This window comes from Schistocerca cancellata, chromosome 1 (genome assembly GCF_023864275.1).
Source record: "Schistocerca cancellata isolate TAMUIC-IGC-003103 chromosome 1, iqSchCanc2.1, whole genome shotgun sequence".
Classification (NCBI taxonomy): Eukaryota; Metazoa; Arthropoda; class Insecta; order Orthoptera; family Acrididae; genus Schistocerca; species Schistocerca cancellata.
In genome coordinates this window covers 845,046,968-845,119,056 of record NC_064626.1, presented here as the reverse complement: position 1 = coordinate 845,119,056, position 72,089 = coordinate 845,046,968, and positions in this window count along the sequence as shown.

The window sequence follows — 72,089 nt, the reverse complement described above, 5'->3', positions numbered from 1 at the left end:
GTAGTGTTGTCCTTCCAACTGAAAGACAGTGCTGACAGGTAATGGGCCACAACAGAGCAAACCCACAGCAGAGTCATTCGACGTTTTGAAGAAGATTGGTAGGTAGGTCATCACAGAGCAGACTCACTGAAGTCCTGGTAGAGAGTATGGTATTGGTGGGCCACCAGAGGTGCAGAACCACTGCAGTCCTTGTAGAAATTGTGGACAGGCCCACTGTAGTCCTGGTAGAGATTGTGGTATTGGTGGGCCACCGGAGGTGCAGACCCACTGTAGTCCTTGTAGAAATAATGGTATTGGTGGGTCATCAGAGATGCAGACCCACTGTAGTCCTTGTAGAGATGGCCAGCAGCCATCTGTTGTGACTGTGCGGGTGCACAATCACCATTGAAGTGTCTTGCAGTTAATATAACAAGTCCATAACCACCACTTGTGCACGCACTAAGTTTTTGGAATTGTCCTTAGAAGTCTTGCAGACAATATAGCAAGTCCATAAACCACCACTCGTCCACTCAAGAAATTTTTTGGAATTGTCCTTAGAACCAGCAATGCTGTTATCCAGTCCCTTGCTGAATTATCAACACACGTGCAAACACTAACAGTCCCAACTTCTCACATATTGTGCAGTACTATGACCAACAGAAATGTGTGCAGTGAAATGAATGCTTACAAGTTACTTAATTTGATGAACTGGTGTCAATTACAATATTATAACATGAGAATACAATTACAAAGGTACAAAATACACCATTATAGGACATAACAATACAGATAACATTTGTAGTACAAGCTTTACAAAAGAATCGAAATAACATATACATCAGTGTTACAGGAATTATAACATAAGTTCATACATAAAAGATCAGAATAACTTTTGAAACATCAACTTTACACATGAGCATTAAAACAAAACAGAATAAATAATGTCTAAGCATATTTACAAGGTAAATAACATATTATTAATGTCAATTATATTTGAGGAGAACAGTATTCCGCATCATAGTGAATGTAGCTTAATATTAGAAGAAAAAATTCTATGAAACTACACAGAGACAGGAAGAAAACAAATACACAAGGGTACACAAACACATAGTGGGATAACACAAAAGGAAAGGACAGGGTTCGTTTTCAGTGTAACATTTGGTACTGCAGTCCAACCCAAAACTTCATTCCATAGATCGTTCGTCTTATTTCAACCTTTGCTTCCACCAAAAAAATCCTATCCAAGCATGCTTTCTGTATTTATATGTTCACATATTTCTTACCTCATTATTTATTTTCCATTATCTTACCTCATCATTTATTTCCAAGAAAATCCTACCTATACCTGCTTTCTGTACTTTTTTCGTATAACTTCTCAATGCATTTCTCCCAATTCATCGCAACTCATTCTCTTATAGTCTACCCCCTCTTAAGCTAACTTAAATCTACTGAGCTCAGATTCTAAACTAAGGGACGAGGCAATGCAGCAGCATAAAACAATTAACACAAACATCAAGGACAAAAATTTTAAATACGCAAAGCAACTGCGGTACTACAACTAATATAAGGCACTGTGCAGCAAACAAGAAAAATAAAACAGTAGTAAAACTAGCTTAGAAGAGTAACACAAAGTCAAATTCAGTAACACTATGCCTGGCAAACAGCAGTAACTTATACCTAAACATGACATAGCTCAAGCAGAAAAAATATTACAGTAAAAACAACAATGCAGAAAAGGGAAATGTCTATTCACATCTTAATGTCTATGTAATTAAAGTGGTGCACCACAAAAACTAATTCTACAAAAAATTACCAAGTACTTTGAAAGAAAATTACATATGCAGTTATTGTTATCAGTCCCTTCTTATTGTTCTTTCCATTCCAAAAGCTCCTTTTTCGAAGAATGTGGATCATAAAATAATTATTTAATAGATCTGTTGACAGAAAGTGTTCACATTAGCAAATGCATCTAAGTTTATTTTATAAAACTAATGCTGCAACACAGCTGAAAACCAGATATTAAACAAAATGAGCAATCTCTCAACTACAAAGACAATAGATGTAAAATGTTTCTAATAATTTCATTAGGCATTTTAGTAAATATCATAAATTACGAGCTCCACAGTATGCTTTCAATAAGGAAATGCCAATAGCCAGGACAATGGCCTCCCCTTTCTTTTTTTCTACCTGTGCTTCTGATGAGGCACTCACTAATGACTTGTTCTCCCGGCGTCTGACACAGCTGGGTGCCCATGACGCATTACGTTCAGGTGGTCACTTAACTTTCTTACGGAAATGTTTATGACAGCAGTTTCCACTATAGTGACAGTCTCATATACAAACTTTCACAGGTCGAGAATTTGCGTTGCAAATGTGTAGAAACAAAATCTTATGAATATAACAGTGTCCAAAAAATTTTTGCCGGCATTGTGATACATTTTCGCATTTACACACATTTCATAACTCTTAAAATACGATTCTTGGTTTCCAACATCCTTTTTCACAAGTCAGAGTCCCTAACCACTACTCCTTATTCCTTACCTTATTACACATAGACATATTCATCGACATTCTTCAATATTTCATCATTATAAATATGTAGCATAATCAAATTCCTCATATAACATCAGCTTATTGATCATAAACATACCTCAACAGCATAATACACATCGTCGTTGTAAAAATAACATCATAACACCTCAGTCAAATCTCAAAAAAGTCGTAGCTTTCTGCAATAATTTGCCAGTTCTGATGCAGTTCAGGTCTGTCGTTACGATAACATCGTCTGTCGTCATGTCGGTAGATTCCATAGTTTCTTTCTTGTCGATCACATGGTGGAGAATTTCTCCCTGAGTCGTAACTGCGTGCTGGACCGTTGCGTCTAAAGTTATTCTGTCTCCCTTGATAATAATTATTTTGGTTCCCATATTGTCTGTTTCTCTGATTGTCTCTGTGATATTCATTACCATGGAGAGGTGATCTTTCCCTGTAATTATTACTACTCTGCCAACGGTTGTCATACGAGTGGTGTCTGTTTTGGTCACGATTTACGTTATAAGAATAGCCTTGTCATGTATTATTTCTGTCATCGCGGAATTGTGACAGATGTGACCTGTAATTGTTGTACTCCTGTTTTCGCGTTCCGCAATTGTCAGTGTCAATTTCCAGTTCTTGTAACAGTCCCTGAAAAGCTTCAATGTCGTCTTTGCAACGTCCTGCTAAAATAATATGTCTCAAATGTTCAGGCAGTTTGATAAGAAAATGCAGATGAGTTCTGAGGGGCTGTATGGGTTTGACAGGTACTGATTCTTGTGCAACATGTCTTCAAAATATTTCACAAAACTGAAAAATTCAGATTGTTCGAAATGTTTCATCATCATTATGCTATGCTTTACTCTGTCTTGTGTAGCTTGAGACCAATATGCTGAGAGGAAGGCATGATAAAATTCTCCTTCACTGTGACAATCGTGAATGACCGATCGCATTCTTACAGCTGGTTCATTCTCCAAGTAGCCACACATAAATTCTAACCTGTGCTCCAATGACCAGTTGGGAGGAAAACAATGAGAAAATTGATGAAGCCATGCTTGTGGATGAATGTCGTTGCCAAAATTCTTAAATGTTTTGAATTTACGTGTAGTAATGAACAGCTTATAGTCGAAATCATCGTGTCGGCGAGTTGCACATCGCTCATTGTTACTTCGTTTCGGCGGTTCCATCTCAAAATCCAATGCGCCTTGCCAATTTCTTTCATAATTTCCGAAGTTTCCTGTGTTATTATTTTGTGTTTGTTCCGTATTTCTATGTCCCTCTTCCCGTACTGGAGCACGAGTGTCCTCTGAAATATGTAATTCTTGTATTACCTGCGTCAACTGATCTTGTACTTCCCGGATTTCTCTTTTGTAGTGTGTATTGATTTGATTTTGATTTTGTTTGAATTTTCTAATTTGTTCATACTCTTCTGTGTCAGTGAAGGCTACGGGTCTTGTGTCATTCAGATCATCATCTACCTTTGTAGATAAGTTAGTGACCTGATTCGAAAGTTCGGCTACTTTCTCCGATAGTGAACACATTTCCTCAGTGTGTTTTTCTGAACCAAGTTTCAGAGTGTCCATTTGTGTTGAAATCGAATCTACTGTGTCCTTTAAGTTTTCCTGAGTTTTTGCAAGTTGCGTAACCGAACCGGTAGATGCAACTGAGTCAATTTTAGCCCACAAGGTCTCATGATTTTCATGAACAATGGTTTGCAGTTCTTTTATGGCTGCTTCGTGATTCTGTAATGCATTTTCATGCCGCGAAAAAATAGGTTGAAAATGCTCACAAATTTGTGTTTTTACGTCATTACAGACTTTTTGACATTTCGATTCAATGTTATGTAACTCAGTAGTTAAATCTTCACGTGTTTGTTCAAGCGTGATGTGAAGATTTTGTTCCATTCCGTCTAACTGTTGCTGTGTTTGTCTCTGGTGTTGTTCCATTGTGTCTAACTGTTGCTGTGTTTGTCTCTGGTGTTGTTCCATTGTGTCTAACTTTTGAAGCCTTTGTCCCATTTGTCTCTGATTTTGTTCCATTTGTTGCATTAATTGCAATAATAATGCATTAGTGTCTGGAATCTGTTTCTCTATGCTTTTTGGCAGTGCATTTTCACCGGCAACATTCACATTTTGACAAGCAGAAAATGTGTCTTGACTCATTTGAGAAAACGGTGAGGACGCAAAACCTGAATCTACAGTATTTGCAAAATTGTGTCCTATCATTTCGGATTCCTGAGGCGAGCTGTTGCCGAGCGATCGATCGATAATGCTTCCCTGTTGACTAATTGTTTCACTGCCTACGCCATTGTTTGCCGCCCGCTCCATTTCCCTATGCACAGTTACCAAATTACTATGTTGAACATTAGTTAATTCATTACATGGTGGCGCTAACACACTACTTTCGTCTTCACTGTCATTTCTCAGTTTACTTTGGAGCCTAGTATTACGTTTTTCACACGCCATTATTGTCACAATATTTCACACAACAACACAGAAAAACACAATTCTAAGAGCAAAAATAGGGGAATACATTAACATAGCACTGAAAATAATATCTAGTTAATTGCAAGCGCAGCTGCGAAATACTTGGTGCAAATCTACATGCATGCCACAACTGTTTTACTGTACAACGATGAAAGACTGCAACTACAAAGGAGATTCTCAGTACAATTACGCACTAGCAATAAACAAAATCTACACTAATTGCACAAACTACAAGAAAAAATCAGAAGATTCCAGTGAGGTATCCTGGGCTAAGGGTCGACATATGCAACGTCCCCTTAGAAGAACTGTATACGAGACTGTGCTTAAACTGACACACAATAATTTTAGCGCAACGCAATCTGACTATCAAAAATCCCTACAAAAGAATGGCCCTGACTAACATTAACCTATACGTTTCACAAATCACTTACCTCATCAAAAATCTTCGTTACTCGAACTACTGCAATACAGTGAGCGCCACTACTGCCAGCTAAATAACAGATTCAAACTACGGAAGGCACTAACTACTGATAGGAATAGTTAGCAAATGAAAGATTTTAATAGAGAACAAACAATGTATTTACCTTAACAGTTATAATGTATACAGCAGTTCATGCACAAATTTCAAATCTCCGCTATTTCTCTCCCCACATCCACCACTGCTGGCGGCTCACCTCCAACTGCGCAACGCTACACGCTGTTCACATCCAGCTGCCGCTGCCCAACACTACAATGGCAGACAACAATGCAAACTAGACACAGACTGCACACAGCACAGCCAGTGATTTTCATATAGAGCGCTACGTAACGTTGCCAATAAGAAAACATAAACAGCCTACTTACAGATATATTAGCTAGAATGCCTCATGCAATGTTAGATGTACATCAAATTACACTGAGGTGTAAAAAATGATGGGGTATCTCCTAATATCGTGTCGGACCACCTATATCTCGTCATAATGCACCAGCTCGACGTGGCATGGACTCAAAAAGTTGTTGGAAATCCCCTGCAGAAATATTGAGTCATGCTGCCTCTATATGCGTTCGTAATTGCGGAAGTGTATGTCCCATAAATGTTCGATGGGATCCATGGCGGGTGCTCTGGGTAGCCGAAACATCCGCTCGGATTGTCCAGAATATTCTTCAAACCAATCACGAACAGTTACGACCCGGTGACATTGTCATCCATAAAAATTCCATCGTTATTTGGAAACATGAAGTCCATGAACCGCTGCAAATAATCTCAGTTGGTTCAGCTGGGTCAGAGGTCCCCGTCCATTCTACGCAAACACAGCCCACACCATTATGAAGCCGTCACCAGCTTGTACAGTGCCTTCTTGATAACTTGGGTCCCACGGCTTCGTGACGTCTGCGCCACTCACGAACCGTACCATCAGTTCCTATCGCCTGAAAATGGAACTCATGTGACAAGGCCACAGTTTTCAAATCGTCTAGGATCCAACCAATACAGCACCGAACTCTATGACCGGAAGCACCAACCCCAGACAAAAAGCATGATAACCAATGTCTCGCGATCGTAAATCGTGTTTATAATGTTACTGCAGTGCACCAACATTAATCTCTGGTCACTTAGCGTCGTCAGCCAACCGTGCATTTAACCGCGCTAAACTCTGTACATTGCAATGGAACGTGCCCTGGTGCCGCAAAGATGTTAGTAAACATGAAATTGTACAGGTAATCGCTGCTGACTTACTTTTTTGTCACATTCTCTCTTTGCTGTTTTCCGTCGACAATAAGAAGTGTGCATACGTACTTCGGTACCCATTACTAATCTGTTCGTTTTTTTTTTTTTTTAGGATAATGGAGAATAAAAGAACACCGAATTTCTCGAAGTACGAGATAGATGTACTTCTTGAACCGATAGGTACAAATGCATCCGTTCTTGAAAATAAGAAAACTTACGGCTGCAGGGCCTGCAGCTTAAAAGAAAAACAGGCAATGTGGTCCCATGTGCAGGCGCAATTTAATTCTACCCCTGGTAAGTTTACTCATAAATTAGTAACTTTTCTGCGTTCATCGTAAGAATAGGATACGGCACACTCTGGTTTCTTGTTTGAAATATGAAAGTGTTATTGGCGTACCACTGAAATACGTGATAGGGCTATGTAAATTTACGGCTGGACTTGTTTTGTTTGTTTTAAATCTAAAACCAAATGCCGTGCTACTGTTAAGTAAATATTATGTGACTAACGGAAGCTTTCTTGTTGAAAATCGTGGACATACGTTTTTCAGTTAGCCCTGTGCCGTATTCTTCATATGTTCTTATACCACTTTCTTTTTAATGAACTGGTATGTAAACAAAGCCATATACAGATCTTAGACTTTTATTGCAGTTATAAGTTAAGAGCCTCAGAATGCAAAATGGACTTATGAATGAAAATAATATAAGAATTAATTTATGGTACTACAAACTACAACATTTATGTAATTTCGGGTGTGACAAAAAGATTCTGTGACGACAGGCTGAAACCCTGTTATGAAAAAGATCTTGCAGAAGAAAAGCTGGAAGTGTATAAAACAGGTGGGGGGGGGGGGGGGGGGGGGGGAAGCCAACCCAAAAAAATAACATCCATGATCGGGCAAAACTGTTAGAAATTGTTGGTTCCTCAACGAAACCGTTAACAAATGCACACGATTCGGATACACAGTTTAGTACGATTGTGGATGTTGTTAACATGGAGCGCAGCGCAGTGAGAACACGCCACCTACTTCAGTTGTCGTGTTAGCAGAGTGCACACAACCTAGCACTTCCCGCACACCTTACGTAATGCACAGTAAAGAGGCATCAAAGAATGTTCTGGTAGATGTCAGTCAGCTGCAGTCTGTTTCGCAATCACCTGATCCACCCAAAGAAAACATTTGCACACCGAAAAATACCTGGCATCGTCCCAGGATGCCTGAAAAACCAAAGCCATCAGGTTCGGGACCAGTAATCGAAAATGTGTACAAGAAGAGAGTGGAAGTACTGGAGGTCCAATTACACATGATGACGGCGGAACATAAGAAGGAGCTCAGGATTAAAATTTTGGAGATTCTGGCCCTAATAGCAAACTAAAATACTGGAAGAAAAAAATTCAAGTAACGTGTTTTTTTCTTGAGACAGTGAATTTGTGTATATATATATATATATATATATATATATATATATATATATATATATATATATATATATATTGCTGTGTTGTATCATAATGTATTAAAGTTGTATCACAGTTCAAACTGTTTCTCTGTGTTTGTCCCGTTAGTGATGACTGCTATTATTCTAATTGTTGTCTGTCTAATATCTGCTTACAGCTTATTTGGTCTGAACTAAGTTTCATCCAATCACTTAAAATTAGAATTACTTCATAAATAACAACAGGTTAACAACACTACGGTTCACATAAGTAAGCTACATATCAGTTGCAGGCTTGTAGCCATAATGTCAGGACTGACTTAACAATGAGGCAGACTGTTAATGAAACAAAATAATAGTAATAAAGGATCCTTGTTACTCTAACTTCGGACTGAACATATGTGCTGAACAGTTATATACATGAGGCCCAATGTAATCATGTTTTGCATTATTTATACCAGAAATATCCTAACATATTAAATTATGAGAGAAAGTGCTCCAAACCATAACTTTGCGTATGCCATTTTCCTAGCAATACTCTGCACCTGGTTGTATTCACAATGGAAACCTATAACTTTTATGACAATACAATTTGTAGTGAGACATTTTGAGAAATACATTACTGTGATGGGCACTTTTTTCTACAAAAGTAAGCATAGTATATGTGGCTTTCCTAGCAATACTCTGCACCTGGTAATGTGTATGGTGGAAACCCATAACGTGTATCACAACAGTATATGTAGAAAGGCATTATTGAGTAATACATTGCTAATATGGGCTACCTTTCCTGCAGTAGTGAGATAAACATTGTGTGGTTTATCTAGCACCTGTTAATGTTTATACTGGCAACCCATAACTTCTGCCACAACTGTATTTGTAGTGAGGCATTTTTCAGTGCCACTATGCTATGACAAGGAATTCCCTTCTGCAAAAGGTGGGCATTAAATACGTGAAAAAACTGCATCAGTATCAGTGACAGAGCCAGAGGGCTTTTTCCTCAGTAATAACTTGAAGTATGACACTTCTTACAAACGACCCACAGCATTAGGGTTCCATTTTCGTATCTTCCGAAGTAGCACACTCCTTAACTAATTATTGCTCTTGCACTGATCCACAAAGTATTAGATACTGCTGACAAAATTCCATTGCCTTTTGTACCAATGTGAACTTGTTTTCAGTGACAATTTCTAAACACGAATTAGTCTTCAATTTCATCTATTATTTTGATACCATACAGTTGCCCATAATATTGTGTAGAGTGCTGCTACAGGCTTGACTGGATACAGTTAAAAATGTAATTCGATTCTTTGCACAGTTTGTCATTACATCAACATTTTTCTAGAAATCTACAACCCCAGATCACATAAGTGGTCTGGGCTACAACCTTATAGCTGCACACACTTATCTTGAAGCAAATCATATTGTAAACAAAGAGTAGTGATTAATATGGAAACAATTTAACAAATAAACTATCCCAAACTGACATTTCATGGTATTACGCAAATGATTATTTCTTTTTTGCCTATGTGTTTACTGCATATTCACAAGTTTAAGCTAATCTATGTGATAAGACCGCTTTAATAGTGAGGAAAACTGCAGTAAAATTATCTCAAATGTGAAAGGTTCTCATAATAAACAATGTGCTTTTTTAATATTGCAAAACTATTGGATATTCACATATTTGTTGTTACAGTAGAAAATTTAAGAGATGTTTAGGATGTACTCATCATCTATCTCATTATATTATCTATCTCATTATATTTTTAACACTCTCTTTTACTCTCACACTCTCTAAATGTAATTGAGTCATTAGTTCTCAAATTTAAGTACATACACAGAAACTGAACACGTATATAAACAACAGAGTACTGCATTGCTTTCACAACCAGTGTGATACGAGAAATATATCTTTAATAATGAATTATCAACAGTTCTACACTAAAAAAAATCTCTCAGGAAAGCAGCAGCTGGTTAATTGTCTGTAGGCAGCACATCTTGTCCTTGGCACGCCACAACCTCAATTTTCTCATCACACACCCAGATCAGTGGGTAATTTTATGTTCCCTAGATAACAGAAAAAATAGAGTACATGCTGAAATAAACGGAAAAATTAAAAATACGCGAAATCCCGTAACTATAATCGTAATTTTTCATTCTGAACAATTTCTGAATTAATGTTACCTTATCGGAAATGTTCATTAATTATAGGACGGCGAACTGCTCTTCCTGGTAATGAGTCGTCACGATACATCTGCTGTCCAGGTAGCACAGGTTCGTTATCTTCAGTATTGGGGCCTCTCTCATCACGTAACTGATTTAAAAGTCGAGAAATTTCTGGATCTTCTAGTGGTTCTTCACTGCTTGTACTCCTCGCAATATTATACAAGACAGCCGTACCCACAATTATTGACATTGCTTTCTGTGGATTACATCTTATTCCTACAGATAATATGGGAAATCTTCTCTTCCACAAGCCATATTTTCTCTCAACAGTGTTTCTAGTTTTAATATGAGACTTGTTAAATCGATGCTCTACTTCATTTTGCTGATTTAAAAATGGAATTAACAAGTACGATCTACATGCGTAACCACTATCTCCCAATAAGTGACTTTGTGGTATATCTCCGTTTTCAAATTGAGCTCTGCGATCGCAACTGAGAAATATGGTACTGTCGTGCACAGAGCCCGGCCATCGAGCGACAATATCTCTTATTAACAAACTGTTATCACTAATGGTTTGACAGTTAAAGGAAAAATGTGGTTTCCTGTTGAGGAAAAGTTCCGTATTATGCCCTCCAGGAGACTGAATTCTTATATGGGTACAATACAAGGTACCAAGAACATCAGGAAATTGGTCCAATTGACTAAAACCATACATTGAAACGTCCCCTTAGAATAATTTCTGAATTACTGTGCTGATAAACCTCTTACATTATTTGCTTTTCAAACAGCTGAGCAAAACTGAACGTACTCAAACATTCACTAAAGTGACACACAATATTTTTAGCGCAACGCAATCTGACTTTCAAAAATACCTACAAAAGAATGGCCCTGACTAACATTAACCTATACGTTTCACAAATCACTTACCTCACAAAAATCTTGGTTACTCGAACTACTGCAATACAGCGAGCGCCACTACTGCCAGCTAAATAAAAGATTCAGACTACTGAAGGCACTAACTACTAATAGGAATAGTTAGCAAATGAAAGATTTTGATAGAGAACAAACAATGTATTTACCTCAATAGTGTTCAAAAGTCATAATGTATATAGCAGTTCCTGATATCCAGTATTACAAATTTCAAAACTCCACCATCTCTCTCCTCACATCCACCACTGCTGGCGGTCACCTCCAACTGCGCAACGCTACGCGCTGTTCACATTCAGCTGCCCAACACTACAATGGCAGACAACAATGCAAACTAGCCACAGACTGCACACAGCACAGCCAGTAATTTTCATACAGAGCGCTACGTGGCCTGTTTGAAAAGCAAATAATGTAAGAGGTTTATCAGCACAGTAATTCTAAAATTGTTCTAAGGGGACGTTTCAAGTTTTGGTATTATTTTTAGTTCTTTTGGGAGAGCACTGTAGAGGATTTTGGGTTGGTATAATACACTTTTGTGATACATAGCTGTTTTATGAATTTCTCTGTGGAAATCATTCCTATTCCTCGTTTCGTAGTTGTGAAATTCTCTGTTTAATGTAGAAAATTGCTAAGGGACCAAACTGCTGAGGTCATCGGTCCCTAGTCTTACACACTACTTAAACTAATTTATGCTAAGAACAGCCCACACACTCATGCCCGAGGGAGGACTCGAACCTCCGGCGGGAGGGGCCGCACAGTCCGTGACATGGCGCCTCAAAACGCACGACCACTCCGCGCGACCCGGTTTCCCCTGTCCACAATCATTCCAACACGGCTCCGGCCACGATTTAAATGGGCAAGGTATAACAATTCTTCGTCAGTGCCATCCATAACATCAAAACGCACCGCCATCTTCATAGCGTATGCTTACAAAACCGCGGTTATCTCGAGAAAACCGGGGAAGAGCCCCGGTTAAATATAATCATGATTCCCTCGTTTAACTTAGATCGATGTTGGTGCACCAGAACTTTGCATTGAACAGGATTACATATCGACTTAAGCGCGGTTAACTGTTAATCGAGATTGGTGCACTCGGCCACTAGAGCGGCACGGCAGGCGATGTAGTGCTGTTAGCAAAGGCACTAGCGTCGGTCGTCTGCTGTCATACCCCATTTCGCCATACTGTCCTAACGCATGCGTTAGTCGTACGTCTCACTTTTTGCGCTGTTATTTCAGGCAGTGTTGCTTGTCTGTTTATGGAAACGCCGTTGCTCTCGGTCGTTAAGTGAATGCCAACGGCCACTGCGTTGCCTCTGGTGAGATGTATTGCCTGAAATTTGGTTCTCTCGGCACATTTTTGACACTGTGGATCCGGACTATTGATATCCTAACGTTTTACGAAGCGGAATTTCCCATTCATCTTGCTCCAAGTATCATTCCGCTGTCAAAGTCGGTTAATTATCGTCGTCCAGCCACAATCAGGTCGGAAGAGTTTTCACGCGAATCACCAGAGCACAAATGACAGCTCAGCCAAAGCTCTGAACCCTTTTATGCCTTGCGTTCACGATACTGCCATACATCTGTATTTGTGCATATCGCTATCTCGTGACTTTCGTCACCTCAGTGTACTTCTTCCTGGTAGCGTTCTCTCATAAATTCTGCTATAGTGTGAAAACAGCGGGTTTATCAGTACGTGGATTTCAGAAGGGGCTGGAGAGGGTGCGCACTGGACGAGACTGCAGCGCTCGGCTGACGCTGGCTGGCCCTGCCGGTGCCGTAGCGCAGCGCGGCGAGGTTAGGCGAAGCGCGGCCTTCGCGGCCGCTCACGATAAATATTTAAATTCCGCGTTCACGGATGGCCTTCGCGAGGCTGCGAGGCGCCGTGAACCCGCGCCCTCGCTCCTTCGGCTCTGCCTCCGGCGCCTCAGCACTCGCTACTGTGAAAGGTGCTTCTGGCTATATCAAACGTTCCGCGTGTATAACCACATGCTCGTACGCTTACTCTGTTGTGAGAGTGTTCTACGAAGTTGCTCAGGATGTCCAATCGGCTGTTTTTTTCTTAAGCGCCACGTCCGCTGAGACGCGAAGTTGTAGAACTGAAAACCACTGTGTAAGTTTCATTCTAGTACACTGGCGGGAAAAAAACCGCAGCACTAACGAATGGAAAAAAAATGGAAATGAGCGTTTGGCGACATTGGCCGAGAGGCCCCTTGCGGGGCAGGTCCGGCCGCCTTGGTGCAGATCTTATTACATTCGAGGCCACATTGGGCGACCAGCGCGCCGGATGGGGATGAAATGATGATGAAGACAGCAGAACATCCAGTCCCTGAGCGGAGAAAATCCCTGAACCACCCGGGAATCGAACCCGGGCCCGTAGGACGGCAATCCGTCACGCTGACCATTCAGCTACGTTTTTTTTTTTTTTCTCCTCCGTTGTGTTTGGTCTTTGCGGACGTCACATGACATCCGTTTAAATTCGTTGTTAATCCTTTCACTCAGTTTTTTGTTACAGAGGCCAACTAGTTCTCTGACCCAACACGCTGAACTACCGTGCCGTGCCGGCTTCTATCGAGGCGGACAGCACTAACGAGTAATTAATGTAGAGTAATGAAATTTAGAGAATACTTTTTCTGAGTAACGTATTTAAGTGATTAACAATGCAAGATCACAGGCTGATGTAAGCATGAGATAAGCCTTGACAAACGTGAAATGCTGGTAAATTAATCACCGATGTAACCACCAGAAAGTTGAATGCAAGCATGCAAACATGCATGCATTGTGTTGTACAGGTGCCCGATGTTATTTTGTGGGATGGAGTTCCATGCCTGTTGCACTTGGTTGATGGATGCAGCTGCCATCCGATGATGTCCCATATGTGCTCAACTGGAGACACATCTGGTGATCGAGCAGACCAAGGCAACACTCTGTAGAGCACGCTGGGTAACAACAGCGGTATATGGGCGAACGTTATCCTCTTGGAAAAGACCCCCTGAAATGTTGCTCATGAATGGCAGCAAGACAGGGTGAATCACCAGACTGACGTACAGATTTGCAGTCAAGATGCATGGGATGACCGGCAGAGTGCTCCTTCTGTCGCACGAAATCGCACCCCAGACCATAATTGCAGGTGCAACATACGGCCGTCACTGGACCGAGCAGAACCAGCTTTCATCAGAAAATACAACAGGCCTCCACCCTGTCCTCCAATGAGCTCTCGCATGCCACCACAGAAAGTCTCAAATGGTGGTGTCTGGCATCAGGAATGCACGCTACAGGGCGTCTGGATCGTAGCTGCCCTTGAAGAACTTGATTTGTAACAGTACGTTGCGTCACTGCGGCGCTAACTGCTGCTCACGTTGCTGCTGCAGATGCAGTACTTTGTGTCAGAGGTAATGGTCGGCCCTTTCGATAGTGCCACGTGGCTGTCGTGAACCCGTTCTTCATTGGCTACGTTCCTGCCACGTCTTTCTGCAATAGAGCAAAATAAACATCCAGTTTATCGTTCAAACTCGGCGAGGTGTTGATTATGACGTCCACGTCGTCTTAGAGGCATTCTTGACTAACATCAGCTCAGCACGTCCCATCTCAAAGGTAACTTAACGCTCACGACCATTAATCGCAACGTACTGTTACAAATCAGTTACTTCAAGGGCAGCTCCGATTAGTGTGTATTTAAACCACACCCAATTTGCATCCTCATAATAGCGCTACTAGCGACCCTCTTGTGCGACAGGCGCGAAATTTGAATAGATGTCTTTCAGATGCAGAAACACGCCTACCAATTGTCGTGTATGTCACACAACTCATTCAGTGTATATGTGTATCTGGAGGAATCAGTAAGATCTTGTAGACATAGAGAAACTGGCAGACAGAAGGTTTCCAAGAGATACAGTAGTGGTGTGAGAAGTGCATGGCTAGGAATCAAGTAATGTCTTTCAGTTAACGGTTTCAGTGATTAGCCTTTTTATTAGCTACATAAAGATGTGGGGAGCTCTAAAATTGTACAGGAGACGTTTCATTGTATAACCAAAATTTTACCTGCAAAAAAAAAAAATGGTTCAAATGTCTCTGAGCACTATGGGACTTAACATCTTAGGTCATCAGTCCCCTAGAACTTAGAACTACTTAAACCTAACTAACCTAAGCACATCACACACATCCATGCCCGAGGCAGGATTCGAACCTGCGACCGTAGCAGTCACGCGGTTCCGGACTGAAGCGCCTAGAACCGCACGGCCACCGCGGCCGGTACCTGCCAAAAATTACTGCTTGAAGACATTCTACTACAGATTAAAGGATGTAGTAGATCGGGCTCGAACCCGATGCCTTCTCGTCCTCGTACTGAGCTATCAAGGCACAATATTTCTTCTATTTTTCCAACTCCTCGGCTCTGCTGCATCTTCTTCTTTTTTTCTTTTCCCAGCGTTATTGCCATCCAGTATAGAGTCCACTTTATCATAATTTAGAAAATTTTATTGTGTTGTTCAGCTTTGTTTCAGTATGCTTTCCTGACGCCACAGTCGCCAAGGTAATGTAAGTCATGTACGTCACATAACGTCCGTGAATCTTGTAAACTTTTTGTGTGTTATCGTCTTTAATCTGCGCGGTGTGCTTTCTAAGGCGAAAGCAGGGGCCCAATCCAGCATCGGCCGAAATGAGCGTGGCTAACCGCCTAAAAACAAGTCACACTGGCCGCTGTACGATCTCACGGTCGTTAACCACCCGCGCGGTTTCTACCCGAGTTCCCACTCACCTCTATGTCCAACAAGTTAGCAGGTCCCAGTTCAGGTGCATGCTTTGCGCTCATAATGTTCTCTCTCTCTCTCTCTCTCTCTCTCTCTCTCTCTCTCTCTCTCTCTTTTTCTACGAAAGGCGAGTAAGGTAGCCCGGATATTTGGATGAAGAAACTAAAATACGGTTTGGGTAATTCTTAAGATAAGTTATTATCACATTGAAATAGTAGAACAGCTTCGCTTCCAATATTTCGAACAAGAAGAATTGGATTCAGACACTGGCCCACACACACCGTCTCAATTATTTGGTTTCTCCTGGACTGTGTGAAAGGACAGGCTTGTTGAAAAGTTGTTAATGCTTTCGTGGCCACTTGTTGACAAACTGCCTGTTGGTCTCTGTCTCCGTTTCTTCGGCCGACGTTTGTTTGGTAATTTTCCTGACGCTTCGCCAGCACGAATGTTTAGCATTGTCAAAGCTTCATCCTCCATTGCCAGCGACGGCCTGGAGTCGAGCTCGCGGTCGCAAATTGTACGTATCTGGCGACCCAACGACCGAGAGCTTTTCCGTAGTCAATACCACTGCGGTCTTCTCTTGCTACCTGCAACAGTCGTCGTCTGCAACACGGGAATCTAGTATCCGATCATCTTGAGGCTTTCTTCTTTCTTGTTAAAGCTGTTGTCACGTTCGTGTACTTCAATTCCTTCCCTGATCTAGCGGCTGACACGGAAGTGATTGCTGTAGAGAAGAGCTATTATGCCCGCTTGTTGAGGGATGCTATAGAAATACACAAACATGGCAACAGCTTTATCAAGAAAGAAGAAAGCCTCAAGGTGAACGAATCCTGGCCTCCTGTACTGCAGAGGACAACCGTTGCAGGTAGAAAGAGAAGGACCGCTGAGATAATGACCGCGGAAAAGCCCTTGGACGCTGGCGTGGCAGGTTCATATACTACTCGGCCGCGAGCTCGACTCCTGACCACCAATGGTGGTAGAAGCTTTGACAAAGCCAGCCACTCGAGCTGGTGAAACGTCACAAAAATTACCGAACGTCGGCCGAAGAACCCGAGGCAGAAGCCAACAGGCAGTTTGTCAACACACTAGTTTGTTCACTGTCGCTACACCCAAATTGTTTTCAAACTTTCAGAAATAAGTAGATTGAAAAATGCATACTAGATGAGCGTTGGTTTTATGTAGACTACCCACTATTTGAATCTCGAAAATCTGACTGGTCTCATATTAAATGCTGAGCTTTTTTTGTAATGCGACAAACGTCCACTGGTTTCTGTAGTGTAACGACGCAAGTCTTGTATAAATGATTTTCTTTTGACATATGACCATGTGCAGACTTCGTCACCTACGTCAGTTACAACACACTTAAAAATTATTTAAATTCTTTTTAAATTGTCTCTGAATGGTTCTTGAACGAAGCTGTAAAACATCATCATTTGAGTCGTATGCGCAGAATTACGTCACTCAGTCCAATTTGTTTGTGCAAACCTTTTTTCAATTTAGATGTCATTTTGTTCCTTCTCAGAAATTATATTAATGCAAGTTATCTGATTTAACAAATATTAGAACCACATTGAATAAACTTTCCAGATTCAAACTCGCGATGAACGTTGTCAAAATTAGTAATCAATTCATTCACATAATTCTTCATAAATAAATTCTTGGAACACGTATTTGAACTTTAGCAGTATCCACTAGTTTATTATCTTCTTACATATAGACGTGAACCTGAGCCTTGACAAGATAGGACTGACCATTTACAACATGTTTAACTTTCTATGACGTCATTGTTGTACAAAATTACAAAATCTTATTTTTTCAGTTTTTTAGAACCACGACGCAACAACTCGGTTTCAGGATCTTCTGGTGCTCTCTGGCTGTCGACCCGCGACGTATAGTGGCCAGCAATTTTCTCTCTGGCCCCGGCAGTGAAGATGCTGTCTCCGTTCGTTGCGCCGCCCTCTCCGTACAGGAAACATAAAAATTTAAATACAAAACTTTAGACAATTCACAACAATTACAAAGATTACAAAAATACATAAACAAAACACTAAATTAAATTTATATTCACCTGCAAACTGGGCTGACACTGGTGGATGCGTGACGCTTCAATTTCGCGTCCCACTACATTTCTTGGCGAGGTTGTAGTTTTTTTGTATATACATGTGGATCTTGTAGAAGGTCATGATGAACGCTTGTGTTATGCAGAAATATATTTGGGGTGCTATGGTTATGTACGAAATGAAAGGAAGGAAGAGGGTGAAATCTGGTCCTGGCATAAAGCCTCTTGAATGCCAAAGAGGGTATTATCGAACCCAACATCAGCATCCATGGTACGGATTACCATGAAGAATGTCATATGCGCTCCCTTCTACACTCCGCATATAAGACTGGGATTTAACACAGGATTCCGAGGCACAATGTGTACATCACCAGTTCTCTGTCACTCGACGGCCTAATTTTGAGGAGGAAAACTGTTCCGCGACAAGGATTTGGACCAGCTCCTTATTGGTCAAGTATCAATGCTACGAAGTCAGTGGAATCAGTCATTCCAGATAAAGGTATTTGGCAACAGTAATCAATTAGCTTTACAATCAATCTACATTATCATGTCAAACTGTACTATCAAATTATTCAGTAATGACATTTGACACGGGAGAGATTGCGACAGGAGGATGGGACTCTTCAACAGTGACAATCCCTGAAGCGCTCAGGTACAAAAATATTCATAAATTTGAAATTGTACGTTCCTTATCATACACTGAGTATACGAATGCTATACTATCCGCTCATAAACTCGAAAGTCGACGGATACAATTTAAAAAGATAACTTTCCATACAAATAGAATATCTACGAAAAATTTGGAATTTTCCAGTGACTTCCTTTACAGAGATTTGATCAAAATAAATTTTATGCTCTTTACTGTACAGGCAAATACAGTTCTTACTAACAGAAGACAAAATTACAAGTCTCCCGAGATAAGAAAAGAAGTCATAATATCCGTTTATCTGCTCATACCCCACAAGCGAATAATCTGCATCATTCAGGCCGTATTCTCTAAGCATCGTTTAAATAGAATCTTGTAACTTTATGGATCCCTTCCACAAAATGACAAATGTTTCTCTCCCTGAGCGGTTCACAAAATCAGAAGGAATACTTTATCATCAAAATTCTCAACTCACCCGGATGTGACGAAGAAGGACGTTCTACAGACTGCGATACTGCGCCACCTACCGAAAAACAAGGACTGCCCATCAGACATTTATTTTCGCGCTTCGCGTTGTTATTGTCCTGAGTGAAGACAATAAGCATACGGGTAGTTCCGTATTAGTATATCAGGAGAATGGCAGGATTTGGAAGGAAACGTTAGTCTGTGACATGAGTAATCTTTGAGTGCGTCTGTCAGGCGTGCGCGGATGGCGTAATTTGTCAGGTATTACACGCTGCGAAAGGCAGAGAGCTCGGCTCGAATTACGTTCCGGTGCATAGTTTAAACTAGCAACATACAATAAACACATCTGATTTGCTGTTAACCTTTTTTTGAATTAAGGCGTGACACAAAAACAAACACCAAAAACCGCTACGCAAATAGTCACGGTTTTGTTACAACTCACAATACAGGCGTAGTAAATAAGATAAATGATGACGGTAGCTTCCACGGACTATTCACCGATAACACAGTTGTATACGAAGAGATTACCCAGAATCACGTGGAGATAGGAGCGGGAAAGGGGCGGTGGCAACTCAAATTAGTTGAGCGTAAGAAGGAGGGGCGGAGGGAACGAAGCATAATTTCTTACAAAAACAAATTCAGAACTACTATTTCAAAATAAAAATTCAGAACTACTATTTCATAACAAGCACCTAACACTTAAAGTTGCACAGAACGGCAAGACAATTTTGACATTTCACGCCAAATTGCTCAGGTAACAGTGGCTAGTAGTAAATACTCATTACATCTTCTAGCTTTCTTCAAAGCAAAGCGATGTGCGCGCCTGTGTGTGGAGGGTTCATGATGTGAATTCTTACGAAATGCTGAAACACAGTGCTGCGTGTGAAGACTATCCAACGACCTCGGCGTAATTAATCGCAACTAAATGTAATCACTAATCAGTAACTGATATACCTCACGATTGTCAAATACCGTGGGGTAAATATTCGAAACAATTTATGGTGATATTGCCACATTAGTCTAGTTTTCCTCAAAAAGACAGATAGCAGACTAAGAATCACTCGAAGTAAAAAGGAGGAAAGGAGCCAATAATTTAACACCCTGTCGATGACCAGGTCATTAGCGATAAAGCAGAAGCTGAGGGCAGGGTGGGCAAGGAAATAGATCATGCACCTTTCAAAGAAACCATCCTAGTATATTCCTTATCGATTAAGGGAAAGCACGAAACACTTAAATCTGGACGGCCGGAGCGCGATTCAGATTGCTAGCGTCGTAAGTATACATCCAGTGTCTTAAAAATAAACGATCTCGACGGGTTATCATCGGAAAAATCCTGATGGGCATGTAATTCACCCATAAAAAACATCGTTAACAAAATCATCTTTCGACTGATTATTGAACATTCTTCGTCAGTCTCCGGTAAAACGGAAATAGCAAAAGTGCCAGAAATCATTTAAAGGCAAGCTACACAATCCATGACTTTTTTCAGGTCAGAGTAAAAGTTTTATATGTAACGCTCAACAGTCGTGTGAGATGCTGCAACGAAGATGATGCGTATCACGTCAAAACTTGATCTTAAAATTGCGCCTGCGTGTGCTGCAAGACGAGTTAAGATATTTGTTTCTTACTACCATATACGTCAGATGTAGTGACAGGGACGGAAAGATCTGAGATATCAAGATTGCATGAAGTAAATAATTATTCTTGATAGGTTTCGCAGTAATTAGAATTCTGTGAAAGAATAAAGCTTATCTACACTTATGCTGTTTGCTCTTGAAATTACCGCTGTATTTACTCTTGTCTCGACAGAAAATGGACCGTTTTCGGTACACAGATGGCGTGCTCTCTGTTTTACACTTGTGAATACAAGGGCGTTCAAAAAGTAATGCAACACATCTTTTTCTCTCGCCAATTTAGGTTAAAAAATTTGTTGTGGGATGTCGTGGAATACTTCCGCTTCAGCCCTTATAGTTTCGTGAAGTCCCGATAGCTGGTTGCTCTGTACGTCGCCTTCAAAACAGCACCTGTAACGAAGTTGGGTTTCAAGCAGAGAGCTGCCATCAAGTTGCTTTTGTCGAAAAACCAGATCATCGCAGATATTTGCAGGCGCTTACAGAATGTCTGCGGAGACCTGGCAGTGAAAAAAAGCACAGTGATTCGTAGCCGAGGCGTCATCACAACAAAATCGCGAAAACCTGTGCGATCTACCGCATGGCTCCTGCAAAGTTGGAACGTGCGGACATTCTCATTCGAGGTGGTCGATGGATCACAAATAAACAACTCGCTGCTCAGCGGGACGTTTCTGCTGGTAATGCTGATACACTCATCCACCAGTTGGGGTACTCAATGGTGTATTGTATGCCCGTTGGGTTTCGCGCCTCCTAATAAAGACCATAAGGAGCAACACAGAACAACGACGGACCGTCTGTGCTGAACTGCTTGCGCGTTACGAAGGCGCTAATTGTGATATTTTTTTGTCGAACATTGTGACAGGTGATGAAACATGGGTTCATCACTTCGGAACGGAAACAAAACGGCGGCCCATGGGGTGGAGTAACACAGCTTCTCAAAAGCCACGCCAGAAAAGTCATGGCGATGGTGTTCTGAAACTCTAAAGGGACTATTCTGTTTAATGCCCTCCCTCATTGTGCAACGATCAACTTTGAAGTGTATTGTGATACTCTCAGGAAAATGAATAAACAACTTCAGCGTGTTCGGCGCCAAAAGAATGCAAACGAACTTCTCCTTCTCTAAGACAACACAAGGCGTCACACAAGTCTGCGGACTCAAGAGCAGCTCACAGAACTTCACTGGACTGTTCTTCCTCATCCATCCTACAGCTCGGATCTCGCACCTTCCAAGTTCCATCTGTGTGGCCCAATGGAGGATGCATTCCGCGGGAAACAGCACTTGGATGATGGGGAGGTTATTGATGAAGCAAGACGTTGGCGCCGACGTTGACCAGTAGAGTGCTACCAAGCAACCATACATGTCTTCCCAGTAAGGTCGTCACTTTGAACGAAGATCACAATGAAAACTAGGGTTTTGTCGCTAAAGGAGTGGGGAATAATATAGTGTATCGGAATCCTGAATAAAACCAACCTGCTTTCAGAAAAAAATATGTTGTATTATTTATTGATAGCCCCTCGTATGTCATATACCTGAAAGTTGAGTGGTGCTGGCGAAATAAAAGAATAATTTGTTTCAAGAGTAAACAGCTGAAGTGAAAATTTGGCTTTATCGTATTGCAAAATTACATGGAAGAACCAGCATCAGTGTATTTTCATATGCCATCCATGAACGGAATAAATGAGGTGAGAAGAATGATGCAAGAAAACATTCAACTGCATAGATCCCATAAAATATTTTAATTACTTTTGAATACATCGTCGGAGGAAACAGTGATCAAAGTTATTACTAATGGTTAATATTAAAATCAGTCTTGATCACAAATTTATTTATTCTGGTAATCGGTTTCGACCACGCCTGTGGTCATCTTCAGAACTGCAAGTCAAATACAAATAAGTATATAAGTAAGAAGTGTACTGCTCTATCAAGCAGTGATTTACCACCAGAAGGAGGCTCCTGCTCATACAGCATTTTGGTAATTCATCGTTTTATAACTTTTTAGTTTTATATAATTTTCTTTAATGCATGTAGCCCTCTGATTAGACTTTGTAATTGACTTATAAGTCTGAAACGACCACAGGCGTGGCCGAAACCGGTTACCAGAATAAATAAATTTGTGATCAAGACTGATTTTAATAGTAAAAAAATGTTCAAATGTGTGTGAAATCCCATGGGACTTCACTGCTAAGGTCATCACTCCCTAAGCTTACAAACTGCTTAACCTAAATTATCCTAAGGACAAACACACACCCATGCCCGAGGAAGGCCTCGAACCTCCGCCGGGACCAGCCGCACAGTTCATGACTGCAGCGCCTGAGACCGCTCGGCTAATCCCGCGCGGCTTTTAATAGTAACCATTACCATAAAATATTTCTTTATTTAGGACAACCGGTTTCTACAGACTTTGCTATCTCCTTCATGTGTTAAAAATCTTTTTGCTGTGAAACGTTTTCATTTTACGTTGAATCCCACGCCAAGTTTCAAATGGATAAAAATCAGCATATTATAAAAGATCTGTCATAACTAAAATATTTACAAACATAAAGCAACTTGCTTATTAATACCCTCCGGTACTCACTCTATAATGACTTTCGAAGTGTATAGGTAGATGTATAAGTAAAGATGAACTCTTCTGCCCCAATCACTTCCACGCAATCAAGTGGAACATGAAGGCTCCACTGCACCGGCGGAAATATGGAGAACACTTGAACGTCATGACGCCTCACGTTTGAGTTGACTGCTTTTGCTTCACGACTACTTTTCCAAGGTTGTGCTTATGAGTAACACTTGGTGCCGCATGGATGCGTAGCACGAGGATATCCACTTGGGAGTTACATTTCCCCTACGAACAAAAGTCACCCTTCTTATGTTCCCGCAGATGGATAGAACGTTGCGTAAATTTTTCGCAGAATATGGCACTTTTTACGGGAAGGTAATATCGGCAGTGCGACAGCATGCACTTGCTAATATGTTCCGAAACGCCGCGCATGCAAACGGGTTTCTCCCGGGGCCAATACCTCAGGATTCTGTTGTTGATAGAAAGGTAAGGTCAAATGTTTTCGATAGTCCTTGGGCTAGGGACAATTTGTATGTCCAACAGAAGGATTATCTTAGTATCACTTTCCTACAGCACAATCAGTGTATGAATATTACACACTTCGTCCTGATTAGGCAAATGAACCTGAAGAGGCTTATGGAGGCACCATTAGTTCATGGACGGCTCCTTAGAGGACCCCCCCCCCCCGAAAAGTGTCTTTTTACCATTTTTTCGTACCAAAACCGATCACCGGATTCCAAGATGGCTATACGCAGTAAATGGATGACTTGTTTGCGACGTATTCCTATGATTCCGAACAGCCTTGAAAATTTCCGAGACAGAGAGGTGCAAAGTTACCGCACACATAAAATGCGCACTTGAAATCGGGCGTGAGTCGAAATCGTAGTTAATAAATTGACGTGTCACAGATAAATGTGCTGTAAAGTGTCTCCGTTATCATAACGAGGGTTCTGAGGATTCCACGTTGTAGTAATGAAGCACATGCAAAATATTTGTGTACGTAAACCATTAGGTGTAAAATTAGTTTTGCGATATTTGGTTGGTTGGTTGTTTTGGGGAAGGAGACCAGACAGCAAGGTCATCGGCCTCATCGGATTAGGGAAGGACGGGGAAGGAAGCCGGCCGTGCCCTTTGAAAGGAACCATCCCGGCATTTGCCTGGAGCGATTTAGGGATGGCCGGACGCGGGATTGAACCATCGTCCTCCCAAATGCGAGACCAGTGTCGTTATTTCTGGTTCGCATAACTAAAGTATCAAAATTTTACTGACCCATACAGTTCTTTTCATATGAGTGAGATACCACGCTGTGGTAGAGAAAAGAAGGAAACAACAGATAAAGGTGAATATGCTCCTGTTTAAGAGACTGAGTGGCGTACTAACTGTCTCATTCTACCTTCCTCAGTACCTTTAAAAAATTTCCCACAAATTTTGGCATTCGAACGTACTCGCGCTTTGTTATTCTGAGACAGAAGTAGATAGTGGCAGTGGGAAAGAGATGAAAAAGTAATAAATACTGAAAGGAAGTAGACTGTGGTTGTGATGTAGAAAGAGCGAAAGAGATAATGGCAGTGTGCAGCGTGAGAGAAAGAGAGCGACACAGTAGCAGTAGAACATGTTTGACAGTGGCAAGCGCTAGGGAAAGAGTGATGGGAACAGTGCCAGTGGGAAAGGAATAAAGACTAGGAGAAAGTGAAAGTGGGTGACAGTCAGTGATAATGATAGACAGAGACTATAACAGTGACAAAGAGGAAGAGACCAATTGCTACAGTGATTAGAGACAGCAGCAGTGGGAAGGAATGAATGAGACAGCAGCAGCAAGAGAGAGCAAGAGGGAGAGTAGAAGTGAGAGAAGACAGTAACAGTAGGACAGTGACAGTGGACGGGGATAGTGCGAGGAGACAGAAGTAGTAAGACAGAAGACTGGCTGTGAAGCATGAAACAGTGATAGATCGAGAGCACAAAGAGATAATGAAATATAGTTGGGCTGAATGAGTGAGTAATAGTGGTTAATGGGAGTGGGTGGGTATGAGTGATCTTTGAGCGACGGGCTAGTGGGAGTCAGGGGAGTTTGTGGATTTGAGGGGTGAGTTGCACGTTAAAAAGAGCGCGAGTATGTTCACATGTAAATATTTTTGGGAAAATTTTGTACGGTAATGAGGACGGTAGAATGAGGCAGTTGGTACCAAACGTTTCAATCAGAGTCTTTCAAGCAGGAGTGCATTCGCTCTTTTGTGCTCAGATAGGAGCATCTTTCCACTGATTGATAATACTTGGAACAGTTAATGATAACTGAAAACAAAAACAAGAACAGAAAACTACGTCAATTTTACAGTTATGCCTGGACCGGTACATCTTTACGGAAGCGAAAAATTGCTAGTGGCCAAAGCGGACGAAAACTGTATGGAAGTCACCGTTAACGAAATTTCTTAGATCAAATGATAGACATAATTGAACAAGACAAGAAACGTCCATATTTAGATCGAACCATAGACATCAGTAACCGTATTCATACTTTCAAGATTTACAGGAAACCTACCACCACAGATATGGGAATACCGGCCAGTTCGAACGGCCAGTGAGCTTTTCATTCAATGATACACCGCCTAATATCCATCCTCATGATTGAAGACAATCAGACAAATAGCATCAAACAATGGCTATCGTCCTGCCTTAGTGGATTCCATAATGCACAAAAAGCAGAAACAATGGATGCACTGTCTTCTTCACCCTATTCTTGGCCCACCGCCTCAAGAACACAATAAATGGTTCATGATTCCATACTTGGACGAAACCACACTGGATATAGCCAGAAAGCTTAAATCCAGGAACTTAAAAATATCATTTTATGTGCCCAACAGTGTTGGACACTTTTTGCGCAATGGTAAAGACAGCACTCCAGCTTTGGAAAAGAGTGGAACACATAAAATTACTTGTAATTGTACTAATTCTTCATAGGTCAGCCTCGCAGGGCAATATGTACACGCAAGAAGCAACACCGCAAAAGCTGGAAACGTAGTGAAGGAGACTACTTTTGCTCACCATCTGCTTAATGAAGGCCATAGTAACATGAAGTATTACATCGCATCGATAAAGGAAGTTAGACGAAACATCTCGAAATAACGTAAATTAACAGACACATTCCCATCAACACAAGCTTAGTACTGAATGACCAGACACATTTCCCTTACACGTCACTTCTAACTGCAGATACTGCTCATAATCCCATCCACGCCATGTTGTAAACTACCCTTCTTACTCACATATCCATTTTCCTTTATTTCAGCTACTATAATTTCTTTTGTTGTGTTAAAAGTATTACTTTGTACGATCACAGCTGCTTCACTCACCTGCTTAATATCACTATTATATCCTATCTGTTTGTAATTTAGGACTTATTAAAGTTCTCTGCCTCGTGATGGCTGGGTGTTGTGTGCTGTCCTTAGGTTAGTTAGGTTTAAGTAGTTCTAAGTTCTAGGGGACTTATGACCACAGCAGTTGAGTCCCATAGTGCTCAGAGCCATTTGAACCATTTTTGAACTTATTAAAGAACAGATTACTTCGTTCAGACACATCTTTGGAATATATCACCAAAGTTCATTGTTCAATTATTTTCCTCTACGTATAACTGTTCACTTTGTCTATAGTTAATTGGTTAATGTCTCACATGTTTCATGTTAGTTAAATAATCTTACATCATATTTACACTGCAATAACCCCTATTGCTTTACTCCTAATTCTAACATTAACATTTCTCATCTGTGGAAACGGAAACACTCTGTAGATGCACTAGTTTAAAATCCTTAATCGAACAAAATGTAACTGCGTCGCATGCTTTTCTCAGTACCTGATGACGGCGTAATAGCAGAAGACCGGGTTGTGGAACAAATAATAAATATCGCAGAATATTACACCAGTGCTGCGTGTATTTTCATTCATAAGAAAAAATGAAATTGGAAATGACGTGAAATCTTTTGTTACGAATGATAAACTGAAAGATTCCAGACACAAATACAAAGAGCATTTGAGATGAATCGTAAATAGCAGAATATCAAAAATATTTGACAACTACAAGCTAGTGGGTCGAAAGAGTATTGAAAGATTCAGAACTGGATGGTAATAATGATAGCTACGAAGACTCATATGGCTTAAAATTCCTTGAAGGAGATGGTGGAGAAGAAACTAACATCAGTCTGCTATCCATGTAAACTCACTACAGTAACCTACTTTATACATTACCATACTAGCGGCTTGTCCCGCCTTTACACAGGTAGCACTAAGTGTCTACGTCCGAACGATTTTTCTTGCGTAGGAGTAACAGCAAGAAAACGAGAAAATGTGGTTCCAGCCAGTGGTCAAGGAGCCGGTTGTAATGACAATGTCAGTGATTCCGTTGCGTCATACTCTGTGGTTTCTCAGATAAGATGTATCCAGTATCAACAGCATGAATATAACTTATGTACCATCTAAAGCTAAAACATTTTTTCATAGCCTCTAGTATTGTTTCATTTTACAAATACTGTTACTTCCAAGAAATTTATATGTGCCGTGCATTCGATGGCATTTAAGGAGTCAGTCACATCCAGGATTAAGAGACCCTCCCTTACATATAACTATTTACGCATTGTAATTTTTGTTTCATATGCGTAAAGAAAAATGCAGTCGATTCATTTCTAAAAACAGGGTTTGATAAGAACTACTTTAATAATCGTTTTAACACACGCCAGGTTACGCCATGGGATCCTCTGCATCTGCATCTACTCCTTCGCAAGTCACCTAATGGTATGTGATGGAGGGTACTTGGTGTTCCACTGTCACTTCCACCCATAGCGAACAGTCCGCAGAATGAACGATTTTTGGTAAGCCTTTGGAGCGAGTACCAATCTCTCTAAATTTAGCTTCATGATCTTTTCGCAAGATATACATAACAGGAAACAATTTATTGGGTAACTCTTCTAGGAACATATGCTTTTGGAATTTTAACAGTAAACAACACTCTGATGGAGAACTACTTTACTGAAGCGTCTGCCATTGGGGTTGGAAAACCATCCCCGTGTCGATTTCGCGCTCACTAAATTACCCTGTAACGAAAAGTACTGTTCCTTTTTGCTTGTTCTCTATATCCTCTATGGTGTGATCAGATTTTCAATATCTTTATTAAAGAGTAGTATCTGACTAAATTATGCAAGTAACACCCAGCAACGAATGATACCTTAAAAAACTTGTATATTACCATTATTTGCACGACGATTCTGATGGTGTGATCAGATTTTCAATATCTTTATTAGTTTGAAATTTAGTATCTCCCTAAATTATACAAGTAACACCCAGCAACGAATTTCCAAAAACTAAACGTTTCATTCGATTTTGTACATCGACATGTCTTTAGACAGCTATTAGTGTAAACCGAAATTGGTACGTATTACAGGCACGTAATTTGAATAGTGCGTGAGTTATTGGAGGTCCAATTGGCCAATTACTACTGATCACATCAGGTCAAAAGTACTCCACAGTTACATGAAAAAACGGCAGCAGAATGCTTATAAATATATTTATTCGTCTGTGTCTTTATTTATATCCGATATATACTATTCATGAAGAAATTTGTCAAATATTTACTGTGTTTTAGAAAGCACAGAGACATTAGACTACTGATTTACTTTTGTTTCTGTTCCTTTGATATACGTTTATTTGATTCGTTTATGTATTTAATAATGTGTATTAGAGCTTGTTTATGGTCCAGTCGTAGGAATATTTACTTAATTTCAAGTTATTTAAATGTAAATCCAGTATTTCGTATGTGTTTCAATATGTTCGTGAGTGTGCATTGGCTTGGAGACATGGCGGGAGCGCTCTAGCCAATCACAGCGCTCATTACTATGGTAGGCGACTACCAAAGTCAATAGAGAGAGTGGATGGAAGTGGGGGAGGAGCATCGGGTCCCACGAGACAGCAGGTGCTGGACTGGAAGGCGCAACGGACGTTCGCGGGAGATAGTGTTGAGTTTGTGCATGGTCGAGGGAGATAGAAATAGTTCATAGTGCTGACTGGTGCACTTGTGAGATTTCCGTGGCTTCCGCAGTGAAGGCGTAATATGCATTTAGAAGTGAATATCTCACGAGCTATGTTGTTGCTCCTAACTAATTACGTGAAATAGGAATCTATTGTTTCCCTGTTTCTCAACTTTCATTTTATTTAATTGCTGGACCATCGACACCAGTAAGTGTTTTACAGTAATAAATGGCATTCTTAAAGGTACTTACTCATCATTTAAAGTCATTAAAATAGTACTTGCAGATTTTATTTAATTGCAATCTTTCATTTATAAATTTCTATGTTACATTCAAAATTCGCAATTGTTGAGTGATAGGAACCTTCAACCATTCGCTTCATGTGTATATTCACATTGTATACCGTAGACTCAGCAGTATTTGTCTTGCAATGCAGCAACTAAGTATCCCAGCCCCTAGACAACGAAACCAGCCAAAACTTTTAATATTTCAACTCTGAGTCTGAGGGTACGTAGCTAAGGGCCACATTTTTTTATTCGAAAGCCCGCACTACTTTGCCTAAAAGGGGTAATGATAGAAGCTATTAGGCGGGCATGCCAAGGCCTTGCCGCAGTGCTAAAACCGGCTCCCATCAGATCACCAAAACTAAGAGCTGTCGGGCTGGGCTAGCACTTGAGTGGGTGACCATCTGGTCTGCCGAGTGCTGTTGGCAAGCAGGGTGCACTCAGCCCTTGTGAGTCAAACTGAGGAGCTACTTGATTGAGAAGTAGCGGCTCCGGTCTCGGAAACTGACATACGGCAGAGAGAATGGTGAGCTGATCACATGCCCCTCCATATCCGCATCCAGTGACGCATATGAGCTGAGGATGACATGGCGGCCAGGCAGTACCGTTGGGCCTTCATGGCCTGTTCGGGAGGAGTTTTATTAGGCGGGCATAAGATCTGGTGACTCTCCCATGACGGCAGATGTTTTCCAGCAACTCTTGAAAGTAAACTTGTGGAAAGTCCTGTAGGATGCACCGCTTTCTAGAGGACTACTAATAGTGGGATAGGGGAAAAACCACTTCTGACTCATGCATTCTGCCCGTGAGACTGATTCGCTGAAACGCCAGAATATTTTACATTTTCAGATGTTTTAATTGCTTATAAAATCGAAAAGTCGAGTGGCAGCCCGCCCAGGAGTACGAGTTACGCTGAGTTTTCTCTGGGGCGTAGACAGCGTTTAAAAGTGGTCTAAAGTTATTTTGGGAATACCAAAATTCTAAAAGAATCGGGAAATGCGCAGCCACGTAATTCTGATTATTCACTTGCCAGATTTCTCGGCGAGTGCAAAAGTTATGTTGAGTAATTCATCAATGTTAGACGGAGGAAAAAATTTAGTGACTAAGGATCACAAATGGAGTCCAATAGGGTTCAATTTTGGGTCCACTTCTATTCCTGACACATGTAAATGACCCTCCACTTAATATTTATCAAGCACAAATGATACTTCCTGCAGACAATACTAATGTTACAATAAACCCCATAAGAGAAAAAACGGTGCGTAAATCGTTAGTGATGTCTTTCAAACCGTTACTACGAGCCTATTTGAAAATGGACTCTCTCTTTGAATTTTGAAAATAAACATTATATTCTGTTCCGAGCAACTAATAGAGGTATACAAACAACTGACGTAGTACGTGTGAGTAAATAGGGTAGAATATTCCATATTGTTGGGGTACATATTGATGCAAAAGTTGAACTGAAAGAAACCTAATCTTGATCTACTCAAACAACTCAGCTATTTTGCTCTTCCTATAATTGCTGCTCTTGGAAACAATCGAATCAACCTCCTAATATAGTTGAAAAGTATCAGGAAGCAGAGCAATCAGTCCGGAGATCGTTTCGAACACCACAGTGCTTTAATACGCATGATCCTCGTGGAGGGGTGTGCCGTTGCCTTCCGTTGACCTGAATTACGCGGTCTGTTATAGTAGGACTTACAGCGTCACGCGAATTCCGAACCACGATGAAACTAGGCATTTTTCACATCAATAGACACTGCCAGAGGGGAAATAAGTGGTACGTGACAAATGATACGTTCCATCTTGATGTGCCGCCTGTTAGTACACGTCCAGTTCACGTGCTTGTGGTGGTAATTGAGAGAAGGGTAGGCCTACCGCTTAATTTTATCCCACCAATGACCATACACTATCCACTTTTTTTTGGACCACTTTTTCAGTATTAGCTCACCAGATCATGGGAGCGTATTCAAGGAGCGTTCTGTGTTGTTTTATGCTGTTTTACAATTGGCGTCCGCTACTTAATAAAAAATTGCTATCAACGCTGGATCACCCCATTCACTTTTCTGATGATTTTATAGCCCCAGATGATGCACCTAAAATACAGCGAAATCGGTCGTGCTTATAAATAAATTTCAAATATTTAAATGTGTGTGAATTCCTAAGGTACCGAACTGATGAGGTCATCGTTCCCTAGACTTACACACTACTTAAACTAACTCATGCTAAGAAGAACACACACACACATTCCCGAGGGAGGACTCGAACCTCCGGTTGGAGGGGCCGCGCAGTCCGTGACGTGGTGCCTCGAACCGCGCGGCCACTCCGCGCGGCTCTAAGTAAAGTACTTACAGTTGAGAGGTTTTGCCTTCCCAGGATTGAGTCGGGATCGAACCCGAGACTATGAAATGTGTAGACCGGCAGTTTACCACTGAGTCACCCAGCCACAAGGGTTAAGAGGTGTACCAAAATATTTCAGTACAAAAATACTGTGGCTAAAATTCTATGGGCAAATTAAAAGACTGGAAGCAAGCAGACTAACTGGACAAGTTTTGGAATTCTGCAGAAGTGCCAGCAAAGCTAGTATCTAGAAATAAAATGGTATGGTGGACCCTAAGGACGCAGAAATGACATGACACATTATAGTTTTAATAGAAAGAAAACAAAATTTGATAGAAAATTCATGACCACTCAGCTGGTCAAACAGCAAAGTCCAAGAAGTCTGGCAGGACTGTCTGATCTTACTCTCAAAATTCAGGCAGCCAGGTGGAAAAAGTTCATGCACCGCGTCAGCAAAATATTCCTGAATTTGTTTGCGGTGTAAAATTTTACTTACTACAGCGGCGATGTAGTGTGTTCATGTTGGCAACGACTGGCCGTGAAGTAAATAATTAATACTGTTCCTGCTCTGTGGTTGACAGGTTCATGTATGTATGTATGCTCAGTAAATTATCCTCGTAAAGCAAAACCTATGCGTTAATAGGTCATCTATAACCTAACAATACAGCGATCGAGTGTAGGTCCCTCAAGTGTCTGAAAGAATTTTGCCTGAAGGATGGTACTGATAGAATATACTCAGGGACAACTCTCTTGATGAAAGACCAGACTAGGCCTGGAGAGTGCGCAAGGCGTATCACAATAGGGAGCGCGTGAGAAGCAGCCGAAAACGCGATTGCAGAACAGATTAGGTTGCCTCAGCACCAGGCACCAGGTGTGGGCGTAGGGCGCACGTGGCGCCCACGTGGACGATGCGCCTGCGGCGGCCTTGGCTACCCGCGTGCACGACGTCGCGAAATTCCAGCGCTCTGTCCGTGACGAGCAGCCATCTATCAGCCGCACTGAATCACGCCTCTGCAAGCGGGCGTCTGACGTCAGCGCCAGGCGCCGCTCTGCACGCACTGCACTCGGCTTCCGATTCCTTGACTGCTCCGCAATCGTCGTCGGCACCACGGTTTGTTTGCTGTCGGGCAAGCGAGGAATTTCTTTCAAAGTCTATTTGACATTCGTCCATACTTCTCCAGTTGAGCCAGAGCTCTTCTCCAACACTCTCGCAGTCGACAGCACGTAAAATGGAACCTTCCTTACTTTCTTTAATTCCGATTGTTGACTTTAGGTGCATTAAGGATAGATTTGTAACTATTACGTCCCTATTCACTAGTAGATGGTCAGTTATTGGTCTATTGACCTTCGACATCTTAGATCTTGGATTCTAGCCAGCTAACATACCAGATAAGTGCCTAGTATTGCCGGCCGGTGTGGCCGTGCGGTTCTAGGCGCTTCAGTCTGGAACCGCGTGACCGCTACGGTCGCAGGTTCGACTCCTGCCTCGGGCATGGATGTGTGTGATGTCCTTAGGTTAGTTAGGTTTAACTAGTTCTAAGTTCTACGGGACTGATGACCACGGATATTAAGTCCCATAGTGCTCAGAGCCATTTGAATATTTTTTATTATTATTATTATTTTTTTTTTTTTGCCTAGTATTCCAGAACATTTACTCCTCTTGTATTGAACTGCAAGATTCAAGGATACTCCTTAATTTCGGGTCACTTCCAAATGAACTGACCTGACGATCTTATGAAAACTTGAAGTGACAAAGCTGTTTTCAATGTTCTCTAAGGAATCCATTTCCTTTGTGGACGACAACAAGCGAAAGATTCGCATTATCGCAGGTTTGAGCAGAATAAGCAAACTGGAAAACATTTTATCGAAACTGGTTTTTTATATCGTCCTCTGAGAGCCCCCCCCCCCCCCCCCCCCCAAGAACCATGGACGTTGCCATTGTTGGAGTGTCTTGCGGGTCTCGCCGACACAGATAGCCGCACCGTAGGTGCAACCACGACGGATGGGCATCTGTCGACAAGTCAAACAAACGTGAGGTTCCTGAAAGGGGGCGGCAGCTTTCCAATAGTAGCAGGGTAACAGTACGGATGACTGACAAGTGTGGCTTAGTAACATCAACCACACGGGTTTTGCTGGTACTGCGAACGGCTGAAAGCAAGTGTAAACTACACCTGTAATTTTTCCCGAGACATGCTGCTCTACTGTATGGACGAACGATGATGGCATCCTATTGGGTAAAATATTCGGTAAGTAAAAGAGGCACCATTCGGCACTCCGGGCGGGCTCAGGAGGACGTCATCAGGAGAAACAAAACTGGCGTTAGGAATCGGAAATAGATTACAAAATTTAAAAACGGAAGTCGATAGTATGTAATTTGGTGTTGGATGCGAGAGAAATTAAAGGAAAGGAACTGATGATATCAGCTGCAAAGCAACTTTGTACAGAATCGGCGGCGACGAGTGAAAATGTGTATTTGATCGGGTCTCGAACCCAGGATCTACTGCTTAGTAGGCAGTTGCGTTAACCACTCCACCAACTGGACACAGTGTTTATCACTAATGCACTGACTATCTCGGCACACTTCCGGCTCATCCCATACGAAGCGTCACCCATCCCAGTCCCCGTCCCTGTCCTCCATACTCACTAATTTTAAATTCCCGCTTGGAGGTCGAATGATACTGTGCATCCGCACTGACCGTTGTGTAGTCACCGCCCATCTACATGAAACAATTATATGAACGCGTAGTGTCCTTTCGGACAAGGTTGTAAATACAAAATCAAACAGCAGTAATGCAGTAGTACGTTTAATAATGAGTAAGACAACAGGAAAGCGTGTAAGCTATTATGAACAACCTAGTGAATGCATTATCGTAGCCAAGATGGACACGAAGCCAACATCTCTCAAAATAGTACATGATGAAGAGACTGAACAAATGTATGATGAGATAAAAGAAATTATTCAGACAGTTAAGAGAGATGAAAATTCAGTTGTCATGGGGAACTGGAATTAGATAGCAGGCAAAGGAACAGAAGGAAAAACAGTAGGTAAATATGGACTGGGGGAAAGGAAAGAAAGAGGGAACTGCCCAGCAGAATTTGGCACAGGAAATAATTTAATCATCGCTAGCACTTGGCTTAAGAGTCAAGAAAGAAGGTTGTATACTTGGAAGAGACCTGGATACACCAGAATAAAAAATGGTTCAAATGGCTCTGGGCACTATGGGACTTAACTTCTGAGGTCATCAGTCCCCTAGAACTTAGAACTACTTAAACTTAACTAACATAAGGACAGTACACACATCCATGCCCGAGGCAGGATTCGAACCTGAGACCGTAGTGGTCGCTCGGTTCCAGACTGTAGCGCCTAGAACCGCTCGGTCACTCCGGCCAGTGCACCAGAATAATCCAGATAGATTATATAATTGTAAAAGAGATTTCGGGACCAGATTTTAAACTGTAAGGCATTCCCTGGAGCAGATGAGGACTATGACCACAATTTATTGGTTATGAACTGTAGATTAAAACTGAAAAAACTGCAAAAAGGTACGAAATTAAGGAGATGGGACCTGGTTAAGTTGAAAGAATCAGAGGTTGCTGAGAGCTTCAGAGGGAACATTAGGCAATGATTGTCTACAACAGGGGAAAGGAATGCAGTTGAAGACGAATGGATAGCTTTGAGAGATGAAAGAGTGATGGCAGCAGAGGGTTCATCATCATCATCATTTAAGACTGATTATGCCTTTCAGCGTTCAGTCTGGAGCATAACCCCCCTTATACAGTTCCTCCATGATCCCCTATTCAGTGCTAACATTGATGCCTCTTCTGATGTTAAACCTATTACTTCAAAATCATTCTTAACCGAATCCAGGTACCTTCTCCTCGGTCTGCCCCGACTCCTCCTACCCTCTACTGCTGAATCCATGAGTCTCTTGGGTAACCTTGCTTCTTCCATGCGTGTAACATGACCCCACCATCTAAGCCTGTTCGCCCTGACTGCTACATCTATAGAGTTCATTCCCAGTTTTTCTTCGACTTCCTCATTGTGGACACCCTCCTGCCATTGTTCCCATTTACTAGTACCTGCAATCATCCTAGCTACTTTCATATCCGTAACCTCAACCTTGTTGATAAGGTAACCTGAATCCACCCAGCTTTCGCTCCCATACAACAAAGTTGGTCGAAGGATTGAACGGTGCACAGACAACTTAGTCTTGGTACTGACTTCCTTCTTGCAGAAGAGAGTAGATCGTAGCTGAGCGCTCACTACATTAGCTTTGCTACACCTCGCTTCCAGTTCTTTCACTATGTTGCCATCCTGTGAGAATATGCATCCTAAGTACTTGAAACCGTCCACCTGTTCTAACTTTGTTCCTCCTATTTGGCACTCAATCCGTTTATATTTCTTTCCCACTGACATTACTTTCGTTTTGGAGATGCTAATCTTCATACCAAGTCCTTACATTTCTGATCTAGCTCTGAAATATTACTTTGCAAACTTTCAACCGAATCTGCCATCACAACTAAGTCATCCGTATATGCAAGACTGCTTATTTTGTGTTCACATATCTTAATCTCACCCAGCCAGTCTATTGTTTTCAACATATGATCCATGAATAATATGAACAACAGTGGAGACAGGTTGCAGCCTTGTCTTACCCCTGAAACTACTCTGAACCATGAACTCAATTTACCGTCAACTCTAACTGCTGCCTGACTATCCATGTAAAGACATTTAATGGCTTGTAAAAGTTTGCCCCGTATTCCATAATCTTGTAGAACAGACAATAACTTCCTCCTAGGAACCCGGTCATATGCCCTCTAGCAGAGGGTTAAACAGGTAAAATACGAGGCCTATTAGAAATCCTTGGATAACAGAGGAGATACTGAATTCAGTTGAGAAAAGGTCAAAATATAAAAATGTATCCAATGAAGCATGCGAAAGGCAGTACAAACACCTAAAAAATGAGACTGACAGGAAGTGCAAAATGGATAAGCAAGAGTGGTTAGAGGACAAATATAAGGATTTAGAAGCTTATTTCACTAGGCGAAAGATTGATATCGTATACAAGAAAAATTAAAGAGGCCTTTGGAGTAAAGGGAAGTAACCGTATGAATATCGAGAGCTCAGATGGAAAACCAGTACTAACCAGAGAAGGGAAACTGAAAGGTGGAATCCGTATATAGAAGGTCTGTACAAGGGAGATGACGGCTATATTATAAAACGTAGATGTAAATGAGATGGGAAATATGACGCTACGAGAGGAATTTGACAGATCACTAAAAGACCTAGGTCGAAACGAAGTCACACGAATAGACGACAAACAAAACTATTCGGCACGGTGTGCAAGATGCATGAGGCAGGAGAAATACCCTCAGACTTTAAGAAGAATGCAATAATTCCAATTCCAAAGAAAGTAGGTGCTGAGGTGTGAACAATACCGAACTGTTAGTTTAATAAGTCATGGTTGCAAAATACTAACAAGGATACGTTACAGAAGCGTGGAAAAACTGGTAAAAGCCGACCTCGGCGAGGATCTGTTTGGATTTCGGAGAAACACAGGAACACGCGAGGCAACAGCTACTCCATGACTTCTCTTAGAAGACGAGTTAAGGGTATACAAACCTATGTTTCTAGCATTTGTAGATTTAGAGATGTCTGCAACACTCTCTTTGAAATTCTGGAGGTAGCAGGGATAAAACACAGGGAAAAGCTACATACAACTTACACAAAAACCAGACGGCAGTTATAAGAGTTGAGGGGTATGAAAGGAAAGCAGAGACCGAGCAGGGTATGACACAGGGCTGTAGCCTACACCCAATATTATTCAATCTGTACAATGAGCAAGCAACAAAGAAAAATTTTAAGTGGGAATTAAAGTTCAGGCAGAAGAAATGAAAACTGGGAGGTTTGCCAATGGCACTGTAATTATGTCAGAGACAGCAAAGGACTTGAAAGAGCAGATGAATGGTATGGACATCGTCCTGAAAGCATAATATAAGATGACCATCAAACGCAAAACAACGATAATGGAGTGTAGTTGATTTAAATCAGGTGATGTTGAAGGAATTAGGTTAGTAAACGAGACACACGATGTAGTAGATGGGTTTTGATATTGGGCAGCAAAATAACTGATGATGGCCAACGTAGAGAGAATGAAAAATGTAAACTGACAATGGCAAGAAAAGCGTTTCTAAAGAAGAGAAATTTGTTAAGATCGAGTATAGACTTAAGTGTCAGGAAGTCTTTACTGACGGTATTTGTCTGGAGTGTAGCCATGTACGAAAGTGAAACATGGACGATAGACAATTTAACCAAGAACAGAATAAACGCTTTTGAACTGTGGTGCTACTGAAGAATGCTGAAAATTAGATGGGTAAGTCACTTAACTAATGGGGAGGTGCTGAATACAATAAGAGGGATAAGATATTTGTGGCACATCCTGACCAAAAGAAGGGTCAGGACACATTCTGTGACCTCAAGGGATCACCAGTCTAGTAATGGAGGGAAATGTGATCTTAGATGGAGACCAAGGGATCAATATACTAAGCAGATTCAGAAGGATGTAGGTTGGAGTAGTTATTCTAATATTGAGAGACTTGTACAAGATAGAGTGACATGGAGAGCTGCATTAAACTACTCTTTGTACTGAATACCACAAGAACAACAACGATAAAAACTTCTGAGAGGAATGACAAGAAAACAAATGGTTCAAATGGCTTTGAGCACTATGGGCTTAACATCTATGGTCATCAGTCCCCTAGAACTTACAACTACTTAAACCTAACTAACCTAAGGACATCACACGACATCCAGTCATCACGAGGCAGAGAAAGACAAGAAAACGCTCGACACACTGTTTCCTATCTTAGTAGGATCCAAACGCGGTAGAACCCGTAGTTTCGGCTACTTTTCATTTTGAGAATACAGTTCTGTACATAACAATGGACGATCAATAAATTGAATTTAATTAGATGAAAAGCTGAACAGCTGACTGCGTCCCAACTGGTGCAGAATTTCCGAGAAGGATTGAAGTGCATTTTGAATTGGTACGAACACCAAGATTCATAGAAGAGATAACTCTTCTGGTCAGAAATAATGAAGATTAAGAAGACTTGCTGAACAGGATGGACATAATTCTTAGCAGAGTATATGGCTTAATTTGTACAATACACTGCTTAATGTTGTTAGTGAGAAAGGCTCAATGAAAGAAAAAGTGAAACAATTTTATCTAAGCTGCAAGATGACGCACGGTGACAAAAATAAAGATACGTAAAAGACTTTTGTCTGTGATGCAAGATGACATACTGTCACAAAAGTAAGAAAAATATGAGGAACCGATTGCCACAAGCGAAGTGTCGCGAATAGTAGAAGATAGAATTAAAATCATGTAGGCTGTAGGCTGGAAAATTATTGCTACAGATCAAGCGAGGCGGACGTTACCAGACTATCTCATGTGTAATGTGTAATGTGTACTCGACTAACAAGAGCGGAGTATGCAGTATCACGAGGCTCAAGCACAGTTAGTGGCAACCCTTGGACACAGCAAACAGTGGAGAATGGCTAGTTCATCACGTAGGCATCACATGCTGCCGCGTGACTAGCCTACTCAGGGCTCAAAGTTCAAGGGTGCTAGAACCTTCTAAAACAAGTGGTGCAGGGTGCACTAACCCCTGTAAAAGCGGATAGCCGCTAGATCGAAGGACAGTGATGGAGTGAGGTACTTAGGACGCCGGTCCACGTTAGTCTGCGTCGGGATGCTGCAAGAGTTGCAGGAGAGTATTGAGCACAGCAACAAGTAGGGACTTAGGCTGAATCGACACAGCTGACACTTAGTCTGGTGCGCTCGCCTCTGCTGTATTAAGACTTAGGTTTGGGAAGTTAGGAATGGCAACTGCATAGCCAGATAGACAATCATTGGAGACTGTATATAGAATCTTATTTAAATCACAAGTGCCAGGGGTACTTCCAGTATAATCGTTCTATACATCGAGTGTTCATACATGAAAGCTTCCCTAAGATCCTATCCGAGTTCCGTACTCTAGCTCACCTTGCAGCCTTCTCTACAACGGAGCAGTGAGGAGTTGGCGGCCCACACCACCGAGACCTCATGCCAAGTGACGCACACCAACGCAGTCCTTCCACTCCCTCTCAGGACACGTCAGTGGGACTCGACAGAAGAAACTTTTATACGACAAAAGAGCGGTATGAGTACATATTACTTATGTTCAGTTACAAGAGAACTCCATGGTAAGCTACTACTGGATTACGGCATTATGACACTATAGAAAGATGTTAAAACTAGGTGTACAGACAAATTATGAAATCCAGCTTTCTAAAAACTCGATGAACTAAGCAAAATATTAAAAACTTAACATTAAAACACACAGATTAGCGAATCGTTCATGAATAGTTAGCTGGCGATAGAATCAGCAATACAGCAGAAAAATTGTGGTGATAGAAACGATTAGAACACTCAAAACAGGTTATCAAAAATATTGGAAGTACAGGTGTATGTCGTTGTCGTTCTTCTTCTTTCATTTCTACTCTTCAGTCTAAATACTGGTTTTAAGCAGCTCTCCATGCTATAGAACAGAGCTGCATGCCCTCGTGAGAAATAACGAAAGCCGTTTCCCATTAGTTTCAGCCATTCGCAGTACCAACACAGCTAGACCCTGATGACTAAATGTTGCCGGCTGGGGTGGCAGAGCGGTTCTAGGCGCTACAGTCTGGAACCGCGGGACCGCTACGGTCGCAGGTTCGAATCCTGCCTCGGGCATAGATGTGTGTGATGTCCTCAGGTTAGTTAGGTTTAAGTAGTTCTAAGTTCTAGGGGACTGATGACCTCAGAAGCTAAGTCCCGTAGTGCTCAGAGCCATTTGAACCATTTTTGACTAAATGTTACAAGGCCAAATCTGTCAATCATACCCACTGTTGCCACTGCAAATACTGAAATGGCTGCTGCCCCTTTACAGCAATAACAGGTTTGTTTCCGTTGTGGTTGCACCTACAGTGCGGCTATCTGCATCGTTGAGGCATGTAAACCATCCCACCTCGGCAAGATCCGTGGTTCGTCGTTAATGGTTTGTGTAGACATATATTGAAGAAAACATGAGAGCAGAGTAGAAAGAGAATGACCAGCCAAAACACTGAAAGTAAACGCAGCCGCAGAATATTCTCGAAAAAAAGACATTAGAATGGTAAATTGTTGTAGTAAGTTACCAATTTCGTAGTATATTAAAAAATGTGAGCGATTTCACATTACTTCAGTGATAAGTGCTTTATAACTACAATAATAATAATAATAAATTAATAACAGCATGTATTGTTCGCCATCGATACTGGAATTAGTACCATGTACGACTTCGCCAACATTGTCCCAGAGCGAACTAGAAAAAATTCCTAAGCCTTTGAATGGAAGCAAATGAGATCGTTTTCCTCAATTGTGTTCAGGTTCTTGATTATGGGATAAACAATAAGTCTGAAATCGACCTTGACACGCAACTGGTGCTGACTTTCGCTTCTTTCATTCTACTGAAGGACTGCTCACGACATCGAGATCAATAAATTTATGAATAAAATTTTCTGATAGCATAGTAGGTGTCTCTTTGCTTTCCTTTTAGGGTTCCATAGCTCAATCGGTAAAAACAGTACCCTTCTAAGACCACTTTGCTGTACGTCTGTCCGTTCGTCCGTCTTTCTGTCGAGAATTCGGGGTGTAAAAAATTTAAGCTTCTAAGTCATGCACGGCCATTTATGTCAAACTTTTTGATACTCGCAAACTCACTAAGTGGTATGTCTTGTCGACCTAGAGTCATGAAATTTGACAACCCCCGCAAGGTTTCACAATACACGCAAGGAAAAAAATCCGAAAATTGTGGATTTGTATTTACATCAAAAAAATATTTTTGTGTCATTTGTTACCCGCCTGTCTATTTACGTCGGTTAAGTGCCCTTTCTCTCAGGAATTACAATCGCGAAGGTAAACTTACACAAAAATTTAAACTTATAACTTAAAATTGAAACATTCACGAATGTCTTGGAATTCCCAGTATCGATATCTTGCCAGTATAGATCTACATCTACATCTACATTTATACTCCGCAAGCCACCAACAGTGTGTGGCGGAGGGCACTTTACGTACCACTGTCATTACCTCCATTTCCTGTTCCAGTCGCGTATGGTTCACGGGACGAACGACTGCCGGGAAGCCTCCGTGCGCGCTTGAATCTCTCTAATTTTACATTCGTGATCTCCTCGGGAGGTATAAGTAGGGGGAAGCAATATATTCGATACCTGGACAGCAAGCTACACCGAGATGCAGAGCGCCTCTCTTGCAGAGTCTGCCACTTGAGTTTGCTAAACATCTCCGTAACGCTATCACGCTTACTAAATAACCCTGTGACGAAACGCGCCACTCTTCTTTGGATCTTCTCTACCTCCTCTGTCAACCCGACCTGGTACGGATCCCACACTGATGAGCAATACTCAAGTATAGGTCGAACGAGTGTTTTGTAAGCCACCTCCTTTGTTGATGGACTACATTTTCTAAGCACTCTCCCAACGAATCTGTATCCGGCACCCGCCTTACCAACAATTAATACGAGTAATGACGGGTAATAGGTAAATATTGTCGAGATACTCGATTACCGCAATGGATTAACTATCTATATAAATAATTATGTTGATACGGAACCCTCAGAACGCGAGTCCTGCCCGTACTTGACTAATTTGTTTGCAGTAACGTATACCAGATGTAATTCAATCTGTGCATTGAACAGGCAGCAAAGGAAACCAAGGAAAAATTTGGAGTGGAATTTAAAGGCTCAAAGAGACGAAATAAAACTTTGAGATTTGCCGATGACATTGTAATTCCGTAAGAGACAGCAAAGTACTTGGAAGAGCAGTTGAACGGGGTGGATAACATCTTGCAAACATTTTATAAGATGAACTCAACAAAAAGTAAAACGAAAGTAATGAGATGCAGTTGAATTACATCAACGATGCTAAGGGAATTAGGTTAGGAAATGACTCGTTAAGAGCAGCAGATGCGTATTTCTATTCGTGGAGCAAAATAAATGATGATGGCTGAAGTAGAGAGGATTTATTTCTGAGAAAGTGAAATGTGTAACATCTAACATAAATTAAAGTGTCACAAAGTCTTTTCAGGACGCATCAGTCTGGAGTGTAGTTTCGTACGAAAATGAAACATGAACGATAAACGGTTCAAATAAGAATAAATCAGACGCTTTAGAAATGTGGTAGTAAAAAAGAATGTTGAGGATTAAATGGGTAGATCGAGTAACTAACGAGGAGGTGTTGAAACGAATTGGAGGTAACAGGAATTTATGGCACATCTCGATTAAAAGAAGGTATCAGTTGGTAGTACACATCCTGAGGAATCAGGGAATAGTCAATTTGGTAATGGAAATAAGTGTGGAGGTAAAAACTGTAGACGCAGTACAAGACTTGAATTCAGCAAACAGCGTAAAATGCATGTATTTTACAGAAATAGTCATGCAGAGATGAAGAGACTTGCACAGAGTAGACTAGTGAGGAGAGGTGAAAAAAATTGTAGGAAGGTCGATCGAGCCTACAGCAACAAACACCATCAAGGGGGACTCACATGCCAAGTGCTGGGCTGGCGACGCCTTCTAATCTGAAGGCTGATGTTGACATGAAAGCCGAGAAAGTACTACTCAGATCCCTGAAGCGATAGAGAAATCGCTGTCATTAAGAGAGGTGGCCGTCAGAATGGAAAAACACCCAGTGTCAATGTCTCGCCTAGTTAAGAATGTGTTTACGGCATGTTGAGAGGGTCTGTGAAAGTGATGCTACGCCAATGGCGACCGAAACCACCTCACAGCAGAGAGAAAAGTAATCGAAAATCAGTGAAAAAACGATAAACTCTAAATTCGCAGATAAAATCTCGTATGAGTCTTGCAGTGAACAAGAAAATAATTTGCTCAGAATTTCTTATTGAAGTAATGTGAACCTTTACCCAGAGTGTAACCTTAGGATCATAAAATATTTTAAGTGTTTAGGAACACAATGTTTTACTGTGAGTTCAGCGCATGTTTATTAATTTTGTGATATGGCTATAGTGCAGTCAACAGACCTAATTTGCTTTTATGAAATCATTTATGACCACACCAGAACAAGAGTGAGATTAGACCTTTCCTGTTTCAGCTTCAGACTCTTACGTAGGTAGGATCAATACATAGAAAAAAATCTAGAGGGATTGGTTAGGCTCGCCGGTTCAGAGACCTTACCTGCATCCAATCGAACATCTCTGGGATGAACTGAAGTGTCAGTTACACGCCATTCTGCGAAATTGGCAGCTCTAGGTCCTCACTCTTCGTTGAAATGAAGACAACTTCCGTCTTCAGTTTACTAGGACTTACCGGAAAGTCGTTCCAAAATATTACAGGTGATGACTGCAGAAAAAGGGAGGTCCTACGTGCTATGAGTTATGTTTAATATTTCTACCTTCCTTTGAACTAACGCGCTTTTTTGGTCCGTAGAAGTAGAACTCGCTGCGTCACAATTATCACTGTTTTGTTTTGTTTCGAAACAGCTCGAATGAGCAACAAAGCACAAACAGAACTCTTCCACACTGTAGCAGGAATGAAGATAAGTGTTTCACATTCCGTCGATGATGAGATCATTACAGGCCGGAGTATATGGATTAAATAAGGATTGCGAAAGAAGTTGGCCATATGCTTTTCCGTTCTGTAGGCACATGGCACGTGAATTAGCGTAACGTTAAGTCTCTGTAGCTGAGCGATCAGCGCGGCTGACTGCATTGCGGAGGACCCGCGTTCAATTCCCGGCGTTGCCAGACTTTTTTTCCTCCGTGTAAGGACTGGAACGGAATGCAGTCAGCGTTGCGATGCCAACTGAAGAGCTGCTTGACCGAGGAGTAGTAGCAGCTCCAGGTCAGGAAAACCGACAACGGCCGGGACAGCGGTGTGCTGAACCCATGCCCCTCCACAACGCATCCAGTGACGCCATTGGCGGAGGATGATACGGCGGTCGGTCGGAACCGATGTGCCCGCCAGGTCCCGTGGACGGACTTTTAAGTCTTTAAGTTAGTTCACCACACATTTCTCGAATAAGAAAGAGGTTTTAGTGAGCGTAACACACAAACGAGAGGGCGGTGGAAGTGCGCATATAAATCTACCGTTCCAAATCACCAACATTATGTGTTGTAAAACTCTAAGCGCATTGTGAGTTCGAATATTGCTGTCTTAAAATGAAAAAAACTGCCTGTTTAAAATTTTTATTGGTGTGCTTTTTTAAACATGTCACTCATTTACCTACGCATTTTAAGGATAGTTAGGACGGTTAAAACTAAAGAATTCCATTATTTTATTCCTGTATAGATTTGGAAGCATCAATATTTGATGCGTCAGTGATCTAAGTCCGCTTCTTCCAAGTGATGTTAATTTCGATATTGTTCTGCTTCAGGGTTTGTCGACAGGGGAATATCCAATTTCGCAAGGTTTCTCCACAGTTTATTTTGGTGTGGAGAATATATAGTAGATCCCAATATGACGTGGCTCGTATCTCAATCGCCGGTGACTGGTTGTGGGAGGGTCTATAATAATATAGCGATGTGCAACGAAACGCTAGTTTGCTTCAACCTTATTCAGGTAATTGATTTAACCTAACGCCTAGGACGACACTTGTGACTATACGCTATTTCACCAGTATACTGCGCTGGACTGGAGAGTAACCGTTTTTCCTGCTGCGGTGTTTGTCAATGGTATTTCTGTTCCTGAAATGCCTTCTTTCTTGAAAAGTGGAGAAAATCAGAATACGAAAGCTGTTTAAGTATCGGCTTCCAATATTTGATGCAGCCTTTTTCTGAATACCTAAGTATCCCTTTAACCACTTTACATTAATAGTTTTACTTTATTTGTTGGCCTACTACGTTAATTCCACCACGTCGTAAATATAACTATTAATATGAGATATCGTCTGTTGATGTTCTAACTGCGGGAAGCATCTCTAGAGTTGGTAACAATTAATTTTTTGTCCAATCCTTAGCATCAAAGTGTCCCCTTGGCTTTAATGCTTGATTTCACCGCCTGTTTTTTTTAGGCCCATTTCACCGAAGGTAACGGTGATATGTGACTCACGTCTCTGTTTTTGTTGACATGCGAATCACATTATTGCCTTACCTACACAGAGCATCAGCTATTTTGGGAGTACAAAACTGTGAACTGGTGTTAATTGAAGATTTCGTTTCTTGTGCAGTGCAGAGGAACTGCCTAAAACTGCGGAACTGGCACGTTCCCTTTAGATGTAGGAATTAGTACACGGTAAAGCCCCCTAAATGCCCCCACAAGAGGTAGTTCAAAGCGCTCGTTTTACGAACGGTGTGCTTCTTGCAACTGGGAGAGGCCTTGAGAGATGAGGATGACACTGTTGCAGGACAGAGTTCTTCATGCAGTTGACGACGACCCTAGTTTAATCGTAAAGAGAAGTGAATCTGACCAGATGGACGTCTGACGAGTTTTGCGTTACAATCTACAACATCTATACCATCTACAGTATGCGCAGGCACTCTCATGTCTCATATCTCATTTTCTAACACGGATGGGATTGCGTGTGAATAGTTCATTCAGCAGTACGTTCACTAATACAGGGCTATTCGAAAAGAAAGAACAGATTTCCATTTTTTATTTCAGAAAAAAACATGAAAGAAACACTTCCAGCATCTCACTGGATAGAGGAAGGTTCAAAGTTTTATGTTTGCACACACCCTCACACACACACACAATACCATAAATACACTCAACGTGAGCAACATTTGTTGCTCGAGAAGTGCTGAAACGTAGTCTGTCTTGTAGACTTCCGAGGGCTCCCAGTCAACCCATCTTGGATACACTCCATATTTTCATCAAACGTCTGTGCCGGCCAGTGCTCTTCCCTCTGCATAGGCAACCAGCATCCAAGAATTTTGTGTGGCAGTCATAAAACTGCTTATGCAGAGGCGGCATCTTGCTAAACTCGACGGTGATATACATGTTGCACTTGATCAGTGGACTGACTTCGCGTAAATTACAGCCCACAAAATGAATTTCTCTTGTGGTGTAGCAACAAATAACAGCACAGCTATGTCAAAACTTTGAATCTTCCTCTATCCAGTGACGTGCGCTATGCGTTTCTGTCTTTTATCGTTTGTATGTGATAAGCAATTGAAATTCTTATTGAATCACATGATATTTCTGTAGAAACATGCCGTTCACGGAAGATATTTGATCAGATTATAAATTCACTTATCAGCATACAGATATTGTGCATCGAAAACCAGTACGAGACAGAAGACCCTTCCTAGATACATTGCGGAAGGTTGCGAAAACCATGCGCAATACTCCAGGAATACATTGTGTATCCGGGATTCAATGCAATGGCGAGGCGATGCATATAACACTCCAAACTGGGAGGACGGATCTTGAAGCACGTCATTTACAAAGATTTGGTGTCGATATTTCTGCTAGCACTGCTGGTGATTCTTTGTTCTCATCAGGCTCGACAGATTTGCTTACAATGCCTTCTATGAGAATATTCCATATAAACAGCAAGGAAATGTGTGCTTTTATCAGTGAGACGAAACATGGTGTACTTAATGCACGGCGGACCTTCTCCACCCTCCCCCTCAGTTCATTGTTAATTCCCATCGGGTTCTAAGTACAGGGTGTTTCAAAAATGACCGGTATATTTGAAACGGTGATAAAAACTAAACGAGCAGCGATAGAAATACACCGTTTGTTGCAATATGCTTGGGACAACAGTACATTTTCAGGCAGACAAACTTTCGAAATTACAGTAGTTACAATTTTCAACAACAGATGGCGCTGCGGTCTGGGAAACTCTATAGTACGATATTTTCCACATATCCACACATATCCACCATGCGTAGCAATAATATGGCGTAGTCTCTGAATGAAATTACCCGAAACCTTTGACAACGTGTCTGGCGGAATGGCTTCACATGCAGATGCGATGTACTGCTTCAGCTGTTCAATTGTTTCTGGATTCTGGCGGTACACCTGGTCTTTCAAGTGTCCCCACAGAAAGAAGTCACAGGGGTTCATGTCTGGCGAATAGGGAGGCCAATCCACGCCGCCTCCTGTATGTTTCGGATAGCCCAAAGCAATCACACGATCATCGAAATATTCATTCAGGAAATTAAAGACGTCGGCCGTGCGATGTGGCCGGGCACCTTCTTGCATAAACCACGAGGTGTTCGCAATGTCGTCTAAGGCAGTTTGTACCGCCACAAATTCACGAAGAATGTCCAGATAGCGTGATGCAGTAATCGTTTCGGATATGAAAAATGGGCCAATGATTCCTTTGGAAGAAATGGCGGCCCAGACCAGAACTTTTTTAGGATGCGGGGACGATGGGACTGCAACATGGGGCTTTTCGGTTCCCCATATGCGCCAATTCTGTTTATTGACGAAGCCGTCCAGGTAAAAATAAGCTTCGTCAGTAAACCAAATGCTGCCCACATGCATATCGCCGTCATCAATCCTGTGCACTATATCGTTAGCGAATGTCTCTCGTGCAGCAATGGTAGCGGCGCTGAGGGGTTGCCGCGTTTGAATTTTGTATGGATAGAGGTGTAAACTCTGGCGCATGAGACGATACGTGGACGTTGGCGTCATTTGGACCGCAGCTGCAACACGGCGAACGGAAATCCGAGGCCGCTGTTGGATCACCTGCTGCACTAGCTGCGCGTTGCCCTCTATGGTTGCCGTACGCGGTCGCCCTACCTTTCCAGCACGTTCATCCGTCATGTTCCCAGTCCGTTGAAATTTTTCAAACAGATCCTTTATTTTATCGCTTTTCGGTCCTTTGGTTACATTAAACCTCCGTTGAAAACTTCGTCTTGTTGCAACAACACTGTGTTCTAGGCGGTGGAATTCCAACACCAGAAAAATCCTCTGTTCTAAGGAATAAACCATGTTGTCCACAGCACACTTGCACGTTGTGAACAGCACACGCTTACAGCAGAAAGACGACGTACAGAATGGCGCACCCACAGACTGCGTTGTCTTATATATCTTTCACATCACTTGCAGCGCCATCTGTTGTTGAAAATTGTAACTACTGTCATTTCGAAAGTTTGTCCGCCTGAAAATGTACTGTTGTCCCAAGCATATTTCAACAAACGGTGTATTTCTATCGCTGCTCGTTTAGTTTTTATTGCCGTTTCGAATATACCGGTCATTTTTGAAACACCCTGTAAGTTTCCATGAAAGATTGGACAGGAAGGCCAGGATCAATTGCCTGTCCTCTTCTTTCTCCATATAAAACCACTAAACTTTTATTTGTCGGACCATTTGAAATCTCTTGTACATGGAATCCCGGAACGAGATGTAGAGAAACTTACCACACATTGCGGAATGTTGTGAACGCCATATACGGTACTTCAGGATTCCATCAGTCCAGAATTCAGTGCGATGGCGGTGTGATGCATCTAACATTGTTAACAGGGTGAGAGACTTTCAATATTTCACGTAAAAAAATCTTTTATATGGTATGCTGGCACATTCTGTTCCCGCATTTCTTATTATTATTACGATATTGTAGAAAACGTCTTGTAACATGGAAGGGAAACGTTTCCGGTCCCGTGTAATTATAATATGCTTTCTTCTTCTATGTGTAAACAATGCGTCCTGGCCCTTGTGTCAGTTAAAATTAGCAGACTGTTTATTTTTAATGCTACCACGCAAAGATACAGAAATATTGGTGGTGTCTGCACATTTAGAATTTTGTATATTTGAACCTTTGAAAGATCTAAAGTTATTACTAAAGCATTATATATCAGGATGTGCATTTATTAAATAACCGTTTCCTGTATATCTTAGTTCTCTTTCCATTTCATGAGGTCCATAGGGAGATGAAAGACAGTTCATTAGACAATTTTAGTATGGCCTCATGTAATGTAGTAAATTATAAATGTACGTATTCTTCTTCGTCAACCATAATTCGCTTCCAAACCGAACCACGAAATTAAATATTGCCTAGCAAAAGTCTGCTCATAAATTTGCGAGAAATGTATGCGTGCTTGGAAGTTCTGTGGGGACAATGAAATCTTCATCTCACTCTACTGAGGAGAGTTCAAAGGCTATGGCTACAACAAATTAGTGGTCTGCACAGACGATACCCGAAATACTGGATCCATTTATTTCATTTCTACTGAAAAATACATAAAATAATATACGCTTGAAAATTAACATTCAAGAACTCATAAATTCGGACATCATTAGCTTCGTACCGAATGAGCTGCGTGTAACGGAAGTAGCTACTGTGCCCAGAAATGATAAAGGACGGCTCCACTCATATAGCTGGCAATAAAACAGTCGTTAGGACTATGGGAAACCATTAGGTTACCAGGTCAGCGCAGGCGCTCCGAATCACGCACAACAGACGTTACTTTTTAGGTTTCCTAATATTAATGCACTAATAGACGTTAGCTGTGGAATTGACACAAGTTAGATTCTTCCTTGATGCTTCTGCTTTTAAAATCCTTAGGCACATGGCATATTTGTTCATCAGCTTCACCGTAAATGACTCTTGCACGTAATTCAGAGTATATTGTTCCATCGCCAGTATGTACTGTGTATCTTGTTTCTAACTAAATCCATGCAGGCCGTAACGTAGGTGTGAATCTGTTTGTAATTAAGACTGTGAACGTGAAATTCTCAAGAATCTGTGGGCTACATAAAGCAATAGTTCGTGTTTCGTCATAGCGCCTAATGATATTTTGAAGCGTTCCTACTGGTGTTGTTTAACCTCGACTGCCCAGAGTAAATTAATTTTATTGGTTATTGATACTTATTCAGATTTGCTGTGTTCCTTTTCAGTAGCTAGGTCTGGCTCATGTGCGTGATCTTCACTACTTTTGTGTGCCAAGCGACGGAATTTAAGCACTGCAAATGGCACAAATGGCACAAATGAATAAATAAATAACATGGATTTAACTCTGTAGCGCAACGGATAACATTACTGTTGTTCGTCGTTGTCTTCAGTCCGAAGACTGGTTTGACGCAACCAACCATATTATTCTATCCTGTGCAAGCCTCATCATCTCCGAATAACTGCTGCAATCTAGAACCTTCTAAATCTGCTTACTGTCGTCTCTTGGTCTGCCTCTACGATTTTTACTCCCCACATTCCCCTTCAGTACTAAATTGGTGATCGCTTGATGTCTCAGAACTTATCCTATCAACCAATCCCTTCTTCTAGTCAGGTCGTGCGACAAATATCTTTTCCCACCAATTTTCTTCAGTATCTCCTAATTAGTTACACTATCTACCCATTTAATCTTCATTCTTATGCAGCAACACAGTTCAAAAGCTTCTATTCTCTTCTTATCGCCGGCCGCTGTGGCGAGCGGTTCTAGGCGCTTCAGCCTGGAACCGCGCGAACGCTACGGTAGCAGGTTCGAATCCTGCCTCGGGAATGGATGTGTGTGATGTCCTTAGGTTACTTAGGTTTAAGTAGTTCTAAGTTCTAGGAGACTGATGACCGCAGACGTTAAGTCCGATAGTGCTCAGAGCCATTTATCTAAACTGCTTATCGTCCATCTTTCACTTCCGTACATGGTTACACTCCAGTCAAATACTTTCAGAAAAGACTTTTTGACACTTAAATCTCTATTTGATGTTTACAAAATTCTCTTCTTCAGAAACGCTTTTCTATACTTACGTCTTCTAAGAATTTGAGCTCCAACTGTGCATAATAGCGTTCTCGAGTAGGATATCGGGGATACGTTAAGGACACGCAAGGCGTCGAAGTAGCATCAAATAGAATGACTTGCACCAGGCCTTTTTTTAATTGTACGTACACCATCGTCTTATCACTAATTTTTTGTTCCCGTACTCAAGAGTATTCCCAACTGACAGTCATCAGATCCATTAATGTCTAATAGCAGAGGGAGGGTTGACGACGACCATATTCGCAATTGAGGGCCTGCAAGGAAGAGAGACACCACTTTTCTGCGTCGACGACGAAATAAGTAGACTAAGCATAATCTGGGATCTACCAGGGTAGAACAGGTAATCGGTTGCGACCTCTTCAAAGCAACGACCCGGCATCGACCTGAAGTGATATGAATAAAATTGTTCAAATGGCTCTGAGCACTATGGGACTTAACTTCTGAGATCACCAGTCCCCTAGAACTTACAACTACTTAAACATAACCTAAAAACATCACACACATTCATGCCCGAAGCAGGATTCGAAGCTGCGAAATAGCGGTCACGCGGTTCCAGACTGTAGTGCCTGGAACTGTTCGGCCACTCCGGCCGGCTGATATGAACAATATGACACCGACGCTCGCTCAGTTGCTGCCGTTTATGAATCTGATTCAAATTCACAAAATGTCAGAATAGTGCCTTTATGAACTGATGATACTCGAAATCATATGAAGCAAGGCTTGATACGGTCCTCTGCAACTGTGGTGGGTGTACCGTTAATCATTATGCGGAAAGTATTGGTATCCCTACTGACTACCCGATATGGTCCGTCATACGGTGGCTGCAGTGGTTTACACACAGTATCATTGCGTAAGAATACATGCGTGCACTTGTCTAGCTCCGCAAAAAAGAACGACTGTCTTCCAAGCTGGTTTCTAAGCATTGTTGGTCTCAATTGGCGTATATGCTCTCTTAATCTTGTGGCGAATTCTGAGGCTGTGATTGTATCATCTGCCATGCTGTGCAGAAATTCTCTAGGTAGGCGTAACGTTTGTCCATACACCAGTTCTGATACTGTAGCTTTCAGATCACCTTTGAATGACGTTCGTAGACCCAAAAGTACGATAGGTAGTGTCTCTGTCCATTACACTGTTGCGTGACATCTCAGTGCTACCTTTAACTGTCGATGAAGACGCTCAACCATGCCATTTGATGCCGGGTGGTATGCCTTGGTGCGTATGCGTTTCTCACCTAATAACGTAGCCAATGCTTTGAAAACGTAGGCTTCAAATTTTCGTCCTTTATCAGTTGTAATTCTCAGTGGAACTCCAAACCGGGCAAGAAACACTGCCAAGAAAAAAATGGAAATTTGTGGTAAGTTCCTATGGGACCAAACTGCTAAGGTCATCGGTCCCTAGGCCTACACACTACTTAATCTAACTTAAAATAACTTACGCTAACGACAACACACACACACACACACATGCTGCCAAGATTCAAATGGTTCTGAGCACTATGGGACATAACATCTGCAATCATCAGTCCCCTAGACTTAGTACTACTTAAACCTAACTAACCTAAAGACATCACACACATCCATGCCCGAGGCTGGATTCGAACCTGCGACCATAGCAGCAGCGCGGTTTCGGACTGAAGCGCCTAGAACCGCTCGGTCACAACGGCCGGTTGCTGCCAAGAAACCATCGCTAAAAACTGTAGAATTGATTTTAAAAGTAGAATTTAAAAATATTCAGAAAGTTACTTTATACTCCTCGTATTAGAGTACTGTGAATCATAGTATGTCGTTTACAGTGCATGAAGGTCTATGGAAATTGTCATGCTTGGGCCGGGTCTGCAACAACGTACGACAGATAAAAACCGTATGAAGAATCGGGAATCGAATTCGGTTGCTCCAGTTACCGTGGAGTATGGTCGACTAATATTGCCAACAGAGTACGCCTCTGTTTCCGTCTACCAGTAAGTAGGAGGTTTGGTAGAACGTCACTCAAATGCAAATATTCACGTTAGAATGTCGGTGTGTCACGCGGTTCTGATATCTCGGAAAGTTTATCTGAAGGGGTAAAATTTGATTCTGGTCTAGTGCCACACTCACCATTGACTGGGGAGGTACGAAGCTAACTTTGGACCTATGAACTGATCGCGCTGCTCCCAGCTGTTAAGTACGACGGTCCAACACGTAGTGAGGCGGCGCCGTGGCTGACTGCCAACCTCTCCCGGGCGTTCGCACCTCGGGTTTTCCCCTGTCGGCTGCGTAAGAAACACGTATTACCAAGCACAGGGTACCTCCATAGAAGAACGCCTTAGTCATGCACAGAGTAAGTCAATGGTTATGATCAGTATCAATGTGCCACAGAGGGAAAATCGAACATGCCTTTTTAGAAGTCGAAACGTGCCAAGTTTGGATACTCCATACACCACCAGATTTTATTAAAGACGCTGATCACGAAAATAGCACAATATGATGTTAGGCAGTGACTCGGTCTATCTTTTCATGGCTGCCTTCTGTAGAAACGGGAGACCGACGTTTCCGGTTCTCTCCGCAACGTTCACGAAAATACACGCAAGAGGAAATTCATCTAAGCCTGTGCTAGTTGTGTGGATATAGTCTACATATGAATTTTCTTATCTAGCTTCCACTGTTCGTTGAGGAGTCTTTATTTCTTTCCCACATTCGCTTATTTTCATATTCATATCACCATTCGAAGAAAAAGTTTTTTTTTTTCCTCACATACTGTGACGTATAGAGTCATTGTCAGGCCTGGTAATCTGTTGTAAAGGAAGTACACAGAAACCGTAAGTTCGCGAGATAGAGTTCCAAGCGGAAGACCCAAAGTTTTAGTCTTTCATCTAGCCTACACATCTCAATTATTTACCAGGTACCACGGGTGGTTCCCATTCCACAGTTCGCGTTCTCGAGTAGGATTCGGGCATACGTTAAGGACACGCAAGACGTCGAAGAAGCGTTAAATAGGAAGACTTGCACCAGGCTGTTTTTTTTTTAATTGCATGAACACCACCGTCTATCACTATTTTATTGTTATTTTTTTTTTCGTTTTCGTTCTCAGTAGTATCCCAATTTGACAGTCATGACATCCATTATTGTCTAACAGCAGAGGGAAGGTTGACGACGACTGTATTCGCAATTGAGGGTCTGGAAGGAAATGAGACGCTACTTTTTTGCGTCGAAGACGAAATAAACAGACTGAGCACAATCTGGGATTTCGCCAGGCTAGAACAGGTAATCGGTTGCGATCTCTTCAAAGGAACAACCGGGCATTGGCCTGAAGTGATTTTAGGAACACACGGCAAACCTAAATCTGAACTGTTGAATAACAATAACGGGTCCTGTCCCTGAACCAGTGCGATACCTTGCTCGGTTCGGGAAATTCGATACATTGTTGGAACAATACAATATTAGAAAAAAATAGAGTTATTCAAAAGTAGGAGCAGATATGAAAAATTCATTTCTCACATACTACATGGCAGACGCAGAACACCACACTCATAGACAGGAAAGACCTGAAAGTTTTGAATACTCCAAGCAGAAGTTCAACTCAAACCCGCAGTGAACTGTTGCTTGTCTGTTGGAAAATAGCGACACCATAGGGGCGATCGTTTTGTGTACTGCAGTCAGCAATATTACAGCCCATTGTTAATGTACAATGTACATTTCACCGACAATTCCACAAAGAGCCGCCCCATCATAAGCAAAATTTATGAGTGACGTCGAAAATTCTTAGAACATGATTGCATCTGCGTTCACATTCATCGGATGAAACCGGCGAGTGCATTCATGCATTTCACGAAAGGAGCCCTAGGAGATGTATAGCACGGGCTAGCAATGAGTTTACAGTCCTTAAACCAACAATACGGGGAGTTCTGAAATACCTGTATCAGAAGCCTTACAAATTGCCGACGACTAGCCAAAAATACACGAATTTTGCACAGCAATTCTAGACGACATTGAAGAGGATATATCTCTGAACAATTAATTTTTCTCTGATGAACGCACCTCCGATATCTCGGGGACAGTTAATCGCCGTAATGTTAGATTTTGTGCTAGTGAAAATCTTACGGTAGTTCTTGAACTCGAAAGAAACTAGCTATAGGATAACGCCTTTCTATGTCATTTCTGTAAACAAAGTTTATGTACCATTCTTTTTTGTTAGGACACTGTTACAGGTAGCTTATCTTAGACATTGCTAGAAAACTGAAAGTAATTCAAGTAACGCAGCTTTCAGTAAAATGGTGCTCTACCTCACTTCTCCAATCACGCATGACTTTCCCTGGATATATAGCTCTTACCTTGTAAGGTGGCTATAATTTCGCCCCTTACAAGTACTCATCTACATACTTTGCAGTGATTTACAACCGGAATTAGGTATCATTTGATAGGTTGTACATCGTATATATAAGATTTAAAGAAGACTGATATTGTCACGTACACCTTGTAAATAATTGTTAGCGTTTATTGCATGAAAGGTGACGGAGAGTCTTTTTGTGAAAACGGCGGGAGCCGGAAGGATAACCGGATAATACTTCGGAAACTCTGAAAATCTTGGACGCAGCAGAGAGGAACGAGGAAGCGTTACCTCGGAAATCGCAGGCTGGGTTATTTCCGAGGATTTTTACTCTGATAAGTGTACAGTTGTATGAGATTAGGTATTTCCTCGCAAACTTTCCGCGCTGGACGACAAAAGACTAAAATATGGTTGGGCGGCGTTCGGAAGAATCTCTAGAGAGGGAGAATATTCCGTGGTTTGGGGAATATGATCCGTTTTCGGAATTACGATGGTTATGAGCCAAGCCTTGCTGGCAAGCCAGCGCTGGAGAGACGAGGTCTTTCCGTTGTGAGCGCCCGTGCATGACGGTCGCTCGATATCAGCTTTGTTGATACAGACGGACTTGCTGTCTTTGCTCTCAGGAGATTTTATAGTTAAAACGGTTAGGCACTGTACTGTTGCGAACTTATACAATTCTGGACTTCGCCTCCAGGTAGGGAGTCATCAAAAATGGTTCAAATGGCTCTGAGCACTATGGGACTTAACATCTATGGTCATCAGTCCCCTAGAACTTAGAACTACTTAAACCTAACTAACCTAAGGACAGCACACAACACCCAGCCATCACGAGGCAGAGAAAATCCCTGACCCCGCCGGGAATCGAACCCGGGAACCCGGGCGTGGGAAGCGAGAACGCTACCGCACGACCACGAGATGCGGGCTGGGAGTCATTGTGGAACACACAGCATTCAGTGATTGAGAGCACTTCTTCTGTCTATACTCACGTTGAGACGTTACCTGAACTCCGTCCTTGTTGCTGGAGTTCGCGTTTCTCGTCTGTAGAACACAGAGAGGAGAAGACAGTATTAGCTTATACTAGTCAGCGGACCGTCCTATGCCGTCCAAGTGTTTGAATGAGGCTTTCTTATAATTAGTGGCTAGAGTTCTTCCGCCGTCGCAGACGTGTACGAGAACCATCACTCCGACGCACCGGACGCAGTAAATATGGTGATATTGCTAATTGCTTCGGTTTATTGGGGCTATGAAGCTAAACAGCTGTAATCACTTAAATTTTATTTCCACTGGGATTGCACACCACTGTAGATCATCTTTGAAAGTAAAGGGTGTTTATAAATGAATATCGGGGTTTTAACACTTTATACAGATAAGGTACAGCAGAGGGCCTACAACGCTACCTTCGGGGAACGCCAGAAATCACTTCTGTTTTACTCGATGACAATCCGTCAATTACTACTAACTGTGACCTCTTTCACAGGAAATCACTAATCCGGTAAGCACGCAATTTCAATACAAGCCACTTGTATGATAGTCTCGAAAGCCTTCTGGAAATCTAGAAGTACAGAATCAATTTGAATCCCTGTTTCCCTTTCTCTGTTCAGGAACGTTGGAAGTGTTCCAGGAGCGGTCAATAAGTAGTTCAACTGTTTTTTTTTCTCTGTCACTTTCGGTTGAAAAAAATGCGAAATGTGTTGTGAGATAGTGTGGAATATCCGCGCTTTAGCTTCTATAGCTTCATGATATTCTGACAGGCAGCGGCGATAAACGTAGCCTAGAAAATGGTGTCTGTAACGAAGTGCGATCCAAGTAGAGAGCTGTTATTGACCTTTCTTTGGCGAAAACCGAGAGCATGACAGATATTCACAGGCGCTTCCAGTAGGTCTACGGAGATCCGACAGCAAACAAAAGCACGGTGGGTCATAGGGCGAAGCGTCTGTTATCTCAACAAGGTCGCGCAACCCTGTTCGATCTACACTCTCATTCGAAGTGATCGATGCATCGCAGTCAAACGTCTCGCTGCAGAACTGGACGTCTCTGATGGTAGTGCTGACACACCCACCCACCAGTTGGGGTACTCAAGACTTTGTGCCCGCTGGTTTCCTAGTTGCCCAACAGAATTCCATAACGACCAACGAAGGGCCATGTGTGCGGAATTGCTTGCGCGTTACTAGGCTGATGGTAATAACTTTTGTTGAACGTCGTCACAGGCGATGAAACATGGGCTCATCACTTCGAACCAGAAACAAAACGGTAATCCATGGAGTGGCCCCACACCACTTCTCCTCAGAACAAAAGTTCAAAGCCACACCCTCAGCCAGTAAAGTCTGGGACTTAAGGGATTATTCTGTTTGGTGTCCTCCCTCACGGTGCAACGATCAACTCTGAAGTGTGCTGTGCTACTCACAGGAAATTGAAGAAACGACTTCAGCGAATACGTCGCCACAAAAATGTAAATGAATTTCTCCTTCTCCGTGACTGCGCATGACCTCACACACTGTTGCGCGCCTGCGGAGGGAAGCACACAGAATTTCATTGGACTGTTCCTTCTCATCCACCGTATAGTCTGGATCTCAAACTTTCGACTTCCATCCGTCTGCCTCGATGGATGAAAGCAGTACGTGGATGATGGGAAATAACATAGCGTACTGGAATCCTAAATAAACGCCCCACGTCTTTTTTAATTTGTGAGATTTTTTTTAAATCTGTGCCTTGTTTTTGAATAACACTGTATACAGAGTGGTCCATTGATCGTGACCGGGCCAAATATCTCACGAAATAAGCGTCAAACGAAAAAACTACAAAGAACGAAACTTGTCTAGCTTGAAGGAGAAACCAGATGGCGCTATGGTTGGCCCGCTAGATGGCACTGCCATAGGTCAAACGGATATCAACTGCGTTTTTTTAAAATAGGAACCCGCATTTTTATTACATTTTCGTGTAGTACGTATAGAAATATGAATGTTTTAGTTGGACCACTTTTTTCGCTTTGTGATAGAGGGCACTGTAATAGTCACAAACATATGGCTCACAGTTTAAGACGAACAGTTGGTAACAGGTAGGTTTTTTAAATAAAAGTACAGAAGGTAGGTACGTTTGAAGATTTTATTTCGGTTGTTCCAATGTGATACATGTACCTTTGTGAACTTATCATTTCTGTAACTACCACATTAATGCAATAAATGTTCAAAATGATGTCCGTCAACCTCAATGCATTTGACAATACCTTGTAACGGAACATATTTAAGGCTTTACTGTACCGAAGTATGCGATACCCTCCAAATTCAACCAGTTTAATGAGTATTTATGATTATAGAAAAGTTATTGTGTATGTTAACAATGATTGCATAACATGTCTGCATAAACAGTCAACCCATTAAATTATACTGAATAACTGACCCACACAAAAGTTTATATCACTTGATCACTGATACAGCAAATGTCATCATGTAAAAACACTAAGTTCATCTTAAATAATTAATATGAAGTACGAAAAATATTGGCCAACTTAGGTATTTTGGATCTCCTTAAATAAAAATCAGCCAGTGAAACCTATTTGTTCACTAGGAGAGTTTTCACTCAGTATTCACGTAATCAATCCTATTTTAGACGAAAACCCATGTAATTCTTAAAAATTCATGTTATTTACTTATTTATGCAAATTAGAGAAGTCAATTGACAAACTTCTAAAAAACAGCATTTTTGTAACAAAGAATTATTCTGTCAAGTCAACAAATCTGTCTGTCATTTTAATAACATGTTAAATTATGTCACTCGATGCAAATTAATAACTTTTCTGCACAAATTATGATAACAGATGTACATGTGACTTGTAAACTATATCTCTTTTTAGTAGTTCTTTGACAATGTTATAAATACAAGCAGCAAGAACGGTCGAGAAGCCAGTCGGAATGTCACTTTGGTAGAGTGTGTTTGTGTGTTATTGTTTGAGGTGGATAAACAATGCAAAGATCATGTAACGGAAATACTACTTTGTGTTGTGTCATGGTCTTTGGTGGACAGTGGAATTAAGATGGCCACCAGAGTAATAAATATTTGAAGTTTACATATTTGTTGGTTTCGCTCGTTCTTTATCATCAAAAGCATATAAAAAACACGGGACCTCATGTTTTTAACCCTAGACAACCAGATTTAGAGCCAGCATCAGCATCGAGACACAGCAGCGATCCAGCAAGTAGCAGCGATTACCACAACACAATGCATTTTAATGGCGCCAACCTAACATCAAGTGCTAACAAGCTCCGTAAATGGGAGTGAAATAGTGCGATTATAGCAATTAGCTATATCTACGACCAGGCGACCATTGCAACCTGTAACAACATTACTCTCAACAGCGAGTAGTTCGGCTTCCGTAATGTTCGCACATGCATTGACAATGCGCTGGCGCATGTTGTCAGGCGTTGTCGGTGGATCTCGATAGCAAATATCCTTCAACTTTCCTTACAGAAAGAAATCCGGGGACGTCAGATCTGGTGAACGTGCGGGCCATGGTATGGTGCTTCGACGACCAATCCATCTGTCATGAAATATGCTAGTCAATACAGCTTCAACCGCACGCGAGCTATGTGCCGGACATCCATCATGTTGGAAGTACATCGCCATTCTATCATGCAGTGAAACATCTTGTAGTAACATCGGTAGAACATTACGTAGGAAATCAGCATACATTGCACCATTTAGATTGCCATCGATAAAATGGGGGCCAATTATCCTTCCTCCCATAATGCCGCACCAAACATTAACCCCCAAAGGTCGCTGATGTTCCACTTGTCGCAGCCATCGTGGATTTTCCGTTGCCCAATAGTGCATATTAAGCCGGTTTACGTTACCGCTGTTGGTGAATGACGCTTCGTCGCTAAATAGAACGCGTGTAAAAAATGTGTCATTGTCCCGTAATTTCTGTTGTGCCGAGTGGCAGAACTGTACACGACGTTCAAAGTCGTCGCCATGCTATATCTGGTGCATAGAAATATGGTACGGGTGCAATCGATGTTGATGTAGCATTCTCAAGACCGAAGTTTTTCACACTCCCGATTCTCGCGCAATTTGTCTGCTACTGATGTGCGGATTAGCCGCGACAGCAGCTAAAACACCTACTTGGGCTATATCATTTGTTGCAGGTCGTGGTTGACGTTTCACATGTGGCTGAACACTTCCTGCTTCCTTAAATAACGTAACTATCCGGCGAACGGTCCAGACAGACACTTGGATGATGTTGTCCAGGATACCGAGCAGCGTACATAGCACACGCCCGTTGGGCATTTTGATCACAATAGCCATACATCAACACGATATCGACCTTTCCCGCAATTGGTAAACGGTCCATTTTAACACGGGTAATGTATCACGAAGCAAATACCGTCCGCACTGGCGGAATGTTACGTGATACCACGTACTTATACGTTTGTGACTACTACAGCGCCATCTATCACAAAGCGAAAAAAGTTGTCCAACTAAAACATTCATATTTCTGCACGTACTACACGAATATCTAGTAGAAGTGGGGGTTCCTATTTTTAAAAAAATGCAGTTGATATCGGTTTGACCTATGGCAGCGCCATCTAGCGGGCCAACCATAGCGCCATCTGGTTTCCCCCTTCAAGGTAGACGAGTTTCGTTCTTTGTAGTTTTTTCGTTTGGTGCTTATTTCGTGAGATATTTGGCCCGGTCACTATCAATGTACCACCCTGTATATAAGATTGGAGAGTGAATATAACTATGTGTATGTGTGTGTGTGTGTGTGTGTGTGTGTGTGTGTTTATGTAAATGAGTGAAGATGATAACTGGCACGACATGTAAGAAGAGTGAAGCTGGCTAATATGTTGGTAACGCACATTGAGTGCTGTACGCTGCTATCCGATGCCCCAGTCCGGCAGGCTGTGAGAGGCGTGGGCGGGCACTGAACAAACAGCCTGAGGCGCAGTGCAGGCAGAGGCAGGCCTTGAGCGGTGCACGTCCCGTGGTGTGGTGTGCAGTGTGGGGCACCTGCCACGCGCACGGGCCGGGCGCATTGACCGCCTGCACGCGCTGCCGCCGCCTGCACCGCGTCATTCTCCGCCTACCTGCAATGCGCGGACTCTTAATTAGCAACGCGCCTCCATTATCATGCGAGTCACCTCACACCACTCCACTGACGAAGCTACCTCGTTGCAACAACTAGTGCTTCTGTAGACTGCCAGACAGTTGCGATCGCGGACATTTACTGTCGGCGGTGTTTGCCGGACATTTTCTGTCACCCCCTTGGCCATGTAGTTTGAGTTGCGATCCCTCAGGCAAGGAATGCCCTTCCTCGATTCGTGTCCGCTTTCTCAAATCGCTGTCTCCACTTCTTACCCGGCACAGCCAGTATGAAAAGGACCTTTAACATTTTGCATTCTTGAAATCACATTGCCAAATCAAATTACTGTTATAGTTATTGATAGTGGCCCACTACATACACTCATGCTCATACGTTAAGGATAATTGCAGAATGTGGTGTCACACAACGTGGCACTACACAAAACTGGCGCTAATAGCATAGGCACATAGGGAACACACACGACACAAATCTGTAAGTCCAAGGTATTGGTGATAAGTTGAGAAAACCGTCCCGAAACCCATGTGCTACAAAACGCCATTGTTTCCTGCGCATGTACCCCGACATCAATATGGGATATGATCACCATGCACACGTACACAGACCGCACAACAGGTTGGCATACTCTGGATCAGGTGGTCGAGCAGCTGCTGAGGTATAGCTTCCCATTCTTGCACCAGTGCCTGTCGGAGCTCCTGAAGTGTCCTAGGGTTTTGAAGACGTGCAGCGATACGTCGACCGAGAGCATCCCAGACGTGCTCGATGGGGTTAGGTGTGGAGAACAGGCAGGCCACTCCATTCGCCTGATATCTTATGTTTCAAGGTACTCCTCCACGATGGCAGCTCGGTGGGGCCGTGCGTTATCATCCATCAGGAGGAAGGTGGGACCCACTGTACCCCTGGTGCAAAATAACGTCTCGATACACCTGGTCTGTTACAGTTCCTCTGTCAAAGACATGGAGGGATGTACGTGCACCAATCATAATCCCACCCCACACCATCAAAGCGCGATCTCCATACAGGTCCTTTTCAAGGACATTAAGACGTTGGTATCTGGTTCCTGGTTCACGCCCGATGAAAACCCGGCGACAATCACTGTTCAGACTGTACCTGAACTCGTCCGTGAACATAACCTGGGACCACTGGTCCAATGACCATGTATTGTGTTCTTGGCACCAGGCTTTACAGGCTCTCCTGTGACCAGGGGTCAGTGGAATGCACCTTGCAGGTCTTGGGGCGAATAAACCACGTCTGTTCAGTCGTCTGTAGACTGTGTCTCTGGGGACAACTGTTCCAGTGGCTGGGGTAAGGTCACGAGCAAGGCTACCTGCAGTACTCCGAGGCAGTCTGAGGGAACTGATGGTGAGATATCGGTGTTCTTGTGGTGTTGTACACTGTGGACGTTCCGTACTATAGCGCCTGGACACGTTTCCTGTCTCCTGGAATCGTTGCCATAATCTTAAGATCACACTTTGTGGCACACGGAGGGCCCGTGCTACGACCTGCTGTGTTTGACCAGCCCCCAGTCGCCCTAGTATTCTACCCCTCATAACGTCATCAATATGTGTTCTTTGAGCTATTTTCAACACACAGTCACCATTAGCACGTCTGAAAACGTCTGCACACTTACTCGCTGCACCGTACTCTGACACGCACCAACACACCTTTGCGTATGTGGACTGCTGCGAGCGCCACCGAGCGACTACCGCAGGTCAAATGCACCGCATGGTCATAGCCCGAGGTGATTTAAACCCGCAAACGCCGAGCGGTTTCAGGCGCTTCAGTCTTTAACCGCGCGACGGCTACGGTCGCAGGTTCGAATCCTGCCTCGGGAATGAGTGTGCGTGATGTCCTTAGGTTAGTTAGGTTTAAGTAGTTCTAAGTTCTAGGGGACTGATGACCTCAGATAGTGCTCAGAGTCATGTGAACCATTAAACTCGCAAACCGCCAATCAGAGCATTGTTTCACCACGTATCAGCAATATTCTTAATTTATGAGCATGAGTGTAGATGGATCGTAGATGTAGTAATTGCAACTAATACCAACATATTTCCAACCGCCGTCCCATTGTACCGAAATTCAAGGCTACTTTTCAATATACGGGAATCGAAATATTTAGAACTTTTGGGAACTCAATACTTTAGTTTTGTTTTACATGCTGTCGATGTTCGCAGCTTAGATCCTTTTAATAAAAGAGACCTTTGTCGGAACATTAAGCTGTTGTGTCCAGAAAGTTAATACAAGATAAATTGCAGCAGAAGATATGAAAATTTTGGAAACCACTTGCTCAGGTCCAAGTTAATCTACTGTACGGTTACTGGTTACACGGCGCAGCACAGCATCGTGCTCTTTCAGCTTTACGTTCCGGTATGAAGAATGGTGAGATCAAGATCACGGGAAAGTGCCAAATATCGGCTAACTCCGCAAGGTTACGACAATGTTGGAAGTGTGACTAGACAAAGATCAATAGAGCAAATGGTAGAGTAGACTTCAATGATATCAGCAATTTTTCCGTGTGTGCATTTGTGTTTAAAAAAAGAGTGAATTCATTTCGCTCATTTAAATATTCATTGTAGTCAGATACATATTCATGATCAGTCCGTTTCTTTTGTATATTCAACACACGAGCTTAAATCATCAGTCTTAGTCATATGTGCCTTTGTAGTCAGAATCAGCCAGACGTCTTCTCTGTTCAACATTAGTCAGATGAGCCCACTTATCAATGTTAACCGGTTACAATAGCGAACGCAGAAAAGCGTTTCAATATGCTAAAGGGAACTGAGGCCGTTAGGTCAGACGAGAAGGCCAGACAAGCACCTTCGCTTGCTTCTAGTATTCATGAAACCAGTTTGATATTAAATGTAATAATACGGTGCCGACAGCAGTTATTTCGATACTGTTTTATTCGGCAGCCAGTTCCGATGTTGCTGTCACACCTTCAGTCCTGTAGCACTAATGACACAGAGTATGTGACAGAGTTACTGACGAAGTTTGGATATCTACGGAACCAGATACGAGTATTGGTCTATAGTCTTACACATGCACGAGTGGCACTTGGCATCATTTGTGCTACTGGCCTGAAGATGACGTGATTGGTCGTCAATGACCTGGGGTCGTATGTGGGAGCCATATCTTCCTGAACCCACAGATCTCCCGAGCATTGCTATAGTCAAAAGCACAGATGCAAAACTATCATCTAGTTCTTTCAACACATTGTGAAAGATGGTACACGCTCAGTGGTTCCACACCACCTCATGTCGTCAGCGTCCGCAGCTGGTGATCTAGTGGCTAGCGTTCCTGCCTCGGGATCACGAGGTCCCGCGCTCGATTCTCAAAAAAATGGCTCAAATGGCTCTGAGCACTATGGGATTTAACAGCTGAGGTCATCAGTCCCCTAGAACTTAGAACTACTGAAACCTAACTAACCTAAGGACATCACACACATCCATGCCCGAGGCAGGATTCGAACCTGCGATCGTAGCGGTCGCGCGGTTCCAAAGTGAAGCGCCTAGAACTGCTTGGCCACTCCGGCCGGCGCTCGATTCTCAGCCGGGTATTTTGTCTGCCCGGGGCTGGGTGTTTATGTTGTCCTCATCATTTCATCATCATTTGTGACAGGGCTAGAGCGGACTGTGAAAAAATTGGGCTGTGTAACAATTGGGACTTTGTATGGGCGCTGATGACCGCGCAGTTGAGCGCCTCACAAACCAAACATCATCATCATCATCATCATCATCATCATGCAGACAGAAGACATGGGTACAACCACCGACTTTAGTCTCCTGACAATAGTAATCAACATGTAGTTGTCGACGCACTGACAATTTGCCATCCCCGAGTCCTAATATATGCCACGCCTCAGTTTACACGACCTTCTCCCGTGCGTCAAGTGTTCGTAACTGAGCGAGGTTGGAGCAGTGGTTTTGACACTAATATACAACGTGCTGATGAAGTGAAACTCGTTTCCTGCCTTATCGTTGAGATTTCGTTCTTCTCCGCTTGTTTCCGTAAACCCTTAATGCAATAACCGGGGTTTTGACTTTGGAAACGACATAAACGATTTCGAACTTGGTGATCTGCCTAACAAAAACTCACGAAGACTATGTTTCACTTATAGTATTACAAAAATCGAATTACCAACAGAAATTACACTATGCATAATGCACATAATGCATAAGGTGATCCTTCAGACTTTGTCGCATTCTACATATACTCGCCACGAAGTCCTATGTTTCTTACTGTTAACAAAATAAAAGTGCTTCTAACCTGGCTCGAATAACGGTAATCTACGATACTTCGAAACTTTCTGGCAGATTAAAATTGTGTGCCGGAGCGAGACTCGAACTCGGGACCTTTGCCTTTCGCGGGCAAGTGCTCTACCAACTTTTTTTTTATTTTCGTTTTCGTTCCTTGTATCTGTTCGGGGCAGACGTCGCAAGACACCCGTTTCAGTTCGTCGTTGATCCATTAACTCAGGTTTTTTATTACAGAGGGCAGTTAACCTCCTGACCGAACACGCTCTACCAACTGAGCTATCCAAGCACGACTCACGCCCCGTCCTCACAGCTTTACTTCTGCCAGTAAAGCTGTGAGGAGGGGGCTTGAGTCGTGCTTGGGTAGCTGAGTTGGTAGAGCACTTGCCCGCAAAAGGCAAAGGTCCCGCGTTCGAGTCTCGGTCCGGCACACAGTTTTAATCTTCCAGAAAGTTTCATATCAGCGCACACTCCGCTGCAGAGTGAAAATCTCATTCTGACTACGATATCTTCTGGTATCGTATTCTTATCTCGGAGAAGCTTCTAACAACTCTACCACAAGAAAGGTCAAAAATTAATTATGATTGTAGTGTTGCTCACGCTGCTAAATATTGCTTTTTAGCGTAACAACAAAGTTATATTATGTTCCAGGTACCATTAGAGCACAGTTAATAAAGTCATTTCTTGAAATAATGGATAAACTAAGCACTCATATTTTTGTGTTTCTCACGTTGGTCTCGTTGTGAACTCATGGTTCAATCGTCGAAAATGTAAGTAGTGATGATTCCAAGCTCGGATGCCAAGAGGCCTAGGTGTTATTCTGCGATATTCAAAAGTTATATAGATTTGTTTCATAAACCATTCTTGAAGATTAAACTTTTGAAAGGTAGGTTAATGGTGGTGGAAAAAAGTAATCAGCACTCTGAATTTAAGTTACACTTCTTTTTTATTACTTTTGTTGCAATATCACGTAACTCGTTCCAAAACATCACTTTACAATATAAAACATACTTGAAAATATCTTCCTCACTGTTAAAGTTCACATTTCATAAACTGACTACAATTTGCGTCTTTTTAACATGACGACCAAAGCTTGACTCTCTAATAACCGCTTACGCGCCCAAAAATCAGAGTTACAGGTACGTCAAAGATCATAGTGACAAAAGAAAGAATACACATAAGAATAATATCATTGCAATATATACATATCGATGTATCGAAGTACCTCTAGATTAATGAAATCAGATCTGAATGTTGTCACAGAAATACGAGGGCAGTTCAATAAGTAATGCAACACATTTTTTTTCTCGGCCAATTTTGGTTGAAAAAACCGGAAATTTCTTGTGGAATATTTTCAAACATTCCCGCTTCGTCTCGTATAGTTTCATTGACTTCCGACAGGTGGCAGCGCTGTACGGAGCTGTTAAAATGGCGTCTGTAACGGATGTGCGTTGCAAACAACGGGCAGTGATCGAGTTTCTTTTGGCGGAAAACCAGGGCATCTCAGATATTCATAGGCGCTTGCAGAATGTCTACGGTGATCTGGCAGTGGACAAAAGCACGGTGAGTCGTTGGGCAAAGCGTGTGTCATCATCGCCGCAAGGTCAAGCAAGACTGTCTGATCTCCCGCGTGCGGGCCGGCCGTGCACAGCTGTGACTCCTGCAATGGCGGAGCGTGCGAACACACTCGTTCGAGATGATCGACGGATCACCATCAAACAACTCAGTGCTCAACTTGACATCTCTGTTGGTAGTGCTGTCACAATTGTTCACCAGTTGGGATATTCAAAGGTTTGTTCCCGCTGGGTCCCTCGTTGTCTAACCGAACACCATAAAGAGCAAAGGAGAACCATCTGTGCAGAATTGCTTGCTCGTCATGTGGCTGAGGGTGACAATTTCTTGTCAAAGATTGTTACAGGCGATGAAACATGGGTTCATCACTTCGAACCTGAAACAAAACGGCAATGAATGGAGTGGCGCCACACCCACTCCCCTACCAAGAAAAAGTTTAAAGCCATACCCTCAGCCGGTAAAGTCATGGTTACAGTCTTCTGGGACGCTGAAGGGGTTATTCTGTTCGATGTCCTTCCCCATGGTCAAACGATCAACTCTGAAGTGTATTGTGCTACTCTTCAGAAATTGAAGAAACGACTTCAGCGTGTTCGTAGGCACAAAAATCTGAACGAACTTCTCCTTCTTCATGACAACGCAAGACCTCACACAAGTCTTCGCACCCGAGAGGAGCTCACAAAACTTCAGTGGACTGTTCTTCCTCATGCACCCTATAGCCCCGATCTCGCACCGTCGGATTTCCATACGTTTGGCCCAATGAAGGACGCAATCCGTGGGAGGCACTACGCGGATGATGAAGTTATTGATGCAGTACGACGTTAGCTCCGACATCGACCAGTGGAATGGTACCGTGCAGGCATACAGGCCCTCATTTCAAGGTGGCGTAAGGCCGTAGCATTGAATGGAGATTACGTTGAAAAATAGTGTTGTGTAGCTAAAAGATTGGGGAATAACCTGGTGTATTTCAATGCTGAATAAAACAACCCCTGTTTCAGAAAAAAAATGTGTTGCATTATTTATTGAACTGCCCTCGTATGTTAACTATTTTACAGAAACACAGTGGAATATTGCTTTTATCAAGAAGTTGAGGTGAGGTACCGCAATGGTTACGTAATTCAAGTACCATTACAAGCTGCAAGGATTCTGGCCTCATTAGTCACTCACTACCTGACAAGGCAAAGGACTTGGGGCTCACTGGCCACCAGGTGGTATGCGAAGTCTCAAATCCCTGTTGCCATCAGTTTGAGCGCACGAATCCCACTCTAGATTACAAGCGCGAGGCCCGCCCGCGCCCGGAGCTACCTGACCGACCGCCTGCCCGTGCCTCCCACTCCGTGCTGCAGCGCACGAGGCGCTCTTCATATGCCAGCCGCCAGATATAGAGCGTTGCAGCAGCAGCAGCAGCTATGCTAATTCAGTCTGCCCGCACGCTTCTCAAGCTTTCGTAACAGGTTAGTATTACAGCGCTGTTTAATCCAGAGTCTGCCGTTCCGAAATATCACTGTGAATAAAGGCATACCGCTCTGCAGGCTGGTTTGGCCGACTGTCGTGAGTTTGGACATGCTACTTCTCGTCCATATGGCTCCTCAGTTGACTTCATGAGGGTCGGGGCTCCCGTACCAGTCGTTGGCAGCACCGGGAATCGAACACGCGTGCTCCACATGGCAGCCATCTAAGCTGACCGCTCATCTACGGAGACGGACACATTATTACTGAAACAACCTACAATAACAATAGAGTGTAGTTTCCATAATGGGTAAAGTGAAAATACTTAACTATTCCTGAAACTTCCAGAATGAGATTTTCACTCTGCAGCGGCGTGTGCGCTGAAATGAAACTTCCTGGCAGATGAAAACTGTGTGCCGGACCGAGACTCGAACTCGGGACCTTTACCTTTCGTGGGCAAGTAGAGCACTTTCCCTCGAAAAGCAAAGGTCGCTGGTTCGAACTCTGCCTCGGGCGTGGATGTGTGTGATGTCCTTAGGTTAGTTAGGTTTAATTAGTTCTAAGTTCTAGGCGACTGATGACCTCAGAAGTTAAGTCGCATAGTGCTGAGAGCCATTTGAACCATTTTTTGAACCTTGCAGAACTAGCACTCTTGAAAGAAAGGATATTGCGGAGACATGCCTTAGCCACAGATGGTGGATGTTTCCAGAATGAGATTTTCACTCTGCAGCTGAGTGTGCGCTGATATGAAACTTCCTGGCAGATTGACACTGTGTGCCGGACGCAGACTCGAACTCGGGACGTTTGGTTTTCGAGGGAAAGTGCTCTACTTCCCCACGAAAGGTAAAGGTCTCGAGTTCGAGTCTCGGCCCGGCACACAGTTTTAATTTGCCAGGAAGTTTCATGTCAGCGCACTCTCCGCTGCTGAGTGAAAATCTCATTCTCGAAACATCCCCCATGCTGTGGCTAAGCCATGTCTCCGCAATAGCCTATCTTCCAGGAGAGTTAGCTCTGCAAGGTTCGCAGGAGAGCGTCTGTGAAGTTTTAAAAGTAAGAGACGAGGTACTGGCGGGAGTAAAGGTGTGAGGGTGGAGCGTGAGTCGTGCTTGGGTAGCTCAGATGGTAGAGCATTTGCCCGCGAAAGGTAAAGGTCCCGAGTTCGACTCTCGGTCCGGCACACAGTTTTTATCTGCCAGGAAGTTTTAGTTAACTATAGTTATTCCTTCATTCAACGCAACCAGGAGATATGGTATACATCTGTGGAGAGCTTATCTTTTGCAACGGATATTTCGCATACAACTCTAGGATTCAAATGGTTCAAATGGCTCTGAGCACTATGGGACTTAACTTCTGAGGTCATCAGTCCACTAGAACTTAGAACTACTTAAACCGAACTAACCTAGGGACATCACACACATCCAAGCCCGAGGCAGGATTCGAACCTGCGACCGTAGCGGTAGCGCGGTTCCAGCCTGTAGCGCCTAGAACCGCTCGGCCACCCCGGCCGACAACCATGCATGAGCAGTGTATATTAGATGGAGGGGGTCCGACAGCCGATCAGTTCCAGTCATTCCACCAGGAAGGAGGTACACGCCTCTTGTTGTCTGTAGTTCAACGATGCCTAGACGGTCAATGCCGCGGTTCGATCGCATCTTCATTGTTACTTTGTGGCAGGAAGGGCTCTCAACAAGGGAAGTGTCCATGGGTCTCGGAGTGAACCAAAGCGATGTTGTTCGGACATGGAGGAGATATAGAGAGACAGGAACTGTCGATGACATGCCTTGATCAGGTCGCCCAAGGGCTATTACAGCAGTGGATTACCGCTACCTACGGATTATGGCTCGGAGGAACCCTGACAGCAAAGCTGCTTTCCGTGCAGCCACAGGACGTCGTGTTACGACTCAAACTGTGCGTTATAGGCTGCATGATGTCCAACTTCGCACCCGACGTCCATGGCGAGGTCCATCTTTGCAGCAACGTGACCATGCAGCGCGGTACAGATGGCCCGACAACATGCCAAATGGACCACTCAGAACTGGCATCACGTTCTCAGAACTGGCATGAGTCTCACATATGCCTCCAACCACCACAATCGTCGGATACATGTCTGGAGGCAGCCTGGTCAGCATGAACGCCTTAGACACAATGTCCAGCGAGTGCAGCAAGGATGTTCCCTGCTGGTTTGGGGTGGCATTTTGTGTGGCCGACGTACGCCGCTGATGGTCATGGAAGGCGCCGTAACGACTGTCCGATACGTGAATGTCATCCTTCGACCGATAGTGCAACCATATCGGCAGCATATTGGCGAGGCATTCGTCTTTATGGATGACAATTCGTGACCCCATCGTGCACGTCTTGTGAATTATTTTCTTCACGATAACGACATCGGTCGATTAGAATGGCCAGCATGTTCTTCAGACACGAACCCTGTCGAACATGTCTGGGAGTTCATAGAGGACGTGACCAAACGACCACTCTGAGGGATCAACGCCGAATCGGCGTTGAGGAGTGGGACAATCTGGACCAACAGTGCCTTGATGAACTTGTAGACAGTGTGCCACGACGAATACAGGTTTGCATCAATGCAAGAGGACGTGGTACTCTGTTAGAGGTACCGGTGTGTTGCAATCAGGACAACCACTTTTGAAGGTCTCACTGTATGGTGGTACAACATGCAATGTGAGGTTTTCATGAGCAATAAAAAGGGCGCAAATGATGTTTATGTTGATCCCT